The sequence below is a fragment of the Vombatus ursinus genome, unplaced genomic scaffold, assembly GCF_900497805.2.
Source record: "Vombatus ursinus unplaced genomic scaffold, bare-nosed wombat genome assembly UNPS02014832.1, whole genome shotgun sequence".
NCBI classification, from domain to species: domain Eukaryota; kingdom Metazoa; phylum Chordata; class Mammalia; order Diprotodontia; family Vombatidae; genus Vombatus; species Vombatus ursinus.
In genome coordinates, this window is record NW_020954610.1 from 73783391 (window position 1) to 73855479 (window position 72089).

The following is a 72089-nucleotide window of genomic DNA, read 5'->3' on the forward strand; positions in this document are numbered from 1 at the left end:
GAGAATTAACGCTTTGAAGTTTTCAATTATACAGGTAAATCACCTGTTCTTTAAAACATATTTACTCTCTTTAGCTCTGACAGGTTTTCTAACTCAGATTTTGTTTTACAATATGGATGTGTGTAAATGGTAGAGTAATAAATTCAGGTATTAGACTTGGGCTTAGGAAGACCCCAAGGTTTGAATCCTGTTTATTAGCTGTGTCATTTATTAGCAAGCCACTTTCATATCCATATACATATGTATGTATATACATATATATCATACATTATATATAATTATACATACATATTTAGGGGAATATATAGATATATGGTATATGTACATTATGTATTATATACACACATACATAGGTATGACAGAGGCAGCATAGAATAGAATGCTAGAGTTAGGGGTCAGGAAGACTTGGGTTCAAATCTTACCTCAGACATTTAATAGCCGTAAGTCCTTGAGCAAGTCTCTTAACCTTTCTGAGGTTTCAGATGTAGGTTTGTTGACAATGTTGTCCTCTTCAGAATTTCTGCCTTGATCTTCACTATCCCCATAATAACAATCTATGGTGCGTTTATTTTTGCTCGTGGTGTTTGCTTTTTTCCTGGCCTTTAAAAAAAAATTGAGCTCTCCTTCTGGGGAGCAGGGGGCACTGACCCAGGCTTCTTGGGCTGGGAGCCCGGGGCCTGGTCACTGGTATTGTGTGTTGAGGCCTCTGATGCTGGCAGTTGCAGGCTGTAGGGTTCTGGCAGCTTACCTGGTGTTGGCCTGGAATCAGCAACACTGGAGCTCTAGGGGTAGGGGTGGGTAGTCTGACCCCTGGAGGTTGCCTGCTCACCTGGGCCTTTTGCTTTCTTTGGCTCCTTTCAGATGGATGTTTCTCCGCAGGGGGCTTCCCCCCTTGGAGCTTTGCTTCCCAGAGATTTGCTGAAGCACCGGGAGACTTGGCTGCCAGAGAATGCCATGGCACATAGTGGTTTTCCGAGCCAGTTTCCACTGGTTCCCCTGCCAGTACTGAGGCACTTGGTGGTCCTGGTGTTGATGTTTGCCTGTTCCAACACCTGGGCTTCAAGATCTCCCCTGGTATGCTGAGGTGGGACTTTCTGCTAGCTTGCTGGGACATCTCCCATCTGTACTGCTCTCCTTCCCCCAGGGCAAGAGGGGCCTTTCCCATTAATCCCTTAAGCTTCCTGAGCTACAGCACTGCTGCACCACATCTTTCTGCTGCTTCAGCTGTTCCAGGGTTTTTCCTGGGGTGATATTTTCTGGACTTTCAGAGGTTAATAAAGGATGGTGAGACTGACTTACTTCTTACTCTGCCATCTTGGCTCCCAGAAGCAGAACTCTCATTTAACCTTTCTGTGCCTCAGTTTCCTCCTTTGCAAAATAAGAGCTATACTCTAAGTCAGGGGTGGGGAACCTGGGGCCTCCAGGCCAAATGTGGCCTTTTAGGTCCTTGGGTGTGGCCTTTTGACTGAGTTCAGCTTTTACAGAACAAATCCTTCTATTAAGGTAATTTGTTCTGTGAAGTTTGGATTCAGTCAAAGGACTTCAATTGAGGACTTAGACAGCTACATGTAGTCTTGAGGCTGCAGTTTCCCCACCTCTGCTTAAGCTCTGACTTTCCCAGCTCTAACTCTGTGATCCCATGATCTGCTAATTCCAAAAGGAAATCTTACTTTGAGGGGGAAATCTTAAATAAGAAACAGTTTAGTACTGATACCCTTGAGAAACACAAACACATATGCACACACATATGTCTATATATGTGTTCACATTTACACATATATATGGTTTGTTTTTTTTATGACCTCGTTAAATAATTTGCTTCATTCCATTAGCATTCAAATTCAATCTTTGCCTTTTGGCACCCAGAATATCACAAATTTAGCACTACTGGAATTAATGTGTGATAAGTAAGCAAGTGCTCAATTTTGACGTGGGTTTAATTACTTGGGTAGCTCTTAGGTATCAGTCAGTTCCAACTTTTTTTTGTTCTATTATTATTTCACAGAGAAGGAGAACTTAAGTAAAAATTGGAGGCTGCTGCAGCTGTTAAAAGCCATTGGAAGCCCATTGAGTACGAACAGAGCTGCTGAATAATGCAGACAAGATAATGAACTGGAGACAAATGCTCCCAGGAGGCTCCCCTCTGGGTAAAGGGAGAATATACTTAGAAGCTAGATTTATTATCTTAACATCCTTTGTGGTGACCTCCAATTTATTGGAAATACCTGAGACATTTATAAACTCTGGGTTTCTCATAAACTATAGTCCAACTTGCTTGTCATTTCTAGCTCTGCTTCTGGGAGCTATATATCAAAGTTGGGGAGACTCAATCTGAGTGGTTCCTAAGGAAGCCATAAAGAGTTAACATCTGTGAAATGGAAAACTGAGAATTAACCTTCTGTGAGAAGAAAAGAACCTGTAAAACAATCTCATTTAATTCATGTCAAATCAAATATAAATATTGGTCCTTACACCAGGAAAAAACATTCTGATGCTATGATTTTACAAAAATAATACCTAACATTAACAATGGCTCACTTTTATAAAGTGCTTTATAGTTCATAACAACTCAGATTTATGCAACGTGTAAAGTACTTTACATTTCCTTATTTGATTATCACAAAAACCCTCTGAGTTAGATAGTAGAAGTATTAGTGTATTGGAAAGAATAGTTGGGGAAGCTTGGGCTCAAATTTTGCCTCTGTGAACTTATTTATTTTGTGATCATGGACCCATCTGGTTCTGAGTTTCTTCGTTTTTAAAACGGAAATAATCAGAGAATCCACACGGAGGAAACATACTTCTATAAGCTGCTAGATGAAAGAACTTCAGGGGAGCTGGGATAAGACCTGGACTTTTAGTAGGACTGCAGGTGCACTGCATACCAACTAAATGGAATGAACTAATAATACTTTCCAAGGAACTAACTTAGAATAAGGTCATGTCTACATGGTGAATCCACTGTTTTTGACTGCCGTAATGATGAATGAAATGACAAGCTATGGACCACCTTCTGGCTAATTTGGAGCATTTTAAAGATATATTGAATTAAATATTTGTCACTGCAATGAAGAGCTTTGTAAGTGGTCTCTGAATACTTAAATTTCCTCTCCATATCACTCTAGTTTTAGAGACTGTGACGACGTGAATAAACAAGAGAACATTTAAAGTGTATGTATATCTATTATACATATTACATGAGTCTATACATATTTATAATTATATCATTTGCACATACATTTATAATTATATAATTAATAATTTGTCATTACATAATTATATTGGATACATAATATGTAACATAATATAGGTATATAATATAGTATGACAATTATGTGCATACATATGCATAATGTAGTAAGTATACGTGTGTATGCTAGTAAGTATACATATGTGTTGGGGCAATTAGGTGGTGCAGTGGATAGAGCACCGGCCTTGGAATCAGGAGGACCTGAATTCAAATCTGGCCTCAGACACGTAATACTTACTAGCTATGTGACTCTGGGCAAGTCACTTAACCCCAATTACCTCGCAAAAACAAAAGTATACATATGTATATGTAGTGAGTAATTGTGTATGTATGCATACATGCCAGGGCTTTGTGAAGCATTATCATAGAGTAAAATGGGTGCTAAACTTAGAATCAGAACACCTGGGTTCAGGTCCAATAGTAGCCTCATGAACATATTGGAAACCTGTTCTAAAATGTTTAGGGGCATCCTATTGCCTACAGGATAAAATAAAAATTTCTTAGTTTGGCATTTAAGGTTCTTTATAACCTAGCTCCAAACGATCTGCCTTATTTCATACTTCTTCCTTCCAAGGACTTGATATTGTAGCCAAACTGGCTTATCAGCTCGTCCTCAGTATTATCTAACCTCAGTGAATTCCCATAAGCTCTTCTCCATGCCTGGGACTTTCACCATCCATTACTCCTCTTTACTGCATCACCATTGCCAATCATTCTGATTTCTGTCTTCAGTGGACTTCAATGACTCTGGAAGAGGGAATGAGGCTGATGACTTTGTGCAACTCTGACTCACTTCAGTTTAATTCACATATAAATCAAGACATCATCCTGTGATATCATTGGTCCTCTTTGAAAATGAAGGACATACATTAACTCCACTTACTGAAATCTTCTTCTTTCAAGGCCTAGTTCAAGTTCTTCCTCCTCCATGAAGCTTTCCTTGATGGCCCCAAATGAAAATGATCTCAAATTGTCTTTTAGTTCTTTGGATTGCTTCTATCATATTTAACTTTGCATATGTCATATCCCTTTGCTTCTTCTTCTCTCTCTCCCCTCCTCAATGAGATTACAAGCTCCCTGAAGACAAACTCTCCTTCATTTTTATTTAACAGCCCTGGTAAGACTTGGCTTGAGCACTAATACCCTTAGAGTTGTATTTCTACCTATCATGGGAAGAAATGAAGCTAATTCAGGATCTGGACTAGAGGGTGAGGTCATCCTCCTACAGTAGGAGTATTTGGAGAATCTCTTGAAGAAAGAGGAGGAGAGAAACTAGTAGAGGAGAGAAGACTTGAGGAGCAGAGATGAAGGATATGACAATAAGGTCCCTGACACTTGGAATAGTATCATGTCTGTGGTGTCTGGTGGCAGTGACATCTGCATTTTCTTTCCTCAAATTAAACCTGTAACGGACTTTCATTAGAGGTAAAAACTAAAGGGATAAATGGGAAGTAATAGATTGTGTGTTTTTTGCTTTTCCCCCCCTCCTTTTTAGCTTGAGTTCTCACTCAGGTGGCTAGAGTTAAGAGAAAAACAGGCAAGAAAAATTGGTGGTCCTTACTTCCCCCCACCCCCATGCATTACTTAAATTGATTAGGACTAGAACATATCCCTGTTTTATTCTGTTAAAGACTTTGTCTGATTGATTTAATATTCTTTCTCATAAATACGCATGGTTGATCCTCTCCTAGCTCTGGGATTCACATGGGAAAGAGAGAGTGAACTTCCTTTGTGCAGGACTGGGATCCCACTCCACCAATCCTCGAGTCCATTTTAGACACTTTTCACTCTTAAACTGGGACCACAGCTATAAGCCATTCATATGTTTTATGAATATACTTCCAAGGACAGAACTATCAACTTGGGAACTTTTAAATTCTACCTTGTCAGACATAAGCCTAAAGTAGCCAACCCCTCCGGTTACATTTGCATTCCCATGATCTAGTTCAGTGTCATGCATATAATATGAGCTTAATAAATGTTTATTGAATGGAATTACATGACTATTGATAAGTCAATTAGTTTTCTTCTTATGAAAATTGGGTATAATATTTGTTTGGACTACCTAAAAAGCAGTTATAAATGTTAGTTATTTTACATAGTGCAAATCTTCCTACTACTTAATAAAAATGGCAAAAAAAATGGAAAGAATCCCAAATTTTACAACACGGTTTTCATCTTGAAAGTTCTACTTAAGACTTGCAATCAGAAGACCTGGATCTGAATTGTAGTGCTGGTATTTATGAATTATGTGGCCCTAGGAAGTGATTTAATTTTCTGTGCATATTTTCTCATCTATAACATGGTAATAATAACACTGGTGTGACTTGTTTCACATTGTAGTTTTAAGGAAAGTAATTTGGAAACCTTTAGGTACTACATGTGTATTATTATTGTTATTATTAATATCACCATCATTAATTGGACAGATGGAACTCATTTTCTACTTGAGTAAAATCTAGAGGAAGGCCAGAGAGATGATAAGGGATTTCAAAATAGGATCTACAATCAAAGATAAAAATAACCAGGATTCTTAGTTCAGGATAAGGATAACTAATGTGATTTTAAGTATATGTGGGTTATTATTTAAAGAAGGGGAACCACCTCTCTGTTTTCTTTGAGTAGTGAAAAAGATGAATGGAGATCAAGCTTTAAATTAAAGATTTAAACTAGATATAATAAAGGATCATCTGATAATGACAATTAGAAAACATTTAATTTGTCTTGTATGGTACAGTGGCAAAAGGTGCTGGATTTGGAGGCCACAGAGATGGGTTCAAATCTTGATTCTACCACTTTAAATGCTTTCCCTAGACTTCCTTTTAATATGAGTCAATTAAACCTCTAAGGTTCCATCTAGTTCTAAAGCCAAGGTCTTATACAAAATTTCCTAGAGGCAGGGGGATGTCATGGAGTCTGAAAATGTTATGTGATCATTTGCCCAGGATGATTCAGGTACTGCCTTTTCTAAATACATGGCAATGTATACTGAAATCTTTTCCAACTTTATAATTTTATGATTGTAGCAGTTCAGAAAATTGCACTGATTCTGTAGGATTGCATTAGGTATGTTACATCATCAGATAAAAGAGAAACTCAAGCTATATCTACATTCTCAAGAGTAGTATGATATTTAAGATACCTTTTTTCTATTCTATTTTGATAATTTATAATTCTATATGGTTTGTAACAAAATAGAGAGCATGTGTGCATCTTATTATCTAGGCTTGTTCAAATCACTACTTCCATGCCACCTTTGTGAAATCAACACATGTCATATTATTGTTGAATTTCAGGAGATCTGGGAACCAGAAAAATAATTGATCACTGTGGAACTTACACATCAGGAGCAGTAGACCTCTTTAAAACTCCTGGACTGGAAAATTTTGAAATAAGGGAAGACTGATTCTTCCAAATGGCTGAGGATGCTAAAATTTAAGTCTAAACATCTATTCTCTTGCCATTTTGGTATATTAAAATTCATTTTCTTTTCTTTTTAAAGGCAATTTTTGTCTTTCTCATTTAGCTTAAATGAAGACTAGTACACCCATCCTTTTTCTTTCCGAAAATATAAGATAGCAACAGGTTTTTGTTTTTGTTTTTTTGGTTTTTTTACTTTTTGCATGGGCCTTTCCTGCTTAAACTATAGAATAATAATTTTATGCAGCCCTTGAAATGTATTTATAAATAATCATGCAGTCAAACATATTAAGTCATTTAGGACTGTAATTAGACATTGTCAAGTCCTGACAAACAGCAGGATTCTAATTGGAAAACACTATTTGCCCTATTTGAGCTACAATCAAACTTTCAGAGAAGGGCAGCATGTGCTACTTAACAGGGTTTTCCAATGGCTAGTAACAAATCAATGAATAAGAGGTTAGCGAGTATGATAAATTAATATGCACACTGACAACTTAGAACAACACAATTGCTTAGGGAATTACTATGTGAATATATCCAAGTAATTATATGTTTTAAATGATTTATCTAATTTGGCCTATAATATGCCTCTGGAATGGAAATAAAAAGAGAGAAAATACAAATACCATCTTATACCAACTTTATATTGAACTTATTAGAAGGGGGTCCTTCTAATGAGGAATTGACTGAATTAAGAGGTTCATTATGAATAAGCACTCTTACTACTTGTTAAGAATTTGAAACTGCAGACCTGTCACCATCATTCTAATTATGATTAATATCTTATCTTGAATTCCATCTTCATTCATGTTTCTATAACAAATGTAACTTGCATTATGTGATCAAGGTTCAAGAAAACGGGATGATTTGCTTATAACCTTATATTTTATTCATCCTCACATTCATATTTAACAGAGGTGTTTTTTTTAATCCTCTGGAACAAAAACCAACCTTGTGCCTCTTACTTTAATTTCTGAAATGAATTTTCTCTCTGACACACTGCTCCACCCTTTGTCCTGCACCAAGTCATGGTTGTGTATTCTAGATAAATGAAAAATCCTAACTTATGATTGTGCCCATGCATGTCTAGGAGATGCTGCTTTGGGGCATTGTTTCAAGATTTGATTCTGTTCCTGAAAGGGCTGTTTTACTTCCCCCGGGCTTGGTTAAGAACCTGAATGTGGAAAATGCAGAAAGATGTAGGAAGTTTAAACCTTCTTTCTGGGTAACAAATGCTGCAAATACCATCTTTTACTTGATTCTATGCCATTCTTTTTATACCACTTCCTTTTTTCCTTTCTGACTCTTTCTTTTATTTTTCCCCCTTTTCCCTTCCATTTCTATAATTTCTAGTATCTTTCCTTTACTACTATTCCTTCTTTCTTATGTTCTCCTATGCTCCACTTTCTCTGTCTTTCTTTCCCATCTTCTTCCCACTCTCTTTTCTGCTTGTCTTCTTACCCTTTCCCACATTTCACTCATCCTTCTTTCTTTGTTTTCTCATTCTCTTTGTTCTATTTCTTTTTCTCTTCTTTATTGCTGACCTCTCATGACACTCTTAAGCAAGACCCTATTTTTCACTTGGATGCAAGTCACACCATGTTCAACCCAATCAACCCAAATGCTTTTTGTTTGTTTTTGTTTATTTGTTTGTTTGTTTTTTAGTGGCCAAAAGTTCTTTCAGATTTTTTAGCTTGCCAGGGGATGGCCATTTGAAAAGGAGCAAGAAGACTAAAATATTTACTTTCCCCATCTTCTTTTAATCAGTCTGTTTGTGTAATATAGGACCTATGCAAGGGGACACAGAGATGCAGCATTAACTAACTAGCCTCACCTGAGTCACCGTGAAAATTAATCCAATTACAATTTTTTTGAGGGGAAAAATAACAATGTTCAGTTTGAAATGCAGGTCATTTATCAAACTTGAAGCCTGCTTTGCTAAGGGCTATGTATCAGAACGGGCAGCTTCTACAGAGAGGAGAAGCTTTCTGGTCCCCAGAGTCATTGCTTCCTTCCCAATTTCTGGGGTTGATGCAGAAAACACACATAGATACGCACACACACACACATACACACACATATCATCATCAAGGAATTTATAGTAAGCCAGGTAGCAGGAGCCAAGTGTATGCAAATTAGCAAGAGGAAGCCTCTCCTGAGGTCTACCAAATCATTCAATTCTTGAAGCAATTAGTAGAGAGTCCATTTCCCCATAAACTACAAGCATTAACATTTTCTTCATCATTTGAAGCATGCCTTCATCACATCTGAGATTTGCCATTATAAGCAGAGATAAGTGGTTTATACTTACTGTGGAATAAAGTCAAACACTTGTGGTATGCAATATTCTAATGTAGCTGAAAGGCTGATGAGTTTTTAAAAAATCCTTGTAACACCACAAAATAGTCTACATTTTAATTATGCTTTCCTAAAGTGCTGTGTGAGTGTGTGTGTGTGTGTGTGTATGTGTGTGTGTGCAGGGTTGGGGGGAGGGTCATATGTTTAAGAGTGTTTAATGTACTTAAAATTATTTCTTTCAGCAGTCTCCACCACTGACTTAATGGGTCTGAGCTTTTAGAGGTGAATCCTATATCATGTTTTATGATGATGTGGTCACTCAGGAATAGAATGCAGCTAAATCTAATGAGAAATTATTTCTTTGTAATTCCATCAACTTTTTTTAATAGTTCAGCTATAACAGTGCCACCCCTAGGACCAAGTCATTCATGTAACATCCTTAGGACCAAGGTATTGGCTTTCACTGATGGGAAATATGGTCTTCTCTTTAAAAAAAAAGAAGTGTTTTTGTCTCTGGTTTTCTGTAGCTTTGCTTTTGAGCCACAGTTTAATAGAATGAACTCTTGACTAGAGAGAACATGAATAATTGAGACACACAAAGAATCTGAAAGCTTTATAATATGAAACCAAGAGTTTCAATTTTCTCCTGTACCAAATCTTTCCTCTGAATGTTGAGTGAGGAGCTCAATGAACTGCTTTGAATTTCACATCCAGAGGAGTGGTGGAAAATAAAAGCTGGGTGGAGGATCAGGACGGGAATTTCAGGGTACAATTTCCCCTTTTCTTATTCTTGCTCCCTCTCCCATCACAATTTCCTTATAGGATGTACTTCTCCCTTTGGCTAGTCTGAGGGAATAAGCAGGAGAGGCCCGGGGCTGGTCACTGTTGGAGACATAGCATTTTAAAAGTAGAGATTTCCCCTATTTCTGACCTTTCCCCTGTGTCCCCAGGGGTTGTAGGGCTGACTCCGGGGAGTTTTGCTGTAACAACAGCTGGGATTTATATTGTACTTTAAGACTTGCAGGAACAGCTAGGTAATGCAGTGGTTAAAGCACTGGGCCTGGAGTCAGGAAGACTCAGCTTCATACAGCCTCAGGCACTAGTCTTGTGGTCCTGGGCAAGTCACTTCACCCTGGTTGCCTCGCTTTCCTCATCTGTTAAATGTTTCCATCTCAAGCTGGAAAAGAAAGTGGCAAGCCACGCTGGTATCTTTGCCAAGAACACCACAAATGACGTCACAAAGAGTAGGACATGACAGCGTGCTTGTCAATATTATTTCACTTGATTCTTACAACCCTGAGAAGTAGGCGCTATTATATCCCCATTTCACAGAGAGAAAACTGAGAGAGTTCAATCAGCTTGCCCAGGGTCACACAGCTAAGTGTCCGAGGCCAGATCTATACTCAGCTCTTCTTGACTCTAAGCCCCCTGTACTCTACCATATGTAAGTAGGGCCCTCTTTCCTTTTTCCCCTCACATTTCTGACAATTTCAGCTGTTTACTTCCTCAATTCCTTCCACCCCCAAGGCAGGTGGGTCTCAATGAATCTCATCACCTTTCTTGATCCCTTGCCTGCCTCACCCTCCTTTCCCCTCACTCCCCACCCAGACCTCAATCTGCTGGAACTGGAGGGCTTTGTCATATGCCTGTGAAACCTAGACAATCTATCAGTACCATGCCAGAAAACTGAACCTTTTCCATTTGAATTGTCTTAGGAAGATTCTGAAGATCACCTGGCAAGATATCAGACACTGAGGTCCTTTCTCAATCTCACCCGCCATACATTCAAACTCTACTGCAGAGAGTGCCACTCCAATGGGCTGTCTAGGACCAAATACCAAATGCATGTTTACCTAAAAGACCATTTTGTGGAGAACTCGAACAAGGCAAGCACTCCCACGGAGATCAGCAGAAATGGTACAAGGATGCTCTCAAGGTCTCCCTGAAGAACTTGAGTATCCATTGTGCGACATGAGAGATGCTGGCACAGGACTGCCCAGGATGGCGTGCATGCATCAAAGAAGGCACTGTATTCCATGACCAAAGCAGAATGACAGAAGAACAAAGGAAAAGCAAGCTAACCAAATCCTGAGACATCTCCATCCCAAATGTTCCAACAGACTACTTCTGCTCAACCTGAAATAAAGCCTTGCAAACTTGTATTGGACTGAGAACACACTGTATCCTGACTTCAACATCATGAGGTCATTGGTCCTCTTTTGAAAATGAAGGACAAACAACAACACTCGTATAATTGCATTTGCTTGGCCATTACCCAATAAGTGGACATCTACTTTAGTTTCTAGTTTTTTTGGGGGGGGGGGTATGTGGAGCAAAATTTTATGTACAAGAAAAGAGAAACTGAAAATGATTTCTTAAGAGAGAAAACTTTTTATTGAAGAAATGATCATGTATCATGAAGTGAAATGCAGGTCCTAGAAAGTCAGTTAATAAATAATTATGAAGAGCATGGGCCCTGGAGTCAGGAGGACCTGAGTTCAAATTTGGCCTTTGACTCTTGACACTTACTAGCTGCGGGACCTTGGACTTGTCATTTAACCACGATTGCTTTGAAAAACAAACAAGTACCTGCTCTGTGCCAGGCACTGCTAAGCACTAGGCACACAAATAATGGCAAATGCATAGTTCCTTGGCCACATGCAAACAGCTATGTACAGAGAAGATATGTACAGGATAAATGGGAGATAACCAACAGAGAGTTACACTCTGCTAGTAGTATGCACACAAGGAATTCAACATTAAAAGAGAGAGGCAGCTTCTTAAGTGACATAATTTATTTTATTTAGAATTTTATAATACTAGTTAACACCTCACTTTCTAGATACCACTTATCTGGCAATTGTAACAATTTGTAATAAAGCATAAGAGTACCTCTGCAGCCAAAATAGATGCAGTGAAGTCCATAAACCAAAACTTATTTGCTTTACTCATAGGAAAGCCCTTAAAGTTTTTACTCAGAGACTATTTACTTTTATTTTATACATAGTTCTAACAACTTCACATATTTGCTTTCCCAGCCAGGAAAGATTGGGAGCAGAAGTGATGACTGAGAAAGGAGAGAAAGAGCTACTAAAGGCAGGTACACTAGCAAAAGCAAAAAGCGACAACTGATAGCCCAATAGCAAAATTTTGAGAAGAATTGTATGAAAAGAAACATAAGAATTCAAAAAGTACAAAAGTTAATATATTATAGTATTTTATGAGGATTAGGTTGGGAACTGGAACACACTAAAGGTTTAATATAGTGGGATAATATTACTATCTTGAGCCCTGCTGAGTAGTAAGTTAGGGATGCTAGGGAGAAGAAAGTTTTCAAGGGGAAAGCAATATTCAATACAAAAGATAAGTAAACTACTAATTGCCAGAGAATGTTCTATTTAGAGAAATTCAATCTTATGGATTTTCTAGACAGGCAGTGATTACTGATTGGTTGGAAACCCTATTCTGTGGAAGAGTTGGACCTCTCAGAGAAATGCAAAGAGAACAAGAGCAATAAAAGAGGGATTGCAGGATTTGGAGCAGGAGGATGACTGACCCTTTTCTGTATTACTCTGCCCTGAAGCTGGCTCACTGAGTGAAGTCCCTTTCTAGCATACCTATTTCTGGAGGAACCGTACCCATGCTGCGCACTTCACTCCCAGTTCAATTTACTCTCCTAAATCACTCCGCCTCCCCACTCCACCCCCTTTTTTTCCAGCTCTCCTTTATGTTTTGTCTTCTATTAGAGTGTAAGCTCCTTGAAAGTAGAGACCATCTTGTTTATTTGTATTTGTGTCCTCAGCACTTAGTACAGTACCTGACATACAATAAGCACATAATAAATGTGTGCTCTCTCTCTCTCTCTGTCTCTCTGTCTCTCTCTGCCTGTTAGTCTATCTATCTAAGAAGATACATGAGAGATCATTTAAGCCAACTATCACTTTATAAATGAGGACATTAAGATCAGAGAAGGGAAGTGACTTACCCAAGCAAGTAAACAGCTGAACCTGGATTTGAACCTTGTTCCTCCAATTCCAAATCTAGGGCTCTTTTTACCACATCAGAACAATAGCTGAGTATAGTAAAAGAGGGAAGAAGTTTTAGGACAAAGTGGATTTCTGTAGGGAAACATAGTTTGTATGCTAATAATCAATTATGCACAAACAGAAGAGAAAGTCCATAGTCAACTTAGAGGATAGAGAGGGCAGAGAATAGAGGAGAGATCAGGGGTGGAGAACTGGATGGGGGAGATACCTACATATGCTTGTAAGAGGAGCTTAACTGCAGAGGACATTCCTATTGGTAACTAAAAAGTTGAGTTTTACTTGGATTGTACCCATTTCTTCTATAGGTCACACACCAAATAGCAAATGAAATTATATGAAATGCTGATACTATAACATGTTCAAATTACTCTAAACTCCTAAGCCATGAATACAGGGGATGGGGAGCCAAAGTTAACACGATGATTAATGCTTATGTTGATGAACATGAATCATCAAGAAAAGTTTAAACTGATCTGAGTATATCCTTGGAGAAAAATAAAAAGCATATGATGCATCACAGAAAGCTTGTCCATTAAATACTTCACAACTTCAGTGGATGTGAAATCTTCTAGAGGTGGGTACTCCCTCTATCATTCAACTATCTACCTGACCTCACCTTTTTATCTTTTGTTATTCTTGTTCATATCTTCCGAAAGATCCATATATAGGGACCAAACAGGCTAAATGCTTTCCTTCAGTTCTCCATAAGTAACAAGGTAGTGCATGGGTATTCCACCTATGCAGCTGGACAGGCAACCCATAAGGTTAGTCCATAGGTAGACAGATAGATAATAGAGATACAGATTCTATAGCTATCTATAGATACACTGATATACATATATGTGTACTGTATGCATATGTACATCTGCACATGTACATATATAGATTTCTACACAGTAATATGCATGTTAATAAGGATTTGGTATTATAAAATTTTTAAATAAAAATAATATACATTTCTTCTCTTTCATATTTTCTTTATGTCACAGTTGGGAATGGCATTTAGAAATTGTATAGCCAGTGACCAAATATGGCTCTTGTTTCTGCTTTCCTCACATAATCTCATCAACAATAATCACAATAACTCATTTCCATAGTGATTTCTGCACAATGTGGCAAGGTAAGTAACATACAGTGTTCAAATACCCATTTTACAGATAACCAAATTAAGGCTTTAAGGGCCTAAGTGACTACTCCATGGTCCCATAACTAAAAAGTATCAGAGCTAGTATTCTGATTCTGAACTCCTGACTCATATCAAATACCCTTTTGATTATTCTGGTGTCTCTTCAGTTATTTCAGAAGTTACAGTTTCTTTACTCTATGGAGGTAAAAAAAAATCACTTTGAGGCATAAATCATTCCATGAAAAACTTGGTAGAGGAACATTTGCAATGACACCCTCCAAAAAAGATTTCCTCTGCTGGAAATAGTACATATTCTATACTGGGCAGTAATTATAGATGTGTATATGTATCTATATGTTAATGAAGGGGAGAAAGGAAGCAAGAAAAGTTTAATTGCATTTCAGCATTACAGTTGAGTCAAACCCTGCCTGACACTGTCATCCATCATGAATGACAGCCAAGGGAAGGTGAAGGAGGACTGTCAGATTCTTACCCAGCCACTATGGGTTTTTTCATCCCCACTTCACCCTGTCATTCAGTTTACAATCCTTTTTGTAATCATTCTCCAAGGATATATTTATCATTGTGAAAAGTTTACAATCCTTTTGTAATCGTTCTCCAAGGATATATTTATCATTGTGAAAAAACCTGCATAACATCAGCAGTGGCACTTACCCCTCTATGCTCTGATTCAATAAATAATGTCTGTTAAAATGTAAGGAAGGTGTATAGAGGCAGGTCCTTGAAAGCTGTTGGCAAGAACACTGTGATACAGAATGTAATGGAATAATATTGTGCTCTAAGAGATGATGAATATGATGAATTCAGAGAAGTGTGAGAAGACAGATGAACAGATGCAGAGCAAAGTGAACAGAACCAGGTAAACAGCATACACAAGAACATGATGGTATAAACAGAAAGAACAAGAACCAATAAAGTTAAACTCTCTGTAATTACAATGACCAGGCTTATCATTGATGAAGAGATGAGAGAATGCACTCTCTATTCCCTTCTTTGCAAAAGTAGGGCACTGTTGATGTGGATCATTGCATATATTCTCAGACTTGGCTGATTAGTTTTGTTGGTTACTTTTGGGAAACTACCTTTCCACCCTCTTTTCTCTTTTTAGTTATTTGTTAAATGGGATGGAATATATTTGGAAATGGAAGCAATGAAAAAAAAGATATCTTTTCAATATTTTTTAAAAGAAAATTTTTAGCAGAAACCAGGCAAAATTCTTTTTTAATGGAAGGCCCTGAGCAACAGATTGTGTTTCTTGTTAGAGATATAACTAACATCAGACAACTATCATCTTTTTAAAGATTTGATATGGTATCTTCCTTCACAGTTCAATCAATACTTCTTTCAAGAAGTCTTCCCCAATCCCTCCAGTTGTTAATACTCTCTCCCTTCAAAAATTACCTTGTATTTACTTATCTGAGCACATGTTGTACCTTACTGTAGAAAATAAGCAACTGGGGGTAGGGCAAGGACTGTTGGTTTTGTCTTTGTATCTCCAGGGCCCAGCAAAGGACCTTATACAGAGTGGACACTTAAAAAGTCTATATTGAATTGGACATAAGAATGAATGAATGAATGAATGAACAAGCATTTATTAAATACCTACTCTATGCCTCAAAACTCTGCTAAGTCCAGGGGATACAAATGCAGAAGTGAAGATAGTTCCTGACCTCAAAGAACTTAGCTTCTAATATATAAGATTTCTTTTGCCCAACCCCTCTGAAGTCAAAATTTTGCTTTTTTGTACCTCTAATTCCCTTAACTCAGTGGAACTTAAATAGTCTTAATGACCTTAAAGCTCTTTTTCTCTTTTTGAAAAATAGGAAATGTAGAATGAGAACATCCGAAGTTACCTTAAGTTTTCAGAAAGGGTTTCCTTTGAGGAAAGAGAAAATAATTGACCAGTTGCAGACTAATACATTTTTTCTTCTCCTGGAGATCTCCCAGGATGATCAGAACTATAAAATTCATTTAATATGGAACATCTCTGAAGAAGGGAAGCATTATACTAATTATATTGACACTGCCCATTTGGTTTACCTTCAAAGTTATTGCAATCATTTTGCAAATCAGTGAGCTGCCAAATGCCACAACATAACCCTATGTGAATAGCTATGTAGATTTTTTTTCCAGACCTGTGATTTCATTGGCTTCATTGGTTCCTAGTGAGGAAATTTCCTTTACCAATATAGGCTGGCCCCTGCTCTGCAACTCATAGTCTCAGAGTTGTCTCAGGCACTGAGAAGTTAAGTGACTAATTCAGGGTCACACAGTATGTATCACAGATAAGATTTTTATGTCTAGTGTTCCTGACTCTGAAGTTGTCTCCCTATCTGCTCTATCATACTGTTTCTTTACATGAGTTACATACTCAAATATTCAAATAGATCTCTCTCTCTCTCTCTCTCTCTCTCTCTCTCTCCTTCTCTCTGTTTCTCTCTTCCCTCCCTCCCAGGGGTGCAGTACAGGGGACAAAGTTTGCTGGTGGAGTCTGTGGAATTTTCTCAATGGCAGATGAGAGTCTGGCTCAGAAGGGAGGAGATTGGGAACACACATAGCAGAGAGAAGGGTGAAGTGGGGGAGTGTTGGAGGATAAGGGTAGATGTACATGCATAGACCTAAGTTCTGTAACTGATAATTTCCTTCTCTAAGGTATGGAGAGGAAAAGCCCTTGTTTCTTCTCTTCCTACCCATTTATGTTTTTTTTTTAAATAAATTTTAGTTTCTCTAATTATTATGTATTTATTTTTTCCCTCTTACCTCCTTTTACTCACTGCGAAAAAGAGAAAAAAAGGAGAGAAAGAAAGAGAAAGAAAGAAAGGAAGAAAGAAAGAAAGAAAAGAAGGAAGAAAGAGGAAGGAAGGAAGGAAGGAAGGGAAGACGTGAGGGAGGGAGAAAAGCATCCTTGAATCTTAAGCAGAGCAAAACCAAACCTCATGTTGGCCACATCCAAATATGAGTTTCTCATTCCGCATGTTAGTTCATCTTCTCTCTGTCATGAAGTAGGTAGCATTCTTCTTCTACAGTCATCTGGAATTATGGTTGATCATTTAAATGATCAAAGTTATTAATTCTTTTAGAATTGTTCATTCTTGCAATATTGATGTTATAATATAAATTGTTCTCCTGCTTCTGCTCACTTCATAAGCCTTGGAAATGTGAATAACCTGACCAAGCTGCCCCTGGGAAGGCAGATGAATGATGGAGGGACGATTGAGGAGAGAATGAATGTTGCTCCCTCATGCCACCTGCCAATCCCTAAGTTCTGGATCAAGTTGCAAGTGTTGACATGAGTAAGAGGCACATGGCCCAGGCACTGATGGAAAGAGGAAATAAAAAGTAATGAGTTATCATGGATTTGCATGGGGTTGGAGATGGGGATTCACTTTTGATGTTTGTGAGGCCTGGGACTGGGAAGATTGTGAGAAAAAGAAGGCTCAAGGATATTGAAGGTGTGCACACCCCATGAAGAGTCAAGAGCAGGTGTTCTAGGAAGGTAATAAGCACCACCTATTGGAGCTTGAGCAAATGGCTGGACTTCAGAGAAGAGTGGGTAAGGCTGGTAGTGAATTGACCACATGCTGGGAACTGAGAGAAGTTGCTAAAACACGAATAAGGAATAAGATTCAGGAAGGAGAGCTGGGGGAGGAAAACACCTGCAGAGGACAGAATGATTACCGCCTGCTGGGAGAGCTTCAAGACGTGGAGGACTGTAACAGTGAACAACGATGGAAAGCAGGGGCCAATGAAGCCTGCTGAGAGCTGCAGAAGGCAAGAGCTGCAGGAAATAAGCAACACTTTGTAATCAAAGGAAGATGCAAAGGAGAGCATCCATTGGGGTTGTTGGGGGTCAGGAAGTCCGCTCCTGGAGATTTACCCCAAGCTGTATTGGAAAACACTGAACCTATCCAGGTCTCTAGGGAAAGAATTGTTTACTGGTATGTACTACCACTTTTGAAAAGGAGGTCAGTCACGGAGGTCTCTGATCAAATTAAAGAGTTCTCATGGTAAGGAGTTATCCAAACAATCTGAAAACAGCATGTTAAGAGTTTGATAATATTACAGGATACTGCTCATTATATGAAGGTGAGTAGCTAAGACTTGATCTATTCCTGCCTTTCAAAGGCAGGCTGGCACAACTACAGGTAAAAGGGAACCAGTTACAGAGGAAGAACTCATCTCTTTAGGATGCTACTAAAAGTCAGTTTTCAACTTTTCCCTTGGGTCTCCTGCAGGATGTAGCAAAGCAGACGATTTCTTTGTCCTCCTAGCCACCTCCCACCCCTGGTCAGTATTGGCATCCTACAGCAGAAGCACAAGGCTTTATCCAATGGAGCAGAGTGAATGAATGAATGAATAAAAAGGCTTTTTATGAAGAATTTACTATATGTAAAGCACTGGGAATATAGATAGAAGAGCTCAGGAAATGGCAGGTCCCATGAGATTCCTGATGGTCTAGAGTATGAGTTATATATTTTTTTTGTTTGTTTGTTTGTTTTCTGTAAGTGTGCAGCAGTATCCTAGGACAGTATATCAACAGGACCTGTAGCTGGAAAATGCAGTGACCATAACCAAACACTGAGGCTGCATCTGGCAATGACTGTGAGACCAAGGTCAGTGGGAGCAGTGTGAAGACATTAAGGGCCCAGCACCATAGGAAATGTATTCTCTGCATATATGCACCTCCATTTGTTAATTCCACGAGTTTATTTGTATACAATGTACCCTAGATTTATAGGGCAGATGTTTTGCTGCTATTATTCTTACTGTTTCATTTCAGTAATTGCCTTTGCTTTGAATCAATTGTGTCCTCTGATTGAAGAAAACACAAACACACCAGTGGGGGCTTACGAGCTATAGTTTTAGGAGTGATGGACCACTGAGTACCCTGCACCTGGAGTAGTCACCCCCCACCCTGGATAACTCAACCTATAAGTGAGAATTGAAGAAGTATCCCATGTACATTCTATTTTCCATTAGCTTGTAAATAAAATAGTTCATATTTTAAGCCTTGTGAGACTTGTAAAGGAAGCCAATTTCCCCTTGAGTTTAGTGGGGGTAGGGCTAGATACTGAAGTTCCCATGTCATCTGTGTGGGAGCAGCAAGCTAGAGAACTGAATGGTCCCCAGAGCATATCCAGCCCCCTTGTATTAAGGCACAAGGATTATACTAGTAAGGTTAAATATTTCAAATCTGTGATGTCATTCATGGATGTAAATCTCAACCTAGTAGACAGTCTTCCAGAATTGTTGCAATTAAAAAAAAATTCATCATTCATCATCAGAGTCGACTTTTGTTATTTAATAAGTCAATAAAGTTAACATGCATTAAAAATGGATATAATGGGTGTCAAGTGAACTTGAGACACGGATTAAATCCAATCTTAATGTCCATTCATTCTACTTTCCTGGATTCTGCAACTTCTCTTCTTAAGGATATGTAGGCCATATTTAAATTTTCTGTCTATCCAAACCAATATTTTTGTTAAGCCTGTAACAGGATTGTAGCAGGAGCCATTCCATGGAGCATGTGCAGAGATGAGTGGAGCCCTCCTGGGCCCAGGAGCAGAATGTGTTGTTAAAGAATATCGATAACATCTACTTGTTTGTACTTCAGTTCATTTAAATAATTGAGCAAGGAAGACATTTTCAACATCTCCCAGCCTCTTTTAGGGGTGTCTGGAACTGGAACTGAATGTATTCATAAATTTAAGAGCAGGAAGGAATCTCAAAGACTGTCTATTTTAACTGGTTCCTGACCAAGAATCCCTTTCTACAAAATGCTTATGAAGTGGTGGTCTAGCCTTTGCTCAAAAACCTTCAATAAAGGGAAATTTGCTAATTCTTGAGACAGTCCGTTCCACTTTTGGGTAGCTCTGGTTGTTAAGAATGGACAGCTAAGTGATGCAGTGGATAGAGTGCCAGGCCTGGAGTCAGGAAGACTCATCTTACTGAATTAAAATCTAGCCTCAGACGCTTACTGGCTGGGTGAGTCATTTAATCCTGTTTGCCTCAGTTTTCTCATCTGTAAAATGAGCTGGAGAAGGAAATGGCAAACTATTTTACTATCTTTATCAATAAGCGCCCCCTCCCCACAATGGGGTCACAAAGAGTTGGATATGACTGAAACAACTCAATAATAACAACAAATTGTTAGGCAGTTTTTCCTTATACCAAAATAAAATCTACCTCTCTGTCCCTCCACCCTATCCTCCTACATCTGCCCTCTATGGTCAAGTAGAAGTCAAATTCCTCTTTCCTAGCATAGGCTTTTGAATACTTCATGAATCATGGAATTTTGGGGTTGAAAGGGATCTCAAAGACCCTCTAGTTCTGAATGATACCTAAAAAAGAATTCCTCCTACAACATACCCAAACAGTCATCCAGACTTTTTCTTGAAGACCTCCAATGATATAGGACTGACTTTCACTGTAGGTATTAGGCTTTGGCATTGCTCTAATTGTTAAGAAATTTTTTTTTCTGATATCAAGCTTGAATTCATCACTTTGCAATTTTCTTTCACTGATTCTGATTCTCTTTAGGGCCAAAAAAAAAAAAAGAAAAGAAAAAGAAAAGAACAAATCTAATGCCTCTTTTATATTTAGACAGCAGCCCTTCAAATACTTGAAGACAATTATCATGTCCTTTCCAAGTTTTCTCCAGTATGAAAACCCCAGTACCTTCAACAAATCTGTACAAGCCCGATATCCAGTCCTGTTATCATCCTGGTTGCCCACTTCTGGACATGCCAGGACTTGTAAGCATACTCTCTGAAATGTGGTGGCCAGAGCTAAATGTAGATGTAATCTAATGAAGGTCTAGTAAAGCAGAAATATGAGTTTTCTTGTTCTGGCACACAATGCCTTTCCTATCCTGTATTTATGAAGTAGATCTTTAATTTAAGCATAGGGTTTTTACATGTATCACTATTAAATTCCGTCATATTCTATTCATTCATTATTTTTGCCAGTGAAGGTCTTTTATTGCTGTTGGCCAATTGTTTTTCAGTCGTGTCTGACAATTTGAGACCCCATTTGGGTTTTCTTATACTGGAGTGGTTTGTCATTTCCTTCTCCAACTCATTTTATAGATAAGGAAACTGAGGCAAACAGCGTTAAATGACTTGCCTAGGGTCACACATTCAGTAAGTGTTTAAGGCCAGATTTGACTTCCTGACATCAAACCCATCACTCTATCCATTGCATCACCTAGCTGCCCAAAATGTCTTTTTTTTTCCCGACCCAGACTTTGTTATCTAATATATTAGCTATCAATTAATCAACAAGCATTTAATAAATGGTGACTATTTGTCATGAACTGCGGTAGGTGATGAGGATGCAAAGACAAACGTTTACAATCCCTCAATAGAGGGACATAACATATATACATTTTAAATATATGCTTTATGTAACATGTAATATGCTTACATATATAAAATATAATTTTTGGAGGTATCAGGAAAGGTCTATTATAGCAAGTAACTTTTGAACCATTTTGAAAGAAACCGGAGATCTTAGGAGGTAGAGGTGAGAAGGGAGTATATTTTAGGCAAAAGGGACAACCTATGTAAGGGCATGGAGAAAGAATCATAGATTTAGGACTGGAAAGGACCTTATAGGCCATGACATCCAACTCTCTTATTTTATTTTTTATTTTTAGGCTTATTGGGGTTAAGTGACTTGCCCAGGGTCACACAGCTAGTAAGTGTCAAGTGTTTGGTCAGAGGCCAGATTTGAACTCAGGTCCTCCTGACTTCAGAGCCAGTGCTCTATCCACTGCGCCACCTACCTGTTCCCCTCCCTCTTATTTTATTGATGAAGAAACCAAGGCATAGCGCAGTTAAATGACTTCCCCAGAGTCACACAGTAAGTGTCAGAGGTGGGATTTGAAATCAGGTCTTCCTGACTCCAAAACTAGTGCCTGATCTACTATACCATACTGTCTCAATAGAGTATGTTGTATGTGAGGATTAGCAAGAAGGCCAATTTGGGTTAACCATAGTGTGTATAGGGAAGCAATAGATAATAATTCTGGAAAGGCAGTAAAGAGCTTTAAATACCAAACAGAGGAGTTCGTATCTAATCCTAGAATTAACAGAAAGCCACTGGAATAAGGTAAGCAACAAAGTAACATGGTCAGGCCTAACCTTTGGGAATATCACTGAAGGAGCTATATGGACAATGGATAGTCCAGAAAAGAGGGAAGCAGGTATGGAACTAAGGTGGTAGATGTTTCACCTTCAAATTTGATAAGCATGCTACCAATCTGATGCTTTTATCCCAGAGATTGATAAAAATATCTAAAAGCACAACACTAAAAATAGATCTCTGAGGTACTTCACTAAAGACCCCCACTCTGAGCTGTCATTGGTCCATTAATTATTATTCTTTGCATCCAGACATTTAACCAGTTCCAAATCCATGTATCTATCCAATATATCTCTGTCTAATCCACAAACATAGACCATTTAAAAAACTTTGTCAATTGCTTGGTTAAAAAACATCTGACATACTAAAACATAATTTAGCTACATTAAGAAAACCAAAAGGGTTTGAAGTTTTTGTCCAGTCACCAACATTGAAGAAAATGCCCCTTAAAGTAGACAATTTCCTAAATCTAACATAGTCATAACATTTATTTTTCTCATAAACACTTCTTATTGACAATATTAAATCTAGTGTCCAGGGAAAATTACCTTATGCAACCTTTATATTCCCATCTGCCCATTTGAGTCTAAAGGTCACTTAAAGGCTATGAGATAGAAAAATATGAGTAAAGAAACAGTAGTTGATATTTTGTACCAGTTTCATTGTGCCTCAAGGGCCCAGAGAATATGGATGCTCTTGACTTGGGTACACAGTGTGAATTTTCAGAATAACCTGTATCCTATCAGCTCTTGTGTAATTAAAAACGGCCACACTGGAGTAAGTGCTTAGTTTATTGTCACTGCTTAATATTTGTTTTATGACTGGTAAGGAGAGGAAAGTAGAACCCAGCAATTTTTCTTTTGGGAAATAGATGCAATCAGAACTATCAACCCAAGTATACATTAAATGGCATCTAAATCACATTTATCTCCCACCAGAGGGCAAGGAAAACAGTGAATGTGTCTCCAGAAATTAAAAATTAATAGCCACAAGAAGATTATAAATGGAATGGGGTGAAAAGGATGTGGGTTGTGTGTTCCATGGAGAACAGCTACAAGAACATCTTATTGCATGTTTGGTTCCAGTGAGTTACACAAGATGAGACAACACACAAAGTGCTTTGTACACCTCAGTGCTATATTAATGTGAACTATACAGGAAAGTAATTGCATCTTACTCTTTTTGTTATTATTAAAAATTAAAAATATTAATTTACAAAAGCTCCTTTGAAGCTCTATAATTTAGTGCTGGAAGCAAGGGTATGCTGAATTGAGCCTGAACAAGCCCCAGATGATTGTAAACTTTTAAGTGTGAACATTTGCACTTCAGAAATTGGCAAAAGCTACAAATCAGGGCTTGATTTTATTGTTTTGTTGATTGTCTAGACTTTAGAAAGTGAGAGGGAAAATGTTAATAATGCAGATTAAATCTAAAAGTGGGTCTTGCAAATATTCTATCCTCTTGCCTACTCCAATCCTCTAGAGGTTGTTAAACATTTAAAAGCACATCTTAATGGTCAATTTAGAATAGTTTTTTTTAATCATTTTATAATTGGGGAAACTTAATCCCAGATAGAGCAAATGACTTGTCCAAGGTCATACAAATAGTTGAATCAATATTCACCCCACGTCTTCTGATATTTGTCATTTTGTTGTTGTTGTTCAGTTGTTTTCAGTCCTGTCGGACTCTCTGTACCCCTATTTGGGGTTTTCTTGGCAGAGATAATGGAGCAGTTTGCCACTTCCTTTTCCAGATCATTTTACAGATTAGGAATTGAGGCAAATAGGGTTAAGTGACTTTCCTAGGGTAACACAACTAGTAAGTATCTGAGGTTGGATTTGAACTTATGAAGATAAGTCTTCCTGATTCAAAGTTCAGTGCTTTACTTACTGAGCAACCTACCTGCCTGATAGTTGTCATGGCTCTTCCCTAACCCAGCCAGCCTTCATTTGGAGGTGTGTTTTTCCCCATATTATCTAGTTAGAAGCCTGTCTACAATGTTCAAATGAATCAATTACTTACAAAAACTCCACTTCAATTTGTTATTCATGATCCTGGGCCTTAGTGAGATTTCATTCTTGTTTGCTTAAAGTCACCCAAAGTCCAAACAAATAGTAACTTATGATACTTAATGTAGAATCTTCTAATGAAGTCAGTCAATAAACATTTATTAAGCACCTATTATGTGCCACACACTGTGCTAAGTCCTGGGGAAAAAAGAAAGGTAAAATACAGTCTCTAGAGGAGTTAACAAATAAGTGCAAGAGAAATGGGGAAGATAACATGTATGTGTGTGTGTGTGTGTGTATGTGTTTTGATAAATACACACACAAACAAGCTATAAACAGGATAAATAAGAAATAATCAACAGAGATAAGGCACTAGAATTAAGAGACATTAGGAAAGGCTTCTTGTAGAAGGTGAGATTTTAACTGACATTTGAAGGAAGCTAAAAAAAGCCAGGAGGCAGAGATGAAGAAGGAGAGCATTCGAGGCATGGAGAACAACCAGAGAAAATTCCTGGAACCAAGAGATGGAGTGTCTTGTTTGAGGGACAGTAAGGAGGATAAAACAAGGAGGATTGAAGAGTTCGGGAGGAGGGTATTGAGTGTGAAGTGTAAGAAGACTGGAGAGATGGGAGGTTGGTTGGTTGGTTGTGAAGAGCCTTGAATGCCAAACAGAAGCTTTTATATTTGAGCCTGGAGGTGATAGGAAGCAACTGGAGTTTACCGAGTAGCAGAGTAACATGGGTAGACCTATGCTTTAGGAAAATCACTTTGGCAGCTAAATGGAGGATAGATAGGAGTAAAGAGAGACAGACAGGAGTGAAGAGAGACTTGTGGCAGGCAGACCAACCAGTGGGCTATTGCAATAGTCCTGACATGAAGAGATGAAAGCCTGTACCTTGGTGGTGGCAATATCAGAAGACGGAAGTGGAGGGAGAGTTGGGAGGAAGGTGAAATCTCCTGGCCTTAGCAGCAGATTGGATATGGGGAGCAAGAAATAGTGAGAGACAGTAAGGAATTGAGGATTACACCCTAGATTGAATCTGGGGCCTGGGAGGAAGGCAGTGCACTCAACAGTAATATCAAAGTTTGGAAGGGAGGGGTGGTTTAGGGAGTAATATAATGAGTTCAGATTTGGACATGTTGAGTTTAAAACTGGACGTCCAGTTTGAGATGTCTGAAAGGCAGTTGGAGAGGTCAGTCTGGAGCTCAGCAGAGAGGATAAGACTGGATAAGTAGATTTGAAAATCATCAACATGGAGATGATAATTAAATCCATGAAAGCTGAGGAGCTCAGCAAGTGAAGCAGTACCCAAGGAGAAAAAAAAAGGGCCCAGGGAAGTCAGTTATCTTTAAAGTCATTAATCCATTGTGATCATCATGTTTGTTTTTTTAATTTTAGCATTGAATCGCTTATTTTAATCACCTTTAAGCCACCTTCACTTAAAGTGGATTTTTTTTTTCTGTTAGGAAACAATGTTTTCATTTTGCCTAGTATCATCACTCAAGCTTTGTGTGGATCATATTAAAACCAAATCTTTTCCCCACCTTAAACCTCTTACAGTACTTTGCTCTGCACATCTCTATTGCACTGATATGTTAATTTGTAGTATCATATATCATGTGTATATGGAAATAGCCTCCTACTACACTGGAAATTCTTTGAGGTCAGTGGACAGAGTGCTGAGCCTGGAGTCAGGAAGACTCATCTTCCTAAGTTCAAACCTGGTCTCAGACATTTACTAGCAGTGTGACGCTGGGCAAGTCATTTAACCCTGTTTGCCTCAGTTTCCTCATCTGTAAAATGAGCTGGAGAGGGAAATGGTCAACCACTCCAGTTTCTTTGCCAAGAAAATCCTAAATAAGGTCTGGAAGGGTTGGACATGATGAAAACAACAGAACAGCAACAACAACAACAACCACCACAATGCCCACTACACGCACTAGGCACTTAATAAGTGTTTGTTGAATTCTGTTTGTTGTTGAATTAGAATTCTCTTTTGTTACCATAGGTCATAATGATTTACATACCTTGTTTACATTTTCGAAAGCACTTACGTTTATTTCATATTATCTTCACAAAATCTACCCTTTCGACATCTAAAAAAACAGAGATGCAGAGAAGTCAGTTATACCTAAAATTACACAGTAGTTCCATCCCAAGTGTTACCCGTGGGATATATTTTCTCACTATTAGGAAAGAGCAGAAGTTGATAAACTAAATTAGTGTTTAGCAACTAGAGAAAAAAAGGTGACATTCTGGCTGTCATACGTCCAAGTCGAGTTTTAAATAAAACCTGGTCTTGTGTTTAGGAATTATAAGATGATGCTCCCATTAGTTTCAGTATTGGTCAGACCCTTTCCAGAGAGTAACAGTCAGGATTCTTTTTTTTTTTTAATCTCTAAAATTTTCTTTCATGGTATAACATGAATTTCTTTTTAAAGTGGAAATGACAGTCCAAATGTTGTCACAGAATGCTTCAAAAGTCGCTACTTGAGGATATTGCAAATACCATTTTGCTTCAAATGGTTTTATTTTGGTTGGAAACTATCTGGTTATCCTTGCTTAGGGGGCATTTCTAAGTAATGGATTTTTGTTTGTTTGATTTGTCTTAGGCAAAGCAATTCCCTGTTTTCCTCTTGCTTTCTTAGCAGAAGGAGAGAACTAGAAGATTCTTATTCTCCTTGGTTCCCAATGACTAAATAATGATATCTGACATTTCTGCAATACTTTAACGTTAGCAAAATGCTATCTATAGTTACCTAATTTGATCCTCACAGCAAGAAGTAAATAATACACTTGTATTATTACCCCCATTTTACAAATGGGGAACCTGAGGAAGCAACAAGTTAAGTGACTTGCCCAGGGTGACAGGACTGTGTGTAATTGTCACCCCAGGCCTCCTGACTTGAGTCTGCTGTGCTTTCCAGTCCATTCTGCTGCCTCCCGTGTTTATTAAATTGAATTGAATTGTTGGATTTTAGTATTTCAGTGACAAAGATCTTTGCATGGGGTCCAAAAAGACCTTGTGCTGAATTTTATTGAATTGTGAACTGTATAATTAGTGTTTCATTCATTTCTGCATCAGATATTACCCTAGGATTTGAACATACAAATGTGTTCAAATAAGCTCATAAGCAGACAATTATTGAGCACTCACTGTTTACGATGTGATGTTGTTTTGATGATGTCAGTGGGTGGGCTGGTAAAGTGAGAGTGATACATATTAGTGGAGCCTGGAAATTTCTAGCTGACCATACTTTTTTGAATAATGCCCCTTCAGGGCCACCTCTCCCCTTTCCTATTGGACACACTCTTAGATGTGTGCTTTTTTTTTTTTTTTAAATAAGATGATGAAGTTTTTAAAAATCTCTTTTCCCTTTTGAACATTTTGATATTTGCCTGTGTTCCTGGGAGGCCAAGTAGCCCTACATTATCTAGGGCTGCTTTAGAAATTGTAGCTGGCCAAGATTGCTTAGTATTTAGCACATGTAGCTTACCTGATTAGTTGCTATTAAAGCTAACGTAAGACAAATACTCCAGATCTGGTGAGACTGGGGAGAAAAGTGACTATAACTTTAATAATGCCTTTGAGAATATGCATGACCTCACACCTCCAACCCTGACATTGTTTAACCAAACCCCACAACTTGTGATTTTCAATTATTTGTTCAGAGGGGCCATTCATAATTGCCTGGGGTAAGCCTGCCTTTAGGATGCAAAGCACAAAACAATGAAAATGCTACAAGGGTGAGTTAGAACAGGGGCACTTAAACATATAAATTAACTGGGCCTCTTTTCACAGCTTTCCCTTTCTATTCCAAGAGGCTTCAGTCTGGTGACATCAAAGACAGGATTATGTGAGAAGATAAAAACTTGATCTAATGTCCATGTTTGAAGTCATGAAAGTCCTCCTCTCTCTCCTAGGCAAAATAACCCTCCTTATAACACAAAAAGCCAGGGTCCAGGTGCAAAGGGGTTGGGGGTGGGCTGGGGGAAATTGGCAGGAAGGGACTGGGCAATCTGAGGCAGGAGGAAATGCTGTCTGTCTCTGCTGAAGCCGGCATCTTTCCAAACTGGCTAATAGATTGTTTGTAGGCTTTGGGAGTCTTTGTTCTGCCAATTAATATGTTAAGTCTTTCTTTTAAGCCTGGGACATTATGTGTCCTTTCGGGACGGCTCTTTAATGAGATTTTAACTAGGCTTCTCCTTACTAACAGGGAAGCCTACTGCTGAATTACATCAAGGGAAAAGAGAGTGTACCTAAACTCAGGATCATTAACTAATTTGTTTTCTTCAGTATTATTTAACAATTAAATATCTTGCCCCCAATAAACTATGTATGTTCCCATAGGACCTACAGGGGGTAGGCAGGTTACTTCTGGTCAAAGTGACAGACTTTGAGGGGGTTGCAGCAGAACCAACAGGAGATATTACACAATTCCTGGAAACCTTAGCAAAAAGAAAAACGGGCTATAAGTTGGGAAAGCGTACTTGTTTAGGCCTTACAGGTATGGTTGGGAAAGAATAGAAATAATCTTTGCCCTTCAAATACTACGGACAGTTACTGCTGACTGGTGTTGCTGCAAGAAGGTTTTTGTTTTGTTTTGTTTTGTTTTTTGCTTTTTTTTAACTAGAGTATAGCAAGCTACAAGCACATGCCTTTTAGAGACCTTGGTTCCTTGAGCACTAAATCAGCATTCAAGCGGTTGGTTAATCTCCCAAGGGCCAAAATAAAGTGCTCTGGCCTAGTTTGTAACACTGACTACCAAGTAGAAAGCATTTTTCCTAGGCATCGAACCCTAGCAAGAGTAAGGTTTAAGATAAGTTGTTTGGTCTATAAGTAGAACTATTGTGTTGGTTCTTTATCTCATTTCCTTTTTTCCTCTCCCTTTTTTATTGAACTAGGCGCTCTTGCAGTAATAGAGGATATTTGAAGACCACATGCTTCTCTTTGCCAAGATGTGGGACATCAGATTTGAAAACCACCTAGAGATCTTGGATTCTTACTTCAGAAACTCCAAAGTCACCTTGTCCCTCCCACAGTGGAATGCTGCTGCCTCTAATGCTAGAAAGCCAGGGGAGAAGGGGTGAAATTTGGTTATCCATTGCAAGATTTCCCAACTCTCATCAATTAAGTGACCAATCAACTTTGGAACACCGCAAGTGAGGCATGTCTGCCATGAGCAGAGAGGTGGTGGATGATGGGTGCAGAGTGAAGCGTACGTTGTCAGATATGGCCAATATGTTAATTTGGTTTTTGTAACTGATATTACTTTTATTCAAGGAAGAGTTCTATTGGAGTAAAAGGAAGAGGGGAGTCATTGTGAAGTGATGTTAAAAAGATAAAAGATGCCAAGAAGAGGCTAGAGATTATGCCTATAATTTTATTAGTATAGGGATCTACCAGATGAGGAAATTCTCTCTACCAATGCAAGTCAGCACTTTTCTCTTCAAATTATGGTCTTAGTTATGTAGAACACTAAGAGGTTAAATGACTTGCCCAGGGTCACATGGCCAATATGTGTTAGCATCAGGACTCTCCTGGCTCCAAGGGCAGTTCTTTGCCCACTGCACCGCAGTACCTTGATTAATATACATATACATGTATATGTATATGTATATTAATATACATGTTCATATTTGTATATGTGTGTGTACACATGCATATATACATGGATGTGTACACATACTGGCACATCTCTAAGACTACAAGTTGTAGAAAAGGTGCCAATTTACATTAGCAGAGAAAGTTCCCCATGAAATCACAAACCAGATCAACAGTAACAATACTTGTCCCCAAATATAAATCAAGTAATGAGCTCCATTTCAAATAACATTCTTTCTAGTTGCATGAAGAGGTCTTCAATTTTCCCTCACGGCAACTTTATTATGCCTGAACAAAACAATTACAGGGCTATTGCTTCATTTATTTAGACTACATTTTGTTCATATGGGGAGTGGATCTTTACATACAACTTGTCGATGAAATCTAGACTTTTATGGAATTAGGGCAAGACTATTTGTCTCCTGTAGGTGGAAATTTGCAGAAACCTCAATGAAATGGGCATCTTGAGGAGTTCTGAAGACTTGTTTTCCCCATTTCCCTCTTTGTCAATTTTCTTTTTTGCTTGTTCATTTGTTCACCCAGAAAGACCTGTTTAAATTTTATGAAAAATAATCATTTATCCTCCTCCCCTTCTCCATGGGTCTGTTAAGAAGAAAATACTGAAAAACTCTGCTTGCTCAGGTCACCCGGTGACCTTACTGAAGTTATGTGAAGATAGTAGTCAGTCATACAGTCAAAAACTTATAATGAGCTGAAGTTAGAAAACTTATCTACATTAAGCTCTCAGTCAAAGAGTTGGGAACTATATAGTCTGATAATCAATCATCAATTAAGTCGACACTTGTTGCCTGGAAGCATGCTAAAAGAAACTCTCCTTTCTATTCAGTGTCAATGTTTGTAAATTTCTCAGTTGAAGCAATGCTAGCTTTAATTTCGATTAATGAATTCCTTTTCTGATCTGCACTGGAGCAGCTAAGGCATGTAAAATTTCTACCAAAATGCATTCTTTATGACCCTTACAAGGAATGTACCAATTTGTGTTTTTGCCTCACTTTTTCCAAGAGTTTACCCTTTTTTAACTAACACTAGAAAAATTTTCAACCTTTCTGAGCAGCTCAACCAGGTGGTTGAAAGATCCCTGTCATACAAGGATGTTTGTTTGTGTGCCCCATTACGAAAGAACAAGCCCAAGTCGAGTATTCATTCATCCCAGATGACTCATTCACCAGCAGAAACACTTTAGCAATGTTTCTTCTCACCACAGCACTTGATCAATGCTAATTGGTGGGAACAGAGTGAGCAGATTTATATCATGTGTTCACTATATTTCCCAAAGAACAGGGATGGTCCAGGAATGTGGGAATTCAGACCAGAATGATTTTTTGTTTTGAGAAGAGCTCTTTCACTTTTCAAGTACCAACAATGTCGGATCTTCTATTAAGGATATTTTCTTCCGGTCCAGGTTCAGGCATTGTTGGTGCTGTGTAAATTCCTGTCAGATGAAAGGGAAAGGTTTTCATTTCTTGGTAGTGTTTGGGAGGCCCTAGTGGAAGATTTACAGGACTTTGAGGGAGGGGGGTAATTTTAATCCTGCAAGAGGCCCTTGAAACCCCTTAGAGCATTGGTGGCTCTGGGTGGTCCTTCTCAATCTTTTGTGGCTGTTAGGGTCCCTTGAAACTTTTTGCAATCAATGCAGTTCTAGGAAAACCTACAAGGCTCTGGGAGAAGAGTGACTATTGGAATATTTAACAAGTTGTTGATATATCCTGGAGTTACATGTAAACTACCTACATGCTCAAACTTCCTGAGTTCCCTGAGCTCCCAACCTGTCAAAAGTAGAGAGCCTGCTTTTAAGCACATTCTGTGCCAGACACTCAGTTAAAGGAAGGCAGAGCTGGTAATCCAAGCAATTGGAAAGTGTGTCTAGCTATGGCAGCTGCCACTCAGAAGGACTGCTTAGAACCAACTCCAAAGACTGTACTGGATTTGGAAAACAACAAAAAGATTCTGATGCATTGAGGGAGAGGCAGGGGGCTATACTATGGATGTTGATTGGAAGAAGCAATATGGACAGAGATTTGGCCTCAGTTGGGAAGATGTGGGCTTACCCGTATTGGCTGTGTGTCCTTCACGTGTTCTGTGTGCTCCACCCCATTTTTTTTTGCCAGCTGTATTGCTGTAGCACCCTTTGGAGTGCTAGATCTCTAGAGACCAAGGCCAAGGAAATTTAATACACTCAGCAGTGGAGTGCCCACTGTTGGGCTGAGCTGTCTTGAGCAAGAGAGAAAATTCACCATCTATCATGCTTTACATTTCATACATCCACTGGGCCATCTTCTTTGCATCTGCTTTGCTTCTGCATGAAAACCTCCTACCCCCTTTTCACCTCATACCTTCTTACTCTTACTCTAACCATTGATCTTGGGAAAGGTATGTTATTCAACTACCTATGGTCCCACTCACCATTCCTGTGACTTTCCAGACTAATGCACCCTTCCCTGGCCACCATTCCTCTCATATTTGTTGTCTTCCCCTATTAAAAAGCAAGTTTCTTGTGGGCAGAGGCTGTCTTGCTTTTGGATTTTTATTTCCACTGCTTAACCCTAAGTGCTTAATTGATGCTTTTCATTCATTCATTTATTTATTCATTCATCTCCAAAGCTAGCATTTTATCCACTATCCCACTGCTATCCCTGTACCATGAAATAATATCGATTCAAACTTGTTATTGCCAAGTTTACCAGTTCCACGTTATTATTTGTGTAATGTATTTTGAGAGAAAAAATATTCAGATAGAATAACAATATATTGAAAGGAAAGGAAAAGTTTTCTGGATTTTTCTCCATTTGGAAACTAATATGAATAAAGAATGTTAATTCTTTAAGAATCCTATGAGAGGATAATGATGACTTATTTCCATAACAGAAATCTCATATAGTAGGTATAAAGGAATATATTAAAAAATAACACACATAATACCTCATCCCATCTACCATCCCTTTATTAACACCTTATTATCTTTCTTACCGGTTTCTTTTACTGTTAAGGGAAGATATAAAGGAAATATTTATCATAAGAATTTAAGATTGTAGATTTAGAGCTAGAAGGGACAGACCTTAGCCAACTCCCTATTTTACAGATGAGTCATTTCCTTAAAAGTGAAGTGATTTGACAAGGGTCAAAAAGCTGTTAAGGGTCTAAAGCCAAATTTGAACTCAGGTCTTACTGACTCCAAAACTAGTAATCTATTTACTATACCCACATGGTTTTTCAAAATTATGTCTTCTGTTTCATAAGATGAATTATGTTCATGTTTTTGTAAATCTGTACTCTGTTAAGAATCAAAGCATGCCAAGGGTGGGCAACCTACAGCCTCAAGGCCACTTGTGGCCCTCCAGGTCCTCAAGTGTGGCCCTTTGAATCCAAACCTCATAGAACAAATCCCCTTAATAAAAGGATTTGTTCTGTAGAAGTTGGACTCAGTCAAAAGGCCACACCCAAGGACTTAGAATTATTTATTTTTATTTTTTCAGATTTTATTAATTTGTTTATTTTTAGTCTTCAACATTCACTTCCACAAGATTTTGAGTTCCAAATTTTCTCCCCATCTCGTCCCCCCCCACCCCAACATGGTGTGCATTCTGAATACCCCTTCCCCCAGTCTGCCCTCCCTTCAGTCTCTTCCCCCCTTCTCTTATCCCCTTCCCCTTCAATTTTCCTGTAGGATAGGATAGATTTCTATACCCCATTGCCTGTATATCTTATTTCCCAGTTGCATGTGAAAACAATTTTTAACATTTATTTTTAAAACTTTGGGTTCCAAATTTTCTCCTTTCCTCCTTCACTACCGACCTTCATTGAGAAGGCAAGTAACTCGATACAAGTTATACATGTGTAGTCATGCAAAACACTTCCATAGCAGTCATGTTGTAAAAAACTAAGTATATTTCCCTTAATCCTATCCCCCATCCCATTTATTCTATTATCTCCTTTGACCCTGTCCCTCCTTAAAAGTGTTTGCTTCTGATTACTTCCTCCCCAAGTCTCCCTCTTCTCTATCATCCCCCTGCTCTCTTGTCCCCTTCTCCCCTATTTTCCTGTAGGGTAAAATAGATTTCCATACCCAATTGAGTGTGTATGTTATTCTCTCCTTAAGCCAAATCCGATGAGAATAAGATTTGCTCATTCCCTCTCACTTCCCCCACTTCCCCTCCACTGTAAAAAGCCTTCTTGTCTGTTTTATGTGAAATAATTTACCCCATTCTAGCTCTCCCTTTCTCTTTCTCACAGTATAATCCTCTCTCACCCCTTAATTTAATTCTCCAGATATCACCCCTTCATCTTCAACTCACCCTATGCCCTCTATTCATCTATCTATCTATCTATACATACATAAATATAATTTTTTCCCTCCAACTACCCTAATACTGACAAAGGTCTCATGAGTTACAAACATCATCTTTCCATGCAGGAATGTAAACAGTTCAACCTTAATAAGTCCCTTATGATTTCTCTTTCTGTTTATCTCTTCATGTTTCTCTTGAGTCTTGTATTTGAAAGTCAAATTTTCTATTCACCTCTGGTCTTTTTAGCAAGAATGCTTGAAAGTCCTCTATTTCACTGAATGTCCATTTTTTCCCCTGAAGTATTATACTCAGTTTTACTGGGTAGATGATTCTTGGTTGTAATCCTATCTCCTTTGCCCTCTGGAATATTATATTCCAAGCCCTGCTATCCCTTAATGTAGAAGCTGCCAAATCTTGTGTTATCCTGATTGTGTTTCCACAATACTTGAATTGTTTCTTTCTGGCTGTTTGCAATATTTTCTCCTTGATCTGGGAACTCTGGAATTTGACTACAATATTCCTAGGAGTTTTCTTTTGGGGATCTCTTTCAGGAGGAGATCGGTGGATTCTTTCAACTTCTATTTTACCCTGTGGTTCTAGACTATCAGGGTAGTTTTCCTTGATAATTTCTTGAAAGATGATGTCTAGGATTTTTTTTTGATCATGGCTTTAAGATAGTCCAACAATTTTTAAATTATCTCTCCTGGAGCTATTTTCCAGGTCAGTTGCTTTTCCAATGAGATATTTCACCTTGTTTTCTATTTTTTCATTCTTTTGGTTTTGTTTTACAGTGTCTTGATTTCTCATAAAGTCACTAGCTTCCAATTGCTCCATTCTACTTTTTAAGGAAATATTTTCTTTTCTTTTTTTTTTTTTTTTAGTGAGGCAATTGAGGTTAAGTGACTTGCCCAAGGTCACACAGCTAGCACACATCAAGTGCTTGGTCTGAGGCCAGGTTTGAACTCAGGTCCTCCTGACTTCAGGGCCGGTGCTGTATTCACTGTACCACCTAGCTGCCCCAAGGAAGTATTTTCTTCAGTGAGCTTTTGGACTTCCTTTTCCATTTGTTCAATTCTGCTTTTGAAGGCAGTCTTCTCCTCATTGGCTTTTTGGACCTCTTTTGCCATTTGGGATAGGCTATTTTCTAAGGTGTTATTTTCTTCAGTATTTTTTTGGGTCTCCTTTAGCAAGCGTTTGACTTGTTTTTCATGATTTTCTTGCATCATTCTCATTTCTCTTCCCAGTTTTTCCTCTACTTCTCTTACTTGCTTCTCAAAATCCTTTTTGAGCTCTTCCATGGCCTGGGACCAATTCATATTTTTTTTTGGAGGCTTTGGATGTAGGAGCTTTGACTTTGTTGTCTTCTTCTGGTTGTATGTTTTGATCTTCTTTGTAACCAAAGTAAGATTCTATAGTCTAAGGTTTTTCCTGCTGTTTGTTCATTTTCCCAACCAATTACTGGGCTTTTTAATTCTTTGTTAAGGTAGGGATCTGCTTCCAGTGTGGAGAATGTACTGTCCCAAGCTTTGGGGGTTTTGTGCAGCTGTTTTCAGAGACAGTTCTAGGGACCTATAAGTTTTCAGTTCTTCCAAGGTGGTATGATCAAGGGCAAGGTGTTTACTCCTTTCCTGGCCTGGGCTCTGGTTTATGAGTGACCACAAGCACTCTTTTCTGCCTTGGTACTGTGAGGAGGATTCCCTCTCCACCACCACCACAAGATCAACCAGGCCAGTGCTCCTCCTTGCCTAAGGACCGCCACCCAGAACTGTGATCCAGATCCAAGCATGGGCAAAGCAAGAGAATCCTGGCTTAGCAAAAGCAAAGAGATCCCTGCAATCTCCCTCTGATCAGACATTCAATTTTCTCTCAGTCTATGCTCAGGGAGCAACTGCCACCTGGGGGGCTGTGCTGAGGACTGGGGCTGGGACTAGCTTCTCCCTCATCATAGTCACAGACTTTTCCTATTGACCTTCTAAGTTGTCTTTGGTGTTTGTGGGTTGAGAAGTCTGGAAACCACCACAGGTGCCAGTGATTCAGTCCCGTGAGGCCTGCTCTAGCTTCACCTAGGCCTGTTTTGCCTATGCACCCAAGCTGAACTGCATTCCTCTTCCCCTCTGGCTTGATAGACCTTTCCAATCAACCTTCCAGGTTGTTTTGGTCTGGAAATTTGTTTCACTCTGTCTGTTTGTGGGTTCTGTTCCTTTAGAATTTGTTTTGGAGCCATTTTTTACAAGTATTTGGAGGGGTTTGGGGGAGAGCTCAAGCAAGTCACTGCTTTTACTCTGCCATCTTGGCTACAACCTCCCAACATATATTTATTTTAAAAAAAATTTTTTTATTGATATCTTTTGTTTTTACATTGCCCAGATTTTTCTACACATGCTTGGAAGCATATCCCTTCCAAAGAGCCATTCCTTATAATAAGGAATTTTTAAAAAGAAACAGAAAAGAAGAGAAAATTTCTGCAATATTGAGAAATACATCAAAAAAATTGACATTATATGCAATGTTCCACATCAGTGGATTCCAACCCTTCTCTCCCCACCCCCCATGCCACCTTTGCAAAGAAGTGTATGGGGGGGGAGATTATCTTATTGTATCTTTCCTTTGGGACCAAGTTTGTCCTTTATAATTTTGCAACATTCATTTTTTGTTGTTTTGCAGTGGTTGTTCATTCATTTCTAGTGTAATGGTCATTCCAGGATCTACTCATTTTACTTTGCATCAGTTCATATAAGTCTTTCCATGCTTTTCTGTATTCATCATATTAATCATTTCTTACAGCACAGTAATATTCTATGACATTCATGTACTATAATTTATTTAGTAAGTCCCCAGTCAGTAGACATCTACTTTGTTTCCAATTTTTTTTTCTACCATGAAAAGTGATGTTATAAATTCTCTGGTGAATATGGAACTGTTTTTTCTTTTCCCCACTCTTTGATCTTCTTGGGGAATATTTCTGGCAATGAAATTCTTGGTTCAAATATTTTAGCCACTGTTTTTTGCATAATTTTAAATTGCTTTCCAGAATGATTATATTAATTCATAGCTGCACCAATGATGCAATAGTATTCCTGTCTTTCTACAACTTCACCGAAATGGACTACTCTCATGTTTTGTCACCTTTGCTAATTTCCTAGGTAAAAATTCAATGAGCATTTATCCAAGTACCTAGTCTATGCCAGATATTGTGTTAGGTACTGAAGTTATGCCTGAATTTCACAGAATGTATGCTCTGGGATCCAATTAGATTTCTTTCTTTTCTTTTTTTAATTAATTAATTATTTATTTTTAGTTTTCAACATTCACTTCCATAAGATTTTGAGTTTTAAATTTTCTCCCCCTCTCTTCACTGCCACCCCCACCATGGTGTGCAATCTGATATAGGCTGTGTGTGTACATTCATATTAAACATATTTTCCCATTAAGTCATGAATAATAATTAGAACTCCCATTGGAACTAATGGGAGGAACTATGAGAATGAAGCAATAAAACAAAATAACAAAGGAAAAGGAGAGCAAATAATATGCTTCCATCTGCCTTCAGACTCCATAGTTCTTTCTCTGAATGTGGATGGCATTTTCCATCATGAGTCTTGTGGAGTTATCTTAGATCCTTGCATTGCTGAGAAGAGCCAAGTCTATCAAAGTCAGTCATTGCACAGTGTGGTGGTTACTGTGTACAATATTCTTCTGGTTCTGCTCACTTCACTCAGCATCAGTCCATACAAGTCTTTCCAGGTTTTTCTGAAGTCTGCCTGCTCATTATTTCTTATGGAACAATAGTATTCCATTATGTTCATATAACACAACTTGTTCAGCCATTTCCCAGTTGATGGGCATCCCCTCAATTTCCAGTTCTTGGCCACCACAAAAAAAAACTGCTATAAATATTTTTGTACATGTGGGTCCTTTTCCTGTTTTTATGATCTTTTGGGGATATAGACGTAGAAGTGCTATTGCTGGGTCAAAGCCAATTAGATTTCTGAGGTTTTGATGGGAACAACTTCATTTAGGGCCAACTTTTGCCTTAACCCTTGATAACTAGATGACCTGGATTCAAATGCTGACTCCACCACTTGTTATTTGTTTTATCTTGGACAATCACTTCACCTTGCCTGTGCCTCAGTTTCCTCATCTGTAAAAATGAGGAGGTTGGACTAGAAAGTCTTTAATATCCTTTTTAGTTCTAAAACTATGGTCCTATGATTTTTAACTTGCTTTTAGGCTCTCCAACAATCACATCATAACTTCTACACAGAAGTCAGAAAAGTTTTTAAAAAATCATTTGGGCCCCAATTTTTAAAGGTCATAGCTTATGATTTGCTAACCAACATAAACCAGTGTAATGGCATTTTTTGTTGTCACCACTATAAGCAATTAAACATGTTAGCATTATTACAGCAAGATTTGTACTGGCCTAGAGTTTCCTGATGAGAGATGGAGAAATAATCCTTCAGATGATATGAAGGAAAGCAGTATCTGGTACCATTTTAACATGAAATTAGTGGCTTCCGAAAAGAGGTATATTACTGAGGATCAGCAAAAGGTGAACAGTATACAGTGGGGCCTAGCAAAGGATTAATGCAGAAACAAAATGTCAGGTAAACATCTTAAATATCTAGTCCCAATCTCTCCCCTGGTTCCATTGTTGCATTCAAACTGTCTCAGTGATGTCTCTACCTATATGTCTTGTGAGTATCTCATACTTAACATACCAAAAACTTAACTTGTCATTTTCATCTCCTAGCTTTTCTCCCAATTTTTGTTGGTGGCAGCATCACTATCCTCCCTATCACCTGGATTCATTTCCCATTCTTCCTTCTCTCTTACCTCACCACATCTAGTTCCTAAGTTTTATGGTATCTCCCTCCAAAACAGCTTCAACATCTACACTTTTTTCCCACTGACACCAATGCCACTTTTATTCATGTGTAATAGGAGTTACCCCATGGAACATGTGCTCTACCTTTGTGGGAATGGACATCTGCATTGTCCTTTCAATCTTCCTAGAGAGCAAGTCTGACCATGTCACTTCTCTATTCAACAACCCCTCAGTTATTGGCATGCTCCATTTCCTGCTCCCATCATTGTAGGCTTTTTTTTTTAATAATGCGACATCTGTTTTCTTATCTATGAACTTTTAAAATCTAAAATGTCAGCTTTTTGATGGCAGGAATGGTTTTAATTTTTTTTCTTTTTTTCTTTTTGCTAGGCAATGGGGTTAAGTGACTTGCCCAGGGTCACACAGCTAGTAAGTGTCAAGTGTCTGAGGTTGAATTTGAACTCAGGTCCTCCTGACTCCAGGGCTGGTGCTCTATCCCCTAAGCCACCTAGCTGTCCCTCCCCATTTTTTGTCTTTGCACTTCCATGGGGTGGTACAGTTCCTGGCCCATGGCAAGTGCTCAATAAATGCTTATTGAACAGAATTGAATTGAACTGTGATGATCTATTTCACTCTTCTCATGTTTGGAAAAAATATTGTTATATCTCCTTTCAGAGGGAGTTGCTATTTTTGGGCTATTTCCCAGCAGGTGCTTAAATGTAAAATCATTGCTAAATTAACCGATGATTGCTGAAAAAACAAAACTTACCTTCAGAAGTAATGTCATTTCTTGCCTTAAGCCTGAATTGAAATGTGATGGGACAGCTAGTTGGCTATTGAGATGTCACTTTTTATTATCATAGCACTTTCTATGGCACCAAACATTCAAATAAATAATAATATTTTAAGTTTAGGTAGCAGAAGTGAACAGAGTAACCCCTACTGGACTGGGGCATCTTGTGTCCTTGGACTTGGTCATGTGCTCTGGTCCCTTGATGGGGGACTGGCACCTTGTTGGGAGAACATGGTGATCTCCTAGGAGTGATCCCCAGTAACTATAGCTGTGACCCTATTCTTGTTGGAGGACATTCTCCCTTTCCCCTCCGCCCCCCCCCCCCACCAGCTACTTTGGTGTCTACAAGAGCTATGGAAGTGACTCCATGCATTCTCTTTTGGGCCCTTTCTCTTTGGGTGGGGGAAATTCTTTTCCCTGCTTATTTTTGCCCTTGGACTTCTAGCCAGTGGTCTGTAAGCTACCACCCACCCATCCACCTTACTCGGTGGCACTATCAGCTGGCAGGAAGAACATATACTTGCCTAGGTAGGTCTAAAGTTGGAACTCAAATTGGAACTCAAGTAACTGGCTGCTTTCTATCATCTTGCTGTGTCCTTCCTTGAGTACAGGTCAGTGACTAAAGATTCTGAGAAACGAATGTTACCAGCCTTAGAGTAACCTCATGAAACTGAATTCCTAAGCTTCTGGGTCAGGTACAGGCTTCCCAGCAGGAAGATTTCCTTAATAGGAAACTTCTCAGAGGAGAATGGCTCCACTTTTAGGATCATTCTGCCTCCAAAGGACTAAAAAATCCTTCCTCTGGGCTGCTCAAAAGACCTCAACCTTGTGAGGTCAAACAATACAGATAGGAGATAAATTCAAATTCTGTTCAACAGAATAGAATTGAAATGAACAACATAACAGAATTACCACAAAACTGCCTTCTAAACCTTCTGTAGGAAGTATAATGGGCACATTCAATGTTTTGTATTTCTTGTATTTGTTTTTTGAATATTTTGCATTTTAATTACTTTCTGTGATAGAGGAACTAAATAAACTAAATAAACCATTGTCCTATACCTGATACCCTTGCCATTGGAACTTCGCTAGAATGGACACTAGACTTGAGTTGAGAGAGAGACATAGAAATAAAGACACAGAGACAGACTGAGATAGAGAAACAGAGATAGATAGTGACAGAGACAGAAACACAGCGATAAAAACATTAAGAAGGATAGATAGATAGACGAGACAGAGAGACAGAGACCAAGTAAGACAGAGAGAGACACTTGACTGCCATATTCTTTAAGGTTAGGACCTCCAGAATACAATCCAGCTATTATGTGTAAGGATAAAACACCTTGTTGGGGAACCTTGGATAATAGGTAACATTTGTGTAGTGTTTTATCATTCATTTTCACATATGTCATGTCATTTTTTCCTCATAATTCTCTCCCTCCTTGTCTGGAATGTTCTCTCTCCTTATAAGGCCTTCAAAACCTGGGCCCTTCCTGTCTTTCCAGTTTTTTTATTATCTCCAATTTATCTGTATAAGGTTTGTCTGTACATTGTTGTTTGCATGTTGTCTCCATAATTAGACTGAGGGTAGCAATTTTTTTCTTTTTTTGACCATTTTTTGGGTATCTTTGGTGCAAAGCATAGTGCCTGTGACAAAGTAAGTGTTTTTTTCTTTAAAAAATAATTTTTTATTTTTTCCCAATTACATGTAAAGACAATTTTTAACATTCATTTTAAAAAATATTTTGAGTTCTAAATTCTCTCCCTCCCTCCCTTACCATTCCCCTCCCCAGAATAATAAGCAATTTGATATAGATTATACATGTACTGTCATGTAAAACACATTAGTCATGTTGTGAAAGAAGAAACAGAACAAAAGAAAAAAAACTCAAAAAAATAAAGTGAAAAATAGTGTGCTTTGATCTGCATTTAGACTATCATTTCTCTGGAGGTAGATAACATTTTTCACCATGAGTCCTTTGGAATTGTCTTGGATCATTGTATTTCCGAGAATAGCTAAGTCATTCACAGTTGATCATCATACAGTACAATGTGGTGTACAATGTTGTCCTGACTCTGCTCACTTCACTTTATATGAGTTTGTGTAAGTCTTTCCAGGTTTTTCTGAAATCAGCCTGCTTATCATTTCTCATAGCATAGTAGTATTTCATTACAATCATATACCACAATTGCAATGACTTTGTTTGTGCAAAACCTTTTAAATTTAATGTAGTCAAAATTATGCATTTTACATCCTGTAATGTTCTCTGTCTCTTGTTTGGTCACAGATTCTTTCCTTAACTATAGATCTGACAGGTAAAACTATTCCATGCTCCTCTAATTTGCTTATTGTATCAATCTTTATGTGTAAATCACATACCCATTTTGACCTTATCTTGGTATATGGTGTGAGATGTTTGTCTATAACTAGTTTCTGCCGAACTGCTCAATTTAAGATCTGGTACTGCTAGGCCACTTTCCTTCACATTGATTTTTATTAATTCCATTAATATTCTTGAACTTTGGTTCTTCCAGATGAATTTTGTTACTTTTTTTTCTAGACCTATAAAATATTTTTTAGTAATTTGATTTGTATGGTACTGAATAAGTAAATTAGGTAGAATTGTCATTTTCTTGTTATATTGGCTCAGTCTACCCATGAGCAGTTAATATTTTCTCAGTTGTTTAGACCTGACTTTATTAGTGTGAAAAGTATTTTGTAATTGTGTTCTTACAGTTCCTGGGTTTGTCTCAGCAGGTAGAATACCAAGTATTTTATATTGTCTGTAGTTATTTTAAATATAATTTCTCTTTCTATCTCTTGCTGCTGGATATAGAAATGCTGATGATCTGTGTGGGTTTATTTTATATCCTATATAATTTTGCTGAAGTTGTTAATTATATTTCAACTAGTTTTTTTAGTTGATTCTTTAGGATTCTCAAAATCTACCATTATATCATTTGCAAAAAAATGATAGTTTTGTTTCCTCATTCCTTATTCTAATTCTTTCAATTTCTTCTTCTCTTATTGCTATAGCTAGCATTTCTGGTACAATATTGAATAATAATGGTGATAATGGGCATCCTTACTTAACTCCTGATACTTATCCCTCTTACAGATAATGCTTGCTGATGGTTTTAGATAGACATGACTTATCATTTTAAGGAAAGCTCCATTTGTTCCTGTGCTTTCTAGTGTTTTTACTAGTGTTGTATTTTGTCAAAAGCTTTTTCTGCATGTACAGAGATAATCACATGATTTTTGTTGGTTTTGTTATTAGTATTATCAATTGTGAAGACAGTTTTCCTAATATTGAACTAGCCCTGCATCCCTGGGAATACCTCACCCCCAACTCCCATCCATGGTCATAGTATATGATCCTTGTGATATATTGCTGTAATCTCCTTGCTAGTATTTTATTTAAAATTTTTGCATCAATAGCCATTAGGGAAATTAGTCTATAGTTTTTGCCCCCACTGTTTTTGCTGTTCCTGGTTTAGGTATCAGCACTGTATTTGTATTGTAAAAGGAATTTGGTGGGATGCTTTCTTTTCCTATTTTTCAAAATAGTCTAAATTGTGTTGGAATTAATTGTTCTTTTAATGTTTGATAGAATTCACTTGTGAATCCATCTGATCCTGGGGCTGTTTTTTTTTTTATTTTTTTTTAGGGAGCTCATTAATGGCTTATTCAATTTCTTTTTCTAAGACAGGGTCATTTAAGTATTTTACTTCCACCTCTGTGAATCTGGGCAGTTGATATTTTTGTAAATATCTATCCATTTCACTTAGATTGTTAGATTTATTGATATATACTTGGGCAAAATAGCTCCTAATAATTGCTTTAATTTCATCTTCATTGGTGGTGTCACTTTCATTTTGAAAGTGATTTGCCCTTAAAGTGCAGTCACACAGTGGTCTGCTTTTTATTTTTCCCCATGGACAATCAAATGTCACATATTTTTTATATGTCTGTGGTCCCCTTGCCCTAGTGGAGTTCAGAAGTCATGTAATCCTGTGATGTGAGTTATCTTCATTTTCCAAGATTGGTGTGTAACAGGGGAAAAAATATTTCTAAGTGAAATATTAATATGTTTGACTTAAGCAAGTAACTGTGCCTCAAGGCTCCAGGTGCTTCTTCTCACATGTTGTAAGACAAAAGGTATTTCCTTACATTCAGAGAATGAGTTTAAAGCTGAGATCAGTGTTAGAAAAAGAGATAAAATTTTCTTGAGAAAGATGATAAAGGCTGAATTGCTTTATTCCTTTTCCCAATCATTTATAACATTGGTTTTCTATAATAAAACTTTCCTGTTGACCTTTTTCCATGTGATCTTCCATGTGAAAAACTGAAATACAACCATAAGGATAGAGTAAAAAGAGCAGTGGCTTTGGATTCAGAGGACCTAGGTTTGAATACTAACCTTAACTATTGTGATTTTATTTTATGTGGTCTTACTACCTGTGTGACCTTGGGAAATTTGCTTAATCTCTCTGGTTTTTGTTTTCTCATCTGTAAAATGATGTGTTTGAATTAGATGACCTCTAATGTTAATCAATCAATTGACAAACATTCATTGAGTGCCTACTATGTGCCAAGCACTATGAGCTAGATGCTAAGTATACAAAGACAAAAGTGAAATGAGCCCTGTCTTCAAAGAACTTACATTCTGGGGGATGGAGGTGGGACAATATGTACATCTATAGTAATAGACAAAATAGATACGAAATGACTAGTGGAGGTGGATTAGGTAGGTGAGCACTAGCTGCTGTGGGTGTTAGGAAGGTCCCTTGTAGATTTAATTCTGTGATCCTATGGACTATGGATTTGGCTTTTAAGAGTAGATGAGTTTGGATTCCAGATTTAATATTAACTTACCTATATGGCAATGGGCAAATCACTTCCTCTCTCTGGGTCTCAGATTCCTGACCACTAAAATGAAGTGGCTGAACTAGAGAATCCTAAAGATCCTTTCAGCTTTAAATTCTATGACTATTAACATTTGGGTCCAATAAACATAATTGTTTTAGGGGGATGCATTCTAAATCAAGAGGCCAGTGTCATACAATGGAAAGATCTCTGTATTGGGGTTCAGATTGTGGCTTTGTCACTTAATACCCAAGTACCCTTCGGCAAATCATCTGCCTCATTGGACCTCAGTTTTTCTTATACGTAAATTGAAGGGAGTTGGTCTAGATGAGTTATAAGGTCCATCCTAGCTCTAAATCTATGATCCTATGTGGTTCCTTCTATATCTAAATCTGATACCTATGAGACACCTAAGCTACTTTCCTTTCTTTGAAGAGAAGAGAAAAGGGTTAAGGGAAGATATTACAGGTTTTTTTTTTAAAAGAGGAGTTGCAAGAGCACAGCTGAAAGTTTTAGTTTCCCCAGGTGTCCTTATTTATTTAGTGTAATTTGTTCTCTATGTCAAAAAAAAATTTACTTTTTGCTTTCAAGTGACAGGTGTAATTGAGAGGTTTTTAGGACCACATTATGGATGACACTCCCTGCTAAGGTTTCTCTGATAACTCATAGTTATCAGATTATGAGACACTTTTTATTAGGAAAAAAAATTAGCCAAGCCCTTTAATCATTTGGAGGAAAGGGGAACAGATGAAGCTCTCTGTGGCTCCAGGGGATTTATGATGGAGAGAAGTTCGATTCCACTTCAACTCTGAGTGTGAACTGGGGAGGGCTTGAGTAAGGAAGAATAATAGCTCACATTTATATGGATGGCTCTTTTCCCCACAACAATCCTGTGAGGTGGGTTGTACCTGCAAGATTTTCCTCACTCCACAGCCAAGTCACAGACAGGTAGCTTAATGAAAGGCAAAGAGCCCTGGATTTGGAGTCATGGAGCCTAGGGTTTGCCCATTGCCTCTAGGATAAAATTAAAATAACCTCTTTGGTTTAGTGTTTAAAGCCCTTCCCAGTCAGGCTTCAACCTATCCATTCAAGTAGGTTGGATTCTATGTTCCCACCCTATACACACTTTACATTCCAGAACAACTGACTTACTTGATGTTCCAAGTACACAACATTCCTATCCCACTCTCCAGCCATCTCTATCCCATGTGAAACTTGGATTGTAGTGCTGCCTCTTCTGGCTCTGATAAGTGAGCTGTTTGCCTTATCTTGCTGAGGTTCAGACCTCCACCCCACTTCCTATGATACCCCTTGGGTGTCCTCCTCCCCCACCTCTGCTTTCCAGTTTCCCCTTATGTGTTGACTCTTCCCCCATTAGAATGTAAGCTCCTTCAGGACAGAGCTGGGATTTTATACATAGAGTTTTTAGACTCAAGCTTCAGGGCTCTTTCTACTACATCATTCATGCTCTGAGTTACTAAGTGTTATATAATCTGTTAGCAGAAGTCCTGACCTTGGAATCAGAGAATGTTGTTTCAGTTATTATTCTTGTTTAACATTAAATGGAAACTTCCATTCCTTTCTTGATGTGACCTTTGCTCTGGATTTCGCATCTGAAAATAGCATTGCCCTACCTATTAGTGAGGCATCATTAATAAAAGGGTAGGAGAGTGATTAGACTATTAATAACCTTAAACAGTTAGATGTCTTACTGAAAAGTGCTGCCTCAAGGTTCAGCTTTTGTTGTGCTTCTAAGAGAAACCTTCTTGGGCCTTACCATTTGCTTTGAAACTATGTCCTCTAGACATCTAGGAACCACTGTATGTCTCAATGATGCACATTGAGAACTTTTGCACCTTGTCATCCATCCTTTTGATATATTCTTGTGTTGGGGGGGACATCTCCAGTCATCCTGACCTGTATCCAGCCACTGGACCCAGAAGGCTCCAGAAGAGAAAGTGAGACTGGTGATTTTGCATAGCCCTCCCTCACTTAAATCCAATTCACTTGCAAGTCAGGGCATCACTTCCCAGATACCACGATCCTCTTTGAGGAGGAAGGACAAACAGAAGCAGCAAACAATACTTTTAGGACTTGGGGACTTTTTCATCCACCCTAGAGCTGAATTCTCTTCTGTGTATTGTCTCCTTCAGTATAAACATAAATTCCTTGAAAACAGAAACAGACTTCTTTTTCTCTTTGTATCCCCAGAGCTTACCATAATGCTTCATATACAATGCTTAATAACTGTTTTTCATTCATTCATGCATTCATTCAGTAGTGGGAGGCTGGTGAGCATGCACAGTGTGCTCAGTTGATGTATCCCTACACGGGAAGAGGCTGAAGAGCCTTCTTCCAGAAAGGCATGATAATGTGTAATGGAAGTGCCCTGCTCTCTGATCTGGATCGTGGTAGGCATTTTGTGACTGATTCTGGTCTGCTAGCCATGTGACAAAGAGAAGGAGCGTATAATCAGTACTGGTGTACATTCAAAAGGCAATAAACAGCCAAAGTAAGACTGGTCTTCATTTCTTGACTGGGCATGTTCAATGGAAGAGCCAAAGACTTGGTGAGGAAAGAAGCCTCTGGCTTTTATCTACCCAATGAGGCTCTGAAGCTCATGGGTATGTGGTCTGGCAACTGCTTCTTTCTCTGTTGTGCCCATTCTTTAGGTGAAGGATGCTGGAGATGGCTATGGCCTTGTGAACTTTGAAAGGTCAGGAGAAAGAGCTACTAGAATTCTGGAAGATGAAGCCTGGGCATGGATTTTCAGTAAGCAAGATGCTAATGAGCAAAGTCCTGAGTAACTTGCCTGACCCAGTCTAGCAGCAGCAGAGACATGACTCATCCATCTATCAGTTATGGCACATTTGGAAGTGAACTGGGTAGGATGAAAGCTATGTAAGAAACACTTTAGGTTTCGAGCTCACCCTTTTCATACTTGGAGGTGGTATAAGAAATTGTGCCCCATAGCTGTTGGGGGGGGCAGAATGTTTATAGTTTCCTTCTTGCCATCCCTTCCCAATAAATATTCTTTTGTAAAATCTCTTTTCGAAAGCTGATGTTAATTGGTTGAATTGTGGTACTAATTACTAGTGGTTAAGAGTGGAACTGGAGTATTCACCAACCAATCCACAAATATTGATTTAGTACCTACTATATTCCAGGGGTGGTGAAAAGTGTTGGGAATAAAAGAAAAGACAAAAGAGATCCCCTGCTCTTAATGAGCTGATGTGGGACTCTAGGCAATAACATTAGGGTGAGCCACCCCTCTGTCCCTCAGGCATACCCCTGGAACCCTGGAGTGGCAGAGAAGAGTGAGTCTAAAATCTTGCTATTTTTCATTATCTAGATCATTCAAGTATCTTCTTTAATTTGCCCTTAGTCATTAGGATTTTATTTGAACAATCAAGCTGTATTTTAAATTAGGAACCTACGCTCAGCCAACGAAAACTTTTCAATGTATAACAGCTGTCAGAGTCAATGGTGAGGAGTAAGCACATTCCAGGCGTGAGAGACAAAAGTTTGGAGACAAGAAAATGGAATGTTTGTATGAAGAACACCACACTATTCTTCTTGTTGTTGTTTGTCCTTTCTTGAAGATGACCAGTGACATCAGGAGAGTGATGTCTTACTTGCAAATGAATTGGATTGAAGTGAGGCAGAGCTGTGCAAAGTCATCAGCCTCACTCTCTCCTCCAGAATTATAGGAGTCCAGAGGCAAAACATAGGTCAGGACAACTAGAGATGGCCCCGGACGCAGTGGGAGACCTTGGCTCTTTTAAGGTAAGGTCTTTCCTAGGTTTCAGTTTGTTTGAGGCAACACTTATTCAGTGATTTAAAGCTACGTAAGTATTGAGGCAAAAGATGGCCTAGTTTGCTGCTCCAAAGAATCAATCTGGGAGGGGAAGACCTTCAGAGTTTCTGTCCATAACAGATACATTTGCTATTCATATTCCCCTGTTTGACTAGAACAGTGATGGCTAACCGTGTGGCCTTGAGGCCACATGTGGCCCTCTAGGTCCTCAAGTGCAGCCCTTTGACTGAATCCAAACTTCACAGAATAAATCTCCTTAATAAAAGGATTTGTTCCATAAAACTTGGACTCAGTCAAAAGGCTGCACCCAAGGACCTAGGAGGCCTCCCTACCCTTGGACTAGAACATTAGACTTGAACATTACCTGTAATGGCTAATAAGCCTGGAAATATAAGCTGGAGCTATATTGTGAGAGGTTTAAAATCCAAAGAGAAGTGTTTGTATTTTATCCTATAAGCGAAAGGGAGCCACGGAAGCTTCTTGAGGGAGGGAGGGATGTAGTCAGGCATATTCATTTTGCAGCTGTGTGAAGGGAAGGATTGAAGAGGGGTGATATTGTAGCCTAGGAGACCAGTTAGAAATTACTTCAATAGTTAAGGTGAGAGATGATAAATACTTGAACTAGGGCTATGAAAGTAGAAAGAGGGGACAGATATGAGAGATAAGTTTTGGCCAGGGAATTGACAAAACATGGTAACTGATTGCTTGTTAAGGGTAATGGAAAGGGAAGAGTGGAGAATGGCTTTGGGATTGTGAACCTGAGTGACTGGACGGAAAGCGGTGCTCTCAAAAGAAGTTTTTTGTTAACTGTAAGCTCAATATGAGTCAGCAGTGTGATGGCGCAGCCCCAAACACTGAAACAGGCGTAGCTTCTAGAAACAAGGAGGTGATGGTCCCACCATACTCTGCCCTTATCAAATATCGTCTAGAGTATTATGTTCAGTTCTGGGAACTAGAGTTTAAGAAGAATATTGATAAGTTGGGGAATGTCTATATGAGGTGGGAAAGGGCTTTGAATTCATGACTTAGAAGGATCAGCTGAAGGAACTGGGGATTAGCCCAGAGAAGAGAATACTCAAAGGTTACAATGAGAGATGTTTTTAAGTATTTATAGGGAGAAATGATTAAATTTATTCTGTTAGGACTCAGAGAATAGATCAGGCATAATTGGTGGAGGTTATAGAGGCAAATTTTGGTTTGATATCAGGGAAAATTTGGTAACACAATTGTCCAAGAATGTGATGGGTAACCTCAAGAGCTGTGGTATTCCCTTTTCTTGGACAGCTTCAATAAGAGGCTAGATTGGGTGTGTTAAGATCTCTCCCCTCCCCTACCTCCTTTTTTTTTTCTTTTTTTTGGTAGGACTGGACCAGTTGGTGGCTGAGGTCTCTTCCAATTCTCAAAATTTTTTTATTCTGTGAAATAGTGAAGTTAAGAAGAGTGGAAAGTTTTCAGGAAAAAGATAATGAGTTCTGTTTTGGAGATGTTGCATTTGAGATGCCCATGGGATAAATCATTGATATCTATATGCATGTGAGGGAATGTAACTCTGCTTGTCACATGCAGCAGCAACTTTCCATAGAATTTTAGCTCCAAAGGGAACTTTTGAGATCATCTAGTCATTTCATAGATGAGCAAATTAAGTCCCAGAGAGACCAGGTGATTTGCTCAAGGTCATACAGCAAATCAGTGTCTGAGTGAAGAGCCAAAGCAAGGTTAGCTGACAGTTTAGTTCCTAATGCCATGATGCTACCCAATACTATATATTACAAAGACAGTACCTCTGTCAAACTCTCTTCTTAAATATGAAATAATTTGAGATTTTAAATAGTTTGTTGGTTTAATAGCTTAGAGTCCCGAGGAAGATAAACTCACATCAGATTTTGGTTTTAAAATTCTCACTTGGCATTTGTTTTAGCTGATGTGCAGAAATCAAAAGGAGCCAGAAAATCCTTAGGGACCCCACAGATGTGCATGTTAAAGAGTCTGAATCATTCCCACTACCATCCAGCTGAAAAAATCAAAATAATTTTTACTCTAATTGGCCTTTTGGACCTGCTTTTTATAAAAACGTGAGATAGCATGGTGGGCTTTGTTCTGTGGTTGCTCATTCCTTCCTCATTGGTTGAGCCATATCCTTTTTGAAAGTTTTTAAGCAAATTCTTACTGAGTGAACACTCTCTTAGGGGGGAGGACAACATTTAGTACATCTTCATTTAGTTGAGAAGAAAGCTTGAAGCCTTTTAATTTTGTGAATCAAATTAAGTCACAAAATTCTGCTGGGGTAGGTTTGATGCTATCCTAAGATTATGATACTTCGGAATGGATTCTAGCATTAAGAAAGCTAAAGGCTCTAGGAGACACGAAGAGAAGTACATGTAACCGAATGAAATAATACCACAACAAAAAGGAAAAAGAGGAAGAAAAGAACAACAAAACATTTTTAAATACTCAGAAGAGAACAAAAAAGTTCAGAAGGGGACACAGGCAGGGTAATTGTGTTACTACCCTGTCAAGTTTTATGTAGACTTAAAAAACCCTATACTAACAGAATTTCATAGTGTCATATACAATTCTTTTTGTCCTTGTATACTGACATTTGCTGAGCATTATTAATTTAATAAAAATGTAATTTAAAGAACCCTAATGACTAAAGTGTAATAATAAAAGGAAAAGGAAAGAGGGGAGTTGAATTATTCAGATGACAAATAAATGAATGAATGAATAAAAAAGCATTTATTAATTATTCATTATGTGCTAAGCTCTGGAGATATGAATAGAAAAATGAGACAGTCCCTACTCTCAAGGAACTTATTATCTAATTGAGGGAGACAATACATGCAGAGTTTTCTAACACCTTCTGTACTCATTCTTCCAGTCTTCATTTGTCCTAATAGGTTAGGTCCTCAGAGAGTTGCTGACTACTCCTTGCTTCAGTATTCTATCATTGGGTAACCCTATAACTAGAATTTATAACACTGTCACTCAAAAGCTCTCCCCCAATGTGCTCTCCCCAATATCATCAATTAGCCTTTTGGGAAAGAATATTTACTGAGAAGGTATAGCAAGAACAACAGTTACAAAACAATCCAGCTCCCTCCCCCAAGAAAAACAGAATGCACTCTCCCCTCCATATATGTAGTTCCTGGGTAGAGTGGGTCTAAACTTAGCATAGAGGTAGTCAGGTGTAAATATCGAAATTATATGGATATGTGTATATGCGTATGTATGTGTGTACATATGTATATACACATATGTATATACACACATATGGAAAACATATGGAGCTGAGGGATACCTTAGGACTCCTAGCCCTGGGAGTCTTTTTTCTTTCTTCTCAGAATCCCCACCATGTTGATTTTTGGGACATGGTGATAAGATGGATGACTTGTTCCCTTGCTCACCTGGGTTAACTCTTTGCAGGATGCAGTGTCTCAGCTTACAAGTCTGTTCCACTGGGTTACGAAGGCCTCTCCTCTGGTGTGGCTCCTCACAGGACTCAGTTGCTACTTCTGGCAACTCTGGTGACCTCTGCTACTGACTTTGTTGACTCTTCCAGCCTCTCAAAGCTCAAAAGGCCATGACTTTGTCGATCCCATTTCCAGATGCTCATTCACTCAAAACTAGGAATGAATTAACACAAAAAAGGCAAAAGAAACAGAGGTGCCAGTTGTTCATATATCTATATTTCTATATATAGATATATAGATATATAGATATATATGGTGGCCCAGTGGGAGACAGGAATAACCACCTCTCTCTTTTGTTGTTGCTGTTCATCCTTTGTTCTTGAAAAGGACCAATGACATCAGGAGAGTAATGTCTTGACTTGCAAGTGAATTGGATTTAAGTGAGACAGAGCTGTGCAAGGTCATCAGCCTCACTCTCTCCTCCAGAGTCATAGGAGACCAGAGGCAAGACATAGGTCAGGACAACTAGAGATGGCCCCAGATGCAGTGGGAAACCTTGGCCTTTTTTTTTAACCTCTCTCCTACCTAGGAGCTCATAGCAATCCTCCTCACTGATGAGAAATTGAGAGATCATTGGCTTTTGTATACATACTTAGTTCTAACTTAGCAGCCAATGAAAAGGTTTTTCTTCACCATACAGTGTACCCACAGGAAACAGAAGGTGTCTTGCAAATGCTCAGAAGTCTATGGAAGAAGTCCTCTATCATGCATGCCTGGAAACAAGCTCACCGAGATCCACATATTGGATCACAACCAATCATGGTAATATTTCACAAGCCTCAAGGACTGGGTATTCACCCATCACATCTCTGGCACTAATTATATGACCACAATAGAGTCAGCTCTGTCAGGTTCACTTCCTGTCCTTGTAAAATTCAGGAGTTGGAGTAGATGATATGTAAGGTGACCTCTACCTCCGTAAACCTATGCATTCCAGCCCAGAGAGTATGGATTTGAATCATCCTAGCTCTGCTACCTTGGGGATCATTGCCTTTTCCATATATCCACTAGTTGCTGCAGGAAGAGCTAATACATTTGCTAAACTTTTAGACTTTCATTTTCAATTTTTAGACCTCACTTTACCTCTCTGGGACTCAGCTTTTTCATCTATAAAATGAGGGGGGTGGACTTGATGACCTCTAAGATTTCTTTTTGTTTCAAATTCTGATTTTTTAAAAATGTAGTTCAGTTTTTCCCTCTCAGTGGTAACAATATATAATGTCCTACTGTGAGCAAACATTCATGCATGAATATAGAGCCAGGTTTCTTCTGTTCCCTGGAGTACAGAAGTACAATTTGCTTTGCAAAAATATGATTTGTACATAACATCTCAGCTACTGAGTGACATGGAGGTACCTCTCCTCTACTTGCTACTCTCATAATTACTGGAAAGTGTAAGGTACTTAAAATCTCGGGATGAAAATGCTATTCAAATATAACTTATTTTTAGTAATGAAATGAGATTTTATGTTGGGTTTTGTACTCTCTGGTATATGCCTTATGCACATACTATCAGGAAGCATTTCAACAATTTTAAAAATGCAAAGGTAAGGAAGGCTTTTGAAAAGACAATTCCAGCTCTAAATCATACAATCTTTTAAAAAATATGCCTTGATACCTTTACATCAAAGTGATTTCCCAGCTATCTCCCTTCAGATTGAACCCTGTGATCATAAGTTCACATTGAACCCATATGATCATAAGATCATAAGTTCTAGAACTAGAAGTGACCTTAGAAGTGTTTGTGTTCAACCCTCTCATTTCACAGATTAAGAAAATGGAGCTTACACAGGTTAAGTGACTTGACCAAGGCCATATGAATAGAAAGGGTCCCAAGAAGGATTTGAATTCTGTTCCTTACTTCAAAGCCATTACTTTTTTCAATGTAAACCTGCCTACATATACACACATATATATATATGTATACACACACACTCACACACACACACACACATATATATATAAATCCAATATAGGGACCTTGCCTGATAACGTACACACTTTTCTATTCTAGTAATCCGCCACCTCTCTGCCATTAAGGAATATTTTTCATTATATTTTTATAGGAACCTCATTGATAAAACATATGATTTTTAATAGGATTACCAGGTATTATCCTTTCACCTAATAAAATTCTTTTTCATTTTTAGTTATAGAGTTAAGTCTTACAAATAATCCAAAGTAGATGGTAGCTACTTTAAGGTGGAGAATAATCTCCCGTGTCTTCCCCCTAAAAAATGAAAATGTAGAGATTCCCATGTCACAAAATGACACAAAACCATATCTTCTCTTCTCTGCTGTAGCCCCACATTGCCCTCCTTTGTTTCTCTATCTGGACTATGTCTCATCTTGCCAATACCACTCAATGGACCTAAATACAATCAAATCAATAGTAAGATAGATTGGGTCAAATGTTTCCTCTCTTTAAGTGATGAGATGCAAAAGTGTGGTCAAGTCCTCTCTACTGCTTAATCCAGACCTTAATCCAGACCACAAAGTATGTTCATGTCAGGTATGCATTTTCCTATCATGTCAAAGCATTTCTACTTTCTACTCTGCCAAGGTATTAAAGGACCCTTCCTAAAAATAGTAGATTCCATATGACATAGAACTTTACTAACATTACACATATTATCAAAATATTGAAAGTCCTTTCCACAAATACATTATTAGTGTGTCAGAGAGATGGCTGGACTTGAAGCCAGCATATTTGGGTTTGAAATTGTCTTTCAATTCATACCAACTGTATGAATATGAGTAAATCTCTTTAAATCTTAGGCTAATTAACCTAACCTTAAATTAGGTTAATATCATAATAGAACCTACTACAAATGAATGAATGAATGAGCATGTATTAAGTGCTTATGACAGTCCCAGGCACTGTGCTTGCAAATTTTAAAACACTATAGAAATGTTGGCCATTATTACTTCAATACTCATTGGATCTGTGGTGTTGTTGATATGGGCATTTCCTCTGCCAGTAGAAACTGAAGCTCAGTGATGCATTTTCATCCAATGGGATCCTGGTCCATATTCTTCAGAGAGTATTCAAAATCCACATAGGATATTCTGGTCACCCTCCCCTAGGGTTTATTTTCACTTTTTGATAATTTGAATGTAATAGTGAAACTCTCAGACTATCTACCTCTTAGCCTTCATTTGGACTATCTGATTGACCCACCTCCTTTGCTCTATCATATCACATATTTCTATCACATTTCCTCTATCATATCACTTATGCTGCTTCTAGTGTATAGGCCATCTTTGGATTAATGCTTCTTTTAAAAATTGTGTTTGTTTGGATATATGGGCCTGAGATTTCATTTTTTAAAAAAACTTCTATTATGGAAAATTATATGTGAACTGTCAACCTGTCTATAATTTACAGTCTTCTTGAGTGTCCTGGAGCTGGGAAGGTTAAGGGATGGCCACAAAGTTAATTTTTTATCAAAGGCCAGACTTTAACTAGCTCTTTCTAACTTCAAAACCTGATCTCTCCATTATTCCATATAGCCTCTCTCAAGAAATTATTCTTGGAAAATTTAACTTCTTCCTTTGAGGTCAGTATCCTGCATTTTATGTCTGCTTTATCTGAGTTTTATACTAACATCCTATTTTAAAAGAAAGCATCAAAAGCAGATATTTGTAATAAAAATAATAGTGACAACTCACATTTATATTATGCTCTAAGGTTTCAAAGTACTTTCCTCACAACCCTATCAGGTAAGTAATAAGTACAAAAATTTTCATTTTAAAGATTAGATAACTGAAGTTCAGAGAGGCAATCAAAGGCCCATTTGACCATCCTATGTTTGTCTTACAGCCTAGAATTTTTTCTCATCAGAAGGTTTCTCCTATTGGGGTTTCTTTTGCCTTTCCAATTTAAAATATCTGAGCTGAGGACAGGCTGGCTCCTTTAAGAGCAGACACCAATGAAAATTAGATCCTGTCTTTCTTCAACTTCCCTGAGGAATCCTCTTTAATTTTTTCTAGCTTCCTCGCTGTCCTTTCTCTGCCTTGTGGTTTTTACTGTATTACAGCATAGATTCTTCTTCTGCTTAAGAACCCAGAGAGAAGAGTTCATGATAAGAAACCAAAATGCTTATTATAATGACCATTTAATAGAAAGAGGTAATAGATATGTTATATACAGAATGAAGTAAAGAGTGGGTTGACAATGAGCCACTGAATCATGGCGCTCTAGACCCAGACACCCAAGTAGAATTGGATGAGATCACGGGTCTATTTGAGCATTTAAATGATAGAGACTTAGATTCTACTGTTTTTTTTCTTCTTCAAACTCCACACTTTCTTTCTGGAGATGTAACCCATGTCCTAGAAACAAAGCACTCATAGTCAATCTCGGGGGCTTTCTCTATTCCTAGTCTTTAGACTGAGTATTCCCACTTAGGTTTTCCTTTAATAACTTCAGTCTTGGAATTCATAGCTTCTCAAGGTATTAACATTATTAAGCAAATTTCACACCTTGTTGAGGAACAATCATTAATGCCAAAACAAAGCCCTCACCAATAGTGGCCATGAAAACCCAGGACAATGCCTGGGCATACCCACTATAGCCAGTAACAGCTCCCAGGATGATCTAAGATGCTGCTTTATAAAAACACAAGGCCTTTGTTAAAAGCCTGAGATCCATGTTTTGTGTGGCAGGCAGTAGTTTTGAAGTGATGCTCAGCCAAGTTGCCCAGCCCACTCAGCTGTGATACAGTAATTACTTTTTATATTAGACATGTCTACAGTATTCCCTGAGGTAATTGGATCTACATTTTCATATTGACTACAAATGCTGAATTACAAATAGCTCCCCCATTTTTTGATTTTTTACTATGATGTCCTCAATGATTCCATCGCTATTTAGGCAGATAAAAATCATAATCTCTGTGCATAAACCATAAACAATCTTTCTTTCAACATGATTTTGATGCCCTTCAAACTAAACAAAAATTCTTTTCTGTATGTATTCTATATGTCATTGACAAAATTAATTAAGGCCTGATAATTATTGCTGTATATGGGACTGATTTTTTCTAAGTTATTGCATCAACCTGAAAAATTAAAAGAAATATTGTGCATTTATGATTATTTTTATCCTTTCTTCCTATTTGAGCTGGTATTTAATGTGCCATGATTATTTGGGAAAACCATGATGGGAAGACAACTGTACTAGAACTGTGACCGGCGTGAAGGAGGGTGTAACAGAAGAGTCAATCAGAGGAAGAGTAAAAGGATTGACATGCATCAGTGAGGGACCAATTGAGATTGGATAGCATAAATCTGCAGTGGACTCAATCAGTATGGTTGTGTGATTTCTTTCAGTGATGTTCTGCAGGAGCAGAGAAGGTAAATGGTGGAAGTCATATAGAGTTGGAGTTTAGATTGAGATTAGCAGCATAAGAATATGAGGCAAGAGATGGAAAGATACAGAGGGTCCATTCTACTGATCCCTTATTCTCTTTTTTACCAGAACCAGTTTTTATGATTATTGCTTCATATGTACTCTGAAGCCTGGAAGCATTATTCACCATTCATACCTACTTCTTTCCATTACCTCTTGATATTATAGAACTATTTTTTCCTCCAAATAATTTTCAAAATAGTTTTGTCTAGTGCTATAAAGTATCCCCTTAGCTGTTTAACTGATATAACACTAAGTATGTAAATCACTTTTGATAATATCATAATTTTTATTATATTGGCGCAGCCCAGCCATGAGCACTGATGATAATCCAATTGTTTAAGTTGTTCTTTATTTCTTTAAGGAGCATTTTCTAATTACAGGTAACAAATATGCTTTAATATATTGACACTGAGCTTTTTTATGCATTTGTACCACAAATTGTGGCATAGGACTGCAACGGAATATTATCATGGTGGATGACAGGATGGATATGATGAATATAGAGAAGCATAGAAAGATATATGAACTGATGCAAAGTGAAGCAAGTAGAATCAAGAAAACAATATATACACTCACTACAACAATATAAATGAAAAGAATACAACCAAAAATAGGAAATGAATGCAACAAAATTTATGACTTAGAAGTTATATGGTTAAAATGTGATAAAATGCTTTACAAATCTTAAAGTATTATATAAATCACAGCTATTATTGTTGCTATTACATTAACTAAGTGGTTGCTTTCTTCATCAAAATACAAGTTCATTGAATTGTTCCTTTGTGTCGGATGTTCCATCAACGTAACATCCAATACAGTGATTCTAATTTTCCAACCTGGGGGCAGAGCCTGGCTTCTCATAAGCACATAGAAGGAAGCCCATTTTCCACAGATAAGAGATGCAAAAGTCCTTTAAAATATTTAAAGTATTATGTAAATTAATGCTTTTTAAAACTGATCTAAACTTGGTTTTGCTACTAGCTACCTGCAATAAACTTAGGTAAGCCACTTCACTTTTCAGGGTCTCAATTTCCTCATCTTACAGATGAGGGATTTGGACTAGATGAGTTCTAAGGCCATTTCCAGTTCTACATTCTATAATTCTATGAAAATGATGCAATCATTATTTACAAATGAGAAAGTGAACTAAGAAATTAAATCTATAATACCATAAATCCAACGATTCCATCATTGTTAAGGCATATAAAAATAATAATCTCTTGAGTATAAACCTTAAACAATCTGTTTCTTCAAAATGATTGTAATGTCCATTAAACAGAGACAAAAAACCCCCTTTTTTATTCATATACATGTAGTTTGTTAACTTTTGGAATTGGTTAAATTAATAATGTAAAACTGTCTTTACACAACCTGCAAATGAGGAGTGCTCTTAAATAAATATTACTTTTATCTTATCCTCCTTTGTCTTTCACTTGTCTTGCTACATTTGATAATCATTGATCATAATGGAATCTAAGATTTATTCCTTTCTGGTGTATTATTTAGTTCTCTTGGACTATAATAATGTCATAATGTTGGTTTGTCATACTACAATCATTTCCACGGCAATGGAGGAGGTCTGAGCCATCAAAGAAACACTCAAGTATACTGCAAAGAGAATCTTTAAAACATTGCAAAGAAGTGATTTTTCCATTCATATGTTTTGCTTTCCAGATAGCACCAAAGCAAAATTATAAAATCATAGAATTTTAGAATTAGAAGGGATCTCAGATGTCATCTACTCCAACTCCTCCACTAATGGAGAACTCACTACTTCCTGAGATAGGCCATTCCACTTTTGGACAGCACCAGATGTCACTGTTTTTCCTTATATAAAATGAAACCTGCCTCTATAATTTCCATGCATTGATTCTAGTTATGCCCTGTAGGGTTAAATAGAATAAGTATAATCCCATTTTTACAGTACATATTAGCTCTTCAAATACTTTTTTTATATGAGCTTGAAGTATTTTTTCTTTATTTTTATAATGGTATATAATGTGCCTAGGAGTGTTGGATCTTGGTTTCTTCTTTGTTGAGATCCTGTGTATATTCATTTATCAAAGCTTATGGTAGCTTTTGTTAATTCTGAGTTTCTTCCTTTTTTTTTTTTTTGCTTAGGCAGTTGGGGCTAAGTGACTTGCCCAGGGTCACACAGCTAGTAAGTGTCAAGTGTTTGGTCTGGGGCCGGATTTGAACTCAGGTACTCCTGACTTCAGGGCCAGTGCTCTATCCACTGCACCGCCTAGCTGCCCCAATTCTGAGTTTCTTTATAATTTTCCAGGATATTAAGCAAAGAATCTTTTGTTTCTTAAAAATTTCTGTGATGTCAATAATCCTGGCATTGCTGTATATTAAGGCATCTATGTAGTACAGAGGATAGAGTGCTGGTTCTGGAGTAATGAAGACCAAAGTTCAAATCCACCCTCAGACCTTTCCTAGCTGTGTGACCCTAGGCAAGTCACTCAACCTCTGTCTGCCCCAGTTTTCTCTATTGTAAAATGGGGAAAATAATAGCACTACTTCCCATGACTGTTGTGAGGATCAAATGAAATAATGTTTGTAGTGCACTTAGCACAGTGACATGGAGTACTTAATGAACTGTTTCTTTCCTTCCTGTGAGCCTGTCCTCCAGGTTAATCCTTTGATTCTATATGTATCACACCTCTTTGGATAACAGTGATTTTCCCTATTGGTATTTTCTGCAATTGATCTGCATGGGCTATACTTCTATTTTTTGTTATTACTGAATCTGTTACTAGTTTATTCTACTAATTCTTTTAGGTTCAATTATCTTGTTAATTTTCTTTATTATTTACTTTTGATAATTTTTGAGCATATTTTAATTCTAGCTTATGTTCCCCTTGCAGTTTTCTTTAAACATTTTTAAATGGTCTTATGATTTTCTTACTAGTTTAAATTTTTGCTTTGCCTATGTTATTCATTTGAAGATGTGTATCGGGATATCTTGTTTCTTTTCTCACCTGCCTTTCTTTTGATTCAAGATAGCTGATCTAATTGTTGTGTACTTTTTTTTTGTACTGCATTGGTACTCTATCACTTTTCTCATATTGTAGTTTATTTCATTCTTATCATCTTGAAGATTACAGCCATTATGCCCCCTTCAGGAATTATACCTTTTTTTTGAGGGTTATATGAGGTACCAGACTTCCTTCCAACCTCTCACTCCATCATCTTGATCAGAAAGGCCCAGCTCCAAATACCAGAAGACAGCTATCATGCATCAGCTTTTTTTTGTTGTTGTTGTTTCTGTGGAATAAACATCATAATTTGTTTCATCTTCATATGGTATAATCTCCAATACCTTCATCATCCTGGGCACTGTCCTCTGAATAGTGTCTAGGTTTTAAGTGTCTTTCCTAAAATGTGATGTCCAGGACTCAACACAATATTCCATATGTAGCCTGACCATGGCAGAACACAATAGGACTTTGATCACTCTATTTTTATTTACCTATATTTCTATTCATATGTTTGCATTAACATTTTTGGATGCCATGTGAAACTGTTAGCTCATAATGAGCATAAATTCCACTAAACCCCCAATCTTCATTCACATGGACAGATGCCTAGTCAAGCCTCTCCCGTTTTGTACTTACACAATTAGTTTTTTGAACCCAAATGTAGAATGTTAAATTTATCCCTATTAAATACTATCTTAATAGTTTTGGCCCAATGTTTTTGTCTATGTCATTTGGTTACTACCTGTGTGACTTTTGGCAAGTCACTTAACCTTCTTAAGCCCTAGTTTTCTCATATGCAAGATAAGGAGAATGAAATTAGATGGCCTTTGAAGTAATTATTTTGTTGTTGTTATTCAATTGTTTCAGTTGTGTACTGACTCTTCATGACCTTATTTGAGGTTTTTGTGACAAAGATACTGGAGTGGTTTGCATTTCCTTCTCCAACTCATTTTACAGATGAGGAAACTGAGGCAAACAGGGCGAAGTGACTTGCCTGGGGTCCCACGGCTAGTAAGTGTCTGAGGCTGAATTTGAACTCAAGATGAGCGCTGATTCCAAACCCAGTGCTCTATCCATAGCAACACCTAGCTGCTCACTTGTAGTAATTTATATTTCCCTTAAAATACATCCCTTTTCCCAACTTCCCTATTTCAGTCAAGGGTACTACCATTCCTCCTGTCACCCAGTTTGACAACATTATTGTTATTCTTGACTCCTTACTTCCCCTCACTTCACATATCACGTTGCTTGCCAATATTTTCTACCTCCACATTTCTTGCATCTATCCCCTTCACTCATATAGCTGCCATTCTTGTTTAGAGCCTCCCCATATCTCACCTGCACTACAGCAATAGACTTTAAATTGATATCCCTACCTTAAGTCTCTACTCACTCCAATCAACCCTCCACAAAGCTGCTAAAGTGATTTTCCTGAAATTCCTGAATCCCATTCAGTGAACTCTTATGGTTCTCTTATGGATTGCCTTTGAGATAAAATATTAATGCCCTTCATATCCTGGTCCCAAACTATCTTTCCACCCTTCTTAAATGTTACTCTCCTTCTTCCTGTCTAAACTTTGGGCAGTCTTTCCTTCTTTTTATTTCAAACACAAGACCATCCATCACTTATTTCTGCCTTGGCACTGACTATTCCCCATGTACTCATCCCTGACTCTTAGAATTCCTTGTTACCTTCAAAACTTAGCTCAAATTTTTCTACATGAAACTTTTTCTTATCTTCCCATCTACTAATGCCCTCCCTCTAACTTACCTTTATTTGTTTTTTAAATATATTTTTGTATAAATTATATATTCTACAGAGATGATACATATATAATTTATAAATATATTTTTGTACAAATTATATATGTATCACATCCTCTGTAGGATATAGGTTCTTTGAGGGCAACGATTGTTTCATTTTTGTCTTTTCATCTCTTCAGTGCCTAGCCCTATGTGTGGCATATATTAAATACTTAATAGATGCTAATTGATTGATCAATAGCCCTATGATTCTATGATTAATTTTTCTAGCTTTTTAAGATTTGGGGGATCCTGATTTTGTCATTTGGCATCATCTATCTCTCCCTGCTTTGTGTCATCTGAAAAATTGATTAGAATGCCAACTATACCTACACACAATTCCTTGATAAAAATACTGAAACCTTTGAGCTAGAGTCAGAAGAACTGGGGCTTTAATCCTGGTTTTCTTTCTTACTAATCATGTGCCTTTGGGCAAGTCCTTAAGCAGCAGTTTCTTCATCTGTAAAATGAAGGAGATTGACTACATGATTTATGATATTTCTGATGGATAGAGCATGGAACATAAGGAGAACAAAGTTAAGGTTTGAGTTCCAGAGTGTTTGTAGCAGAAAAAGTCCTGAACTAGAGGTCACAATATCTGCACGAAAGTCTTAGTATCATTATTTATATGGGTGTGGACCAGTCATTAAATCTCTGAACCTGTCGCAATATCTGTAAAATGGGAATGATATCTGACTTGTTAACCTCCCAGGGTCTCTTTTCCTTTCCTTTTCTTTTTTTTTGGAAGAAAGAGTTTTGTGAATAGTATAAAGTGCTAAATAAGTAGGAATTCATATTATTATTTTCCTCATTAATGAATGACTAGCTCTGTTACTTATAGCACATTTCAACGTCTGTGTGCTAATGTCATTAGCCCAGGACTACTAAATATTAACTTATCCTTTTGCATGATATACCCCCACATATTTTTGTCCCACAAGTACTATAATTTAATTATAAATCTTTCCTTTTAGAAATCATAGAATTATAAAATTGGAGGGGAGTTGGAAATAGACCTTGGAAATCATACAGTCCATACCTCACTTTGAAAATAAGGGAACTGAAGGTCAGAGAGGTTTGAGTGGCTTCCTTAGGGTCCCACAGCCAGTTTAGGCAATTCCAGTATCTCATGTCTGTTCTTTGCCTTTATCTTTAGAACTGTGAATATCACTCAAAATACTGACTAATTATCATTCAGTCCATCTATATTTCAAATAAAAATAATTTATACTGAAGATGACAGGAAGATGTCAGTGGAAAGTGTAACAGTGTAACAGTCCACAGATTTCTTCTTCTACAGTAGTTTCATTATACTGGATGAAGTAAAAAAAAAATTAGTTTTGAAAAAAAAAAGACAATTTATACATTTTTAACTCATTTACACAATCAACAAACTTTCCCAAGAGAAAAAAAATATTTTCCATGTATATTTGTGAAGATCTGAAACTTTCTTACAGAAATCTTCTTATGGCTGCAGCTTACTTATAGAGAAGCACTGTGCTATAGAAGCACCATTGGCACAGAAGATAGGAGACTTGAGATTAAGTTTCTAGTCTTGGTTCTGTCACTAACTAGCTATGTGACTTTAACCAGATCATACTTCCTCTCTGTGCTTCAGTTTCTTCATTTGTAAAATGAGGGGAGTGTATTTAAATTATTTCTAAGGTTCATTCCAGCTCTGAACACCCCATCACACACATTATATAGATACACATGTATTCAACATACGTTTACATGTATAATATGCATGCACACAACACATACATGTGTACATGCATGTGTGAACATGTGTGTATACATGTGTACATACACCTATACTTGTAAACATACAGACATAGATATATATGCGTATGTATATATTTGTCCCCCTTACATATATGCGTCATGAACATTAAGGAAATGTGTTTATATATGGCTCTAATATTCATTTCAATTCAACAAGTATATGATGAGTTTTATTCTCTGAACCATGAGCCAGAGGTCAGTTTAAAATAGAACTTGAGAAGGAAGCTTTATGAAGATTTACAATGGTCACAGAGAAAAATTCCTTGTTCTAATGGAGTAACAGAGAAACTCTCCTAGCCTGGAGAAACATTTCAGCAGTATATGCATAAATTTCCTTTTGTTGTTGTTCAGTTGTGTCTGACTCTTTGTGACCCCGTGGACCATACTGTTCATTGAGTTTTCTTGGAAGCGATGGCAAAAAATGGTTTTCCATTTCTTTCTCCAGTGGATTAAGGTCAACAAAGGTTAAGTGAGTTGTTCAGGGTCACACAGCTAGTAATCTGTCGGAGGCCAGATTTGAACTCAGGAATGTGAGCCTTCCTGACTCCAGTCCCAGTGCTCTATCCACTGAGCCATCTAGCTGCCTCTTTTTTTTTTTTGAGTACACTGCTATTCTTATGTCATTTCCCCCCACTGCAGTCTCATCTCTCTTAAGAGACATATGAGTAGTGAACAACTAATAAATCATTTCCAGCCATAATTGGATATAACTTTATTCCCGCTGAGAATGAGAGAGGAGGCTTAAGAAAAGATGTTTTAATTTTTTATTGAAGACTAAATGACCATGGAACTAGGCAGGGTATATGTGCTGTGGATGGGTAGGTGGGAATCAAGAAGATTTATATATCTTTGTGCCATTATATGCCACTTGATATAAGTTGAAGATCAGGTTTTAGACTTTAAAGTTAAAATTTTGTAGTTTTTATTCTTCTGTGTTTGGTTAAAAACTTTGCAAACATATCTAAACAAACCTCGTATTGACCAAAGCACTGATGAATTCCTATGGTGGCTAATCAAAGTGTTTAGTTATTAGTTATTAGAATAAAGTATGATTTAATTAATATTTCTTTTAACTAAATTATTAAGATTTCCATTGATTTTTTATTTCAGTGTAATTACAGGTTTTTTCCTTCAAGTTTGTAATTACTAAAACAAACAAGCAAACCTTGACACAAATATTTTATAAGAAAAAGAATTGAGAATAAAACAATAGCTTGGGGAAATGGTATTTAGTTAGTTTGCAGTTGGCATTAACCTCTAGATTAGTTAAATTAAATTAGGTTCTGTCTGCACTCCATGCTCTGTTCCTGCTACCTCCTATGTCTTTGCCTGAGTTTACACAAGCCCCATGAAGAGTTATTGAATTATCTTTTGGATTTTATCATTGTAGAGTACCTTAGGATTGTGAATTCCTGATTCCCAAAGTCTCCCTTGTCATCGTGAGTGAAAATAAAAATGAAAACAAACTACATAATGCCCATCAATTGGGGAATGGTTCAACAAATTGTGGTCCATGAATGTAATAAAATATTACTAAGTTATAAGAAATTATAAATATAAAGAATAATATGAATATAAGGAGGCATGAAAAGACTTCTATGAGCTGATTGAAAGAGAAGTAAGCAGAACCAAGAAAAAAATATGCACTATAACAACAACAATGGCAATGGAAAGAAAAACAGAACTGAAACTGAACACCATAATTATGATGATTAAGCTTGACCCTGAAGAAGAAAAATGAAAATATACTTCCTTTTTTTCTTTGCGGAGGTGGGGAATTAGGTATGTGAAACATTGCAGATACTCTCAAATTTATGTTGGTTCCTGCTTTTTTCCCCTCCTTCATTATTCTTTGTTTTAAGCAATAACATTCTAGATGGGAAAAAGAAGATTAACATATTAGAAAGTGAAATGATAAAATAATTTTTAAAAGAAAATAGACTACATTACAAAGGCACCTATTGAACTTGGAAAATTAGAAATAGTTCATTTTCCAGTATCCACATTAATGGAGGTATGTAGTAATGGAGAGAATCAAAATCGGCAGACCACCTAGAAGTTATTGTTACTTTTGCAGGGCTTATATAATATATTACATTGTTCTGTGCCCACTCACCTAGGGGATTTGCTGCCCTAATTTGTTTTGTTTATGCTGATGATAAAATTAATGTTCCCTAAGAACATATCCCTTAGCTTTGGGGATAAAGAAGGAATAAGCTATCCACAAATAATCTGGAATGGAAATATATTTACTAGAGTAATTAATGTAGATTGAGAAAAGAAAAACTTGATAAAAATTCCCAAATCTGAAAATTTTCTTATTCGATTGAGTTTTCTTTAGGTTTCACAACCTAGTAAACAGACAATAATATGAAAGTCTACACTATAGAATATTTTCTCTGCTGATTTTGTTACTGCATCTAAAGGGCTATCAACAAGTTGAGAAAGAGCAAATCTCATTCTAGATGAAGCTTTGTTTTGTCTGAATATAGCTTTTCGTAATAAAAGAAGGAGCCTGATTTAGTAGAATGTGTACTAAATGAAGGAGGAATGTAGAAATTTTCCCTGTTTAGATTAAGAATTTTGAAATGACAGTTTTGAATGTAGTGATTTTCAGAAAATGCCAAAGAAGCAAGGCATGAATATAACTGTTCCACTTTTCCTCTTTCTTTTATTATCACATGTATGCCTTCCTTCACCTCCTCCTTGACCCTCAGGACTCTGAACTTGCATGTAGAAAACCTGTGTATCCCATTTTATTCTGGTGCAGATAATATGAATTGAAGCTGTCTTATGCCAGCAAAATTTCACACCAGAAGTGAGAAATCGAGGTCCCAGTTTAGACAACAGCATCACCTTTCATTGCCTATGGCCAGGCTCTGTGCTGAGTCACCAAGAATTGAGAAAGGAGAGAAAGGAATTTCTGTAGTATTCACTGCAAGCTCCTTTGACCAATACAGGAAGCAGCTTAGTAAGACTAAGGAGAGAGGAATATACAATTCAACACGTATGTGTATGTTTACATGTATATATATATATACACACACACACACACAAGTACATAATGTATATACACACTTACATGTACACATAGTCCTGAAAAAGGTTTTTAAAAAAGTAAATGATTAAAAAATGAGAGACTATATGTACATTTTATAGATTCAATCCTATCACTCTGTTTAAATCAAACTAGTTTAAATCACTCTGAAGAAAATCCCAAAACATTTTTTTACCAAATTGATTATTGTTAAACTGCCAGTATTGGAAAGTCAATTGATAATACAATTAATTTTATTAAATTTTTTGTAATTTTTATTTTCAATGTTCCAGAGTCATTTCTAGTTATATGAGAATATACATGACTTTATCATCTTAATTCTCATAGAGTTAATAATGGAGGGGATCTTCAGAGTGGTCTCTGGAATATTCTTCCATTGTCCAACTTCCCCACATTACAGATGAGAAAACTAAGGCCAAATAGTTTAAGGGACATGTTAAAGGTCACATGTGTAGGCAATAACTGAGCCTTTTCTCCATGTTTCCTTCTGAAATAAAATCTAGTAACTCAGGAAAGTCCTGACAGTACTGAAATATGTTGAGTAGGGTATGATGCATTTGACAAGTTTGCAAATGAGGATGCAGTATTAAAGTTTTGGTGTATAAGAGTAGAGCTTGCTTGCATTTATATTCAATGGCCACTAATTGTGATAAAAAAAAATTACTTATTTCAAAGAAACAGGGCTAACATAGCTTCTGAGAGTCCAAATAGCTATTTGAAAAGTAGCATTTTTATGGGTCAAAAAATTAACTTTTGAAGGTATTGACAGCAGTCTTTAAGTATGGAATCTTCAGCATACCTTTGTTCAGATGCAATGCTTAACTAACATAGTTGTGACTCTTCAGTCACTTTATTCTAACTGATGATGTATGAATATGGCATGAATACATCATGGAATATGTATCTTAATTCAAAACCCCTTACTTTTATTTCATGGTACATGCTAAAATTCAATAAAATTGCATTTGGATTTAGAAAACATAGAAATATGCTGTAAATTTCCTTTAAAATGCTCAAGACATCTGAAAGTGAAAGGAGAAAGTGCTCTGGACAGAATGAAAAGAACAGGGAAAAGGGGTTAGAGGTGGAATGGGAAGGGGTGTATGTGTTGGGAAGGGGATAGTTGTTAAATCCAAAATGCTTAGCACAGTGTCTGGCAGGTAACAGGCACTTAATATATGTTACCTGATTGACTGACTAACATCTCCTTAGTGGATTGAGTCTGACCAGAAAACCCAGGTAGACTCTGCAAAGCGTGCATAAGAAAGGACTTTGAGAGGTAAAGTCAAGGGGAAAAAAAAAAACAGCAACAAAACAGAACATTGAAACCAATTTGCAGAAGCAAGAGGAGCTTCTTGAGCAGGGACAAAGCAATTTTTCAGCTTTGCTTTCTCATTCCCGAAGTGGTTGTCATTAGCTTATGAAAATATTTCTCTAGTTTTCTACTCTACAATGTTTAGGCAAACACTGTGATTCCCACTCTACTCTAGGCACTGAAACATGCAATCTTATCACTCACATGATGCCTTCCAAGTCCTCTCCACATTCCCTGAGTTCAATAGGAACACATATGCAAGAATATACAATATCTTTCCCTCCATTCCTCCTGACACTGTCAGCTAGAGTTAAAAATGGAATTATAATTAAACAAAGAATACAAATTCCATACTTCTTAGAATGTATTTTCATATCATAACCTTGTGTTGATTAGACATTGAAATTCTTTGGGGGTGGTGGTAAAATGAACTCAGTTTAAGATGCATAAATGATTTAATGGTCAAAATCTATGTGCCCAGGGCTGTTCACTTCCATCTTCTTCCCTGGCTGCCTGTGTCACAGTGTCAAGCAGGCAAAAGCCAATGCAGAATCCCAGGAGGTCTTCCTTCTCATTGGCCTTCCAAAGTAAGCAGCTGAAAAAAATGCTCAGATTTAAGCAGCACCATATCCAGATTCCCCTGGATGCCATGTGCTCTCCCTCTTGGCTGGAAAAATGCCAGTCTGCTCAAGGAGATAATTGACCACAAACCAGTCTGACTGACAGGTTGTCTAACTGCTGGGAAATGCCAACTGTGCCAATCGGACCCTCAAAGGGAGGACTTTTCTCCTTGGAATTGAAGCTGAACTAGCCTCATCTTCCTGTAAAACCATCAGTTTTCTTCTCAACTTCCCTAGGAATTAAATAAGAATGTTTTATTCTATATCCCTCCTCTCTTCTAAGCTTAATTAACAAACAAACAAACAACAGCAAAAACCTCTGTATCCCACCTTGGTGCTTCTACCTACTCTGGGCTCTGTGCACTAGAACAGAGAGTGGGGCAGAGTGAAAACAAGAGCCTCTCCCATCATCATGGAAATTATTGACTCTAATTCTATTTCTCCCTCAAATGGTGCCATAGAACAGGGCTTAGCTCACCAAGTGCGATTTTAATTTAATTTTTTAACCTCAAATGTTCAGTTTCAAGGGGATTCCTTGCCCCTCAACTGCTTAAACCCTATGCATCCTCAAACCCATTATCCTTAAATTTATGACTGAAAAGAGAGAATTTAAAACTCACAGGTCTATTGGAGTCCAAGAGATTCCTAGGCTTTAAAGGCAGGGACTTGGCACAGAAGATTAGAAGCACCCAGGTCACATACTGGACCAGCAGAGTTGCCAATTACATAGTAATTATCCTGTTTGTAACAGCAAGGGGAGCTCTCTAATACCTTACTTTAATTGTTGCCAGCACACTAATTTTTTAATGACCTGACTCTTAGTTTAACATTTACAATAGGAGTTGGGCAAGACTGTGGTTCCCAAATTGCTTTTCTGGCACTAATTCGAGCACTTGGCATGACTTTTCCGGGTGGGAGGTCTTAGACTTTGCTTACATCTTGTGCATAATGCTCAGTGCATTAAGCCTGTTCCTTCTCCCCCAGGAGAACAGTGGCTAGAAGGCCACCCTAGGAGCCAGAGGTATAGCTAAGCCCCTGGTGAGGCAGATAACACCCTCCAATGACAGAATGCATCTTAGACACCAAAATCTCATGGAGGTCATTGGAATATTTTGATTGCTATTTTGAATATAGTTTGAATATCTTGATTGATTTCCTTTATAGTTAAAGTCTGGGTCGGGGGAAAAAAGTAAAATCTGACTCCCTCCCTTCTCCTATTCCTACTAATTTCCGCTAACCTCATACTTTTAGTGCTAGGAATTTAGCACTGGCGGAAACTTGAGCCTGGAGCTTTTCCCTCATCTCTAGTCTCCTTTTCCTTCTCTCTACCTCCACACCCGCCACCCCCGGCCCGACACAAACACATCCAAATTCCTACCAAACCTCTTTTGAGAGTTGCAGGGAGGGGCCCCAGAGTGGCTCTACAGTAATGATGATGCCAGGAAAATGCACGCGCAGAGGAAAGAGATTGAGGAGTGGGGAGGAAAGGAGGAGGCGGAAAGGGACGAGAAGGGGCTTCTTTGCCAGTTGAAAGTACTTCCTCATTGGAGAAGTCGTAACGTTTGCCTTTTCTTTGCCGCCGGAGGCCTGGTTATTCCAACTGGACTATGCCTGATGTGGCTGTCACGGCCTCAGTTTGTCCTCTTTGGGGCTAAGTTGATCGTTGATACAGCTAACAACTATCGATGGTCAGACAGTAGAGGAAATTACCTAGAAAAACAGGGTAGGGGCAAGTGTTCTCTGAACCACCTTCTTCTCTTTTCCTTGTAGCTCTCTCTGTCTCTCTCTCTCTCTCTGTCTCTCTCTCTCTGTCTCTCTCTCTCTGTCTCTCTTTCTCTCTCTCTCTGTCTCTGTCTCTGTCTCTCTCTGTCTCTGTCTCTGTCTCTGTCTCTCTCTCTCTCTCTCTCTCTCTCTCTCTGTCTCTCCCCCCTCCCAATCACTTTCTAGCTTCTCTCTCCCCAGTCACAAATACTAGGATGATATTTCTGTAGGGAAATGAATGAAATAGTAGTGCTGGTCCCCTCATTCCTGAACATGTAATTCCCAACCCTCCAGTATGAATAGTGCTTAACTATAGTATATGACCAGGTGGATCTCACTCCTTTTTCTCTTCCTTCCTCCCCCTCTCCCGCCCCTACCCCGCCCCTTGCCATGGCCCTCTCTTTCTTTCTGCCCCTCTTGACACTCCAAAGTCTGTCTCCCAGACAGTCATAAGGAGATATTTAGAAGTCATCGACTTAAAAGTTGGAAGACATCAACGAGTCCAACCCCTTCGTTTGGCAGGGGAGGAAATTGAGGTCCAGACACAGAGAAGGACTTGACCAAGGTCATAATAAGGGTTGCTAGTAGCAGAGCTGAAGTTAGAACCTAGGCTCCGTGACTCTCCAGTCCTTTTCTTTAAGCCACCTCCACCTTGTGAAGACTTAATCAAAGCCAAGACAACCGAAGTCAAATAAACAGATACAACTGCAGAGCTCCAGCTGCTCCTCTCCATAAATGAGGAGTGGACCTGTATTTTTTGAGAGTAAAACTAAACTCTAGCCCATGATCATTAACAACTAGTCATTGTTAGGTGGTTGTGGACTACCTTCTTAAGAAAAGATGGTGAAGCTCTTGTGGAATTGACTGGGGAGCAGGGGAAATCGCCTCCAAAGTGGAGATCCGTGAGTGTTTGGGACTGCGGCCGGAACAGAAATACAATCTATCCAAATATCTCCCCCATTGCCTTGTCCTTGGAAAATGAATTATAGGGGTCGAGAGGTGAAGTGAGAAACAGAACTCTGTTACCCTCTTCTCCTCCTCCTATGTCTATGACCGTGGTCGGGCTCCCAAGCTCGAAAGCCCAGGGAGTCAATCTCTACTGCTGGTTCAGTTGAAGAGAGGAGTACCTAGCATTTGATTTGCTAGAGGTTTGCAGGTTTTCTGTAGTAAATTTCATTCAGTAGCTCAAGGATGCAAAAACCAGCAGGGCTGGGTTCCAGGGGACTACATCTACAAGCTACGAAGCCCAAGCTTTACTCCCCTTGACCCCACGGGAAAACCCTCTGTAGCTCGAGTTTCCCGATAGCTAGTGGTGGAGCCGTGTGGGCAGCGAGC